Raw genomic sequence first — 60,948 nt, 5'->3', positions numbered from 1 at the left:
TGGTGATATGCTGTAAGTGGGAAGATAATTAAATAATTGAAATATTATATTAAAAAATTATAAGCAGTATAATTTTCAATCAATTCGAGAATGGTAGGATGTAACATAGACTATGCTAAACATTATTTTTATGTTTCTTAGATTCACTGAGGAGGCTATGGATGTGTAGCCATTCTGGCTTAAAATGTTACATATATTTTAGTGTTTTTTAAGATGTTTTTCTTAATGTCTTTTCCCAGCATTTACTGAATATTCTAAGTTGTATTAGCACTTTCATGGTGCTCTCCACATAGTAGTCACAAAACTAGGTTTACTGAAACTGACAATTTGATGTGCTTAAAATTCTGATTGATTCTGCTCTGTTTCTTTCAGAAAAGTCACCACTGATAATGGAATTTTATTTGATTCTATAGATCAGATATTTTGGATATCATGATAACAATACAGGAAGTATACATAATTTCTTATTTCTGCAAGTAGTTTTTGACTACTGAAGAAGGAAATTTTTTAAGCTACAGCAGAATTCATTTTGGTACCTCTTTATGGAAAATCTGATTTTGTTTTTAATTTTGGATAATATTTTGCTAAAGTTATGAGCAAGCAAAGAACATACCTCATTAGGCAAGTCCACATTAATAAGAATGCCTAGAAGAGGGTTGATTCTTCAGACCCGGACCCACTGGCTGCTATTGGGTCTTGCTTTACTCTGCAGTTTGATACTATTTTTGTACCTTCTGGAATGTGCCCCCCAGACTGATGGAAATGCATCTCTTCCTGGTGTCATTGGGGAAAATTATGGTAAAGAGTATTACCAAGCCCTCCTGCAAGAGCAAGAAGAACATTATCAAACCAGGGCAACCAGTCTGAAACGCCAAATTGCCCAACTAAAGCAGGAATTGCAAGAAATGAGTGAGAAGATGAGATCATTGCAAGAGAGAAAGAATATAGGAGCTAATGTCGCAAACTATCAAGTCAACAAAGAACAAGCACCTAGCGATCTCTTAGAATTTCTTCATTCCCAAATTGACAAAGCTGAAGTTAGTATAGGGGCCAAACTACCTAGTGAGTATGGGGTCATTCCCTTTGAAAGTTTTACCTTAATGAAAGTATTCCAGTTAGAAATGGGTCTCACTCGCCATCCTGAGGAAAAACCAGTTAGAAAAGACAAGCGAGATGAATTGGTAGAAGTTATTGAAGCAGGCCTGGAGGTCATTAATAATCCTGATGAAGATGATGAACAGGAAGATGAGGATGGCCCCCTGGGAGAGAAACTGATATTTAACGAAAATGACTTCATAGAAGGTAATATGAAAGATGTGTTGGTGTGACAAAATGCTATTGTATGCTGAGAATGTAAGCCAATCGTGGTATTAAAACATTTATGTTTGCCCACTTCATTCCACCAAGAATTTGAAATGGCTTTGGGGGGAAAGTTTTAATGAGATTATAATAAAATAGAGAATAAGAATCAGGGAAACTGAAAAAAATCTAAACTTACAGAGAGAATGCTACTCAAGTTGAAGGGCTCTTTGGGTTGTGTGTATATTTGCATGTGCGTGTGTTTACATTCCACTCTTATCTGATCTTGATGTTCCTGTTACACATTTTTAAAAATGTATCAACTAAGGCTCAAGATTTTAAAACCATTTAATAAAGAAAAAAAACCTCAACCTTAGTGGTTATTCTATATTTTTGAGGGAAGAGAATCACTTATCCTAACATCAAAGAGGCATACATAGATTTTGAAAAGCATATTTGAGATTTGGAAAAGTAAAGAGAAGGCATAGGCTTTTTATATATCAAGTTAAAAAATGAATGAAATAACTGAGGAACACTGCTATAAATTTAAGGTATTTATTGATTGCTATAAATAGGAATAATTATAGATCCCTACCCATCTCCATCTTAATACCCCGCTTGATATTCAATTGCAAACTTAAAGCCATTTTGTATATAAATCTTTATTAAAAGTTCTCTTTGGGGCCTCCGGTTCAATCCCCAGCGACCCGGTGGGAGTCCCACAAGGCGCACAGACCTCTCCTGCCGCGTCCGCTGCTCCCCTCAGCAGTGTATTTCATCAGTCTGCCTGTTCTGTTCCCTGCTCTGGCTCTGGTGAATTCTCTCACCCTCCCGCACTTCTGACTGTACCCAGTGCTTATATAAATAAATCTTTAAAAAAAAAAAAAAAGTTCTCTTTGCATGATTTGCACAAATAATATAACACATGTGTAGTTTGGGGGTTTTTACCCCAAATCATGGGTATCATTTGCTCTACCTGAAACTCTACCTTAGAGTCTATCAGGGAAAGCATGCTTTTCTATGGTATTTCTGCTGCCTTCTCCCTGTAGACACTCTTTTCTGCTGTCCCTTCCCTCTATTTTTGATGGATTGTTTCAAAACTTCTAGTTTTCCTGTAATCTCAGTCTTTTGTCTTTTCACTCTGTATTTGTAGTTTATGGCAGAATTGAGAACTGCAGAGGAAATAAGATAACTAAGTAACTGGAGTAAAATGTCTTCACATCTGCCTCAAAAGAAAGAAAACTATACCAATTTTATATTTTTTGGCTTTTACTTAACTTAGAACTCTTCTTGGATTCTGTCGCTTACAGGATTTTTCTCTGCATGAAGCATACTTTGTCCCTCACTTTCCCTCCACTGTGCCACTCCCCTCACAAAAAAAAAAATAATAATAAAAATTACTGACAACAACTTCATCATTCCTATTCTTTGAGACTTCAGCTTAGATGTCACTTCTTCAAGAAAGTCATCTCTAAGAAAGTCTAAGCAGTGCTTCTTGTGTACTCTGGTAACCTACCTGTGTCCCCCCTTACAGCACTTACTGTGTGGCATTGCCCATTATCCTGATTTGCAGCTCCTGCTAGTTTCTCAGCCTTAGGAGAAGTAGGATCAGGTCTGTCTCATTCACTGTTTTATACCAAAATATTAATATACCTAACCTGTCTCCTGAGTGTCACACTTAAAAATTGGATTCCCCAGTAGACTTTTCTCCCAAAGGCCTCTCATATCACTGTTTATATTAATTTTTCTTTGACTTCATTCTCTTCAGTATATATGTATATCTATCTGTCTGTCTATACCAGTTACTATTTACCATTATTTGTGGGTTTATTTTTCTGTCTCACTAAAATAACCCTTCCTCAAAACAGGGACCACGTAGTCCTCTTTATACCACCGGTGACTAAAGGCACTCAATTCATTTTTGTTGAGCTGAGCTGAGCAGTAGAAGTTTTGAATATCGGGTCTAGAACTTAATATTTCTAGAAGTAATTTATTTTCATCATATGGTCACTGTTGATTGACTCCACTATCTAAAAAATCATGTAAGAGAAAAATTGTTATCTGAAGCATATTTTATGGATTGAATAATAATATAATAGCAATGAAATTTTTAAAAAATCCTTTGTTTTGAAGGAATAGTTGTTACTGACTGTGTAACAGAGGTAAATATTTTCACAAATACATATTTTTAACCCTGTGAGCCTGATTTTATATTTTGATCTTTGAGTAAAATGAGTATTCACACTGAATTTATAAACTTGCCATAGAGACATCTTTGTCCTTAACTCTTTTTCTTTAGGTTACTATCGTACCGAAAGAGATAAGGGTACACAGTATGAACTCTTTTTCAAGAAAGCAGACCTTATGGAATATAGACATGTGACTCTCTTCCGTCCTTTTGGACCCCTTATGAAAGTGAAGAGTGAGATGATTGACATTACTAGATCAATTATTAACATCATTGTGCCACTGGCTGGAAGAACTGAAACATTTGCACAGTTCATGCAGAACTTCAGGTAATTTTCAGGACTTTAACAATTTGGCTAAGTGCTCCTTAAAAAAAAACTTTATTGAGGGGCCTCCCTGGTGGCCTAGGAGTTAAGTCTCAGCACTATCACTGCAACGAGTTCCCTCCCCAGCCAGGGAGCTAACCCCCATGGCACAGCAGACCTCTCCTATCTCACCCAACTGCGCCCGTTAGCAGTGTATTTCAGCAAATCCACCTGTTCTGCACCCTACTCTGTCTCTGGTGAATACTCTCACCCCCCACACCTCTAGCCTACATCCCAGTTCTTCTACAAAATAAATAAATAAATATTTTAAATAAATAAATGAAAATGCTCCCTTTAAAAAAACAACTTTAGGGCCTCCCCAGCGGTGCAGCGGGTTGAGCGCCACGCTGTGAAGCTATCCGCAGCCTCTGCAGCACAGGTTTGATTCCCGGCCAGCCAGGGAGCCTCCCACATGGCGCAGTAGACCTCTCCTGCCTCACCTGCTGCTCCCCTCAGCAGTGTTTTCGGTCTGTCTGTCTGTTCTGACCCCCACTCTGTCTCTGAAGAATCCTTTCACCCACCTGCGCCTCTGACCTGTACCCAGTTCTTGTATAAATAGATAAATCTTTTTAAAAAATAAATAAAAATAAAAAATAAACCTTATTGAGACATAATTTTTATACAATAAAATCCACATATCTTAAGATAGAGGTTTTATGACTTTTGACAATTGTATACATTCATGTAGCAACCTCCCCACTCAAAATACAGAAGCATGCTATCTCCCCAGAAGATGCCTTTGAGAGCAATTTTAATTTTTAAATTGAAATAAATTTACCAATTGTCCCATTTTAAATGCTTTAATATACTATTTTTAATGCTTTGCAATCCCAATCTCTATTCACATATTGAAGTTGTTGGATTTAAAAGTTAACACTACTTTGTAGCAGAATATCTAGAAGTCATACTTCCAAATCAGTTTTGCTTGTTTGGAATAACTTGCTTGAGATCTGATAACCTAAAACATTTTTCTATTACCTTACATGGGTTACTTTCAGTGATACTGTATTCTTTACAATAAGTAATCTCAGTCAGTCTTGGCATATATTTATTCCTTGATGATAGGTATAGTTTTTGGAATTACCTAGTCTGAATACAAAATAACTCTTTATCCTAAATTTAAATATTTGTTTACTGATTGGACTTATTTCCTTTAGTAGCTTGTTACTTACTTCTGAAAGCAGTACCAAAGCAAAGATTCAAAAAATGTTTTAGAATATGGCAGCTGTTTACATGGTCCTCTGAGGGTTGTACTCATTTAGGCATAAGTGTTGTTATATGATTGCTGTGTTACTTAATAATTCACCAGTATCACTACTTTCATATTTATTCAAAATTGCATGCAGTTTTGTTCTAAATGAGTAATGCCTTGTTTGTTTTCTTGTTAATACTTCTTTGTGCTTACTTTCTGAATGAACAGTGCCTATTATATTTTCTTGAATGAACTTTATTTTTCAATTCTTTTAGGAATGTATGTATTCATCAAGATAAGAGAATTCATCTCACAGTGGTGTATTTTGGTAAAGAAGGATTGTCTAAAGTCAAGTCTATCCTAGAATCTGTCACAAGGTTGGTGAGCCATGTCCACATGGAAGTCCACATGGAAGAATGAGAACTTCACATATTTAATGATTTAATAATTTTATTTTTCTGTGTTTTTATAGAGTAATATTGGTTTACTACACTGTATATGATTCAGAAGTATAGCTTCACACCTCTTCAGATGTATGTTACCACACCACACCCACCCCAAGGCACCCATAGTCCTCCACTACGGTCCATTGGACCCCCTCCCCTTCTGGTAGCCTCAATTCTATAGTCAGATTTCTAGGGTTTGTTTTGGTTTGATTTTGTCTCCCTTTGTTTTCTCTATCCCACATGTAAGTGAAATAGCTGCTATTTAAGAGTTAACCTATCGTGTGAGGTGATCATAGTAAGGTCCTCATTTCATCCCTACGGTCACTCATGTATTCTCTATTACTTGTCTTCCTTTAACCTCTTAGCAGTAGCATGATATCAGGGCTCTCTCATTCTGTGGCCCACTCATTTTCTCTATATTTGCTTCCATTTATTTCCTTCTGTTGAATTCTTTCCCTTGTATTAAATCTAATCTCTTCACTTTGATAATCATCTCCTGAGCTTGTCTTTTACTTGTCACCTTTCCCCATATTTCTCAAGTTTCTTCTTTTTGCCTTGCAAATGATGCTTATGTACTCCCCCAACCCCCATCCATAAGAAACACCCACCTGACTCTACAGCACTCATAGCAACTGTTAGGTTTCTACCCTTTCACAGCTAAACCTCACAGAAGAGTGGTTCTCTAACCAACTCCTCTAGCTCCTGGCACATGGTAGGTGCTCAGAGGATTGAAGGTATAATTTAATAATTCCTTAATACTCCATTACTAATTCTGTAACTTCTGAGCCTTTTCATCTCTAAGTTATAGGCCCAAAGTTATGATCTAACCTGCCAAATTCAACTTTTTCTCTGTCATCCTCCTTGATCCCTTTTCCTAACCTGTGATCTTTATTGAACCATTCCTCTTATGTTTATAAAATGTAAATATTTTGTAAATATAAATATGTTATAATGTACGATAATAAGTTGGTTGTCTTTTCTGACACACCGACTCTGTATCCCTTACTTGCTTCTTTTCCTTTCTGCCAGTTGTGGCTGTTCCCTAAGAGTCTGGATTTGGCTGATCCTTCCCTTCCAGTTGTTTAACATGCATTGAGTCCCACCAGTTATGTTCCATGTACACTGCTCAGGAGTCTGACTGGGTGGTTAGAACAGGACTGGGCAGAGAGGCAGAAGTTTCAGTTCCTATCCCAGAGGGACTCCCTCAGCTGTGGTGCATAAAAACATTTTCCTATGGTAACCCCTCCTCCTGGTGGCCCTCTCTCAGTTCAGACTAAGATCATTCTCATAATCCTCCAGGTTTGATATCTAAAAGCAGCATCTTTCACCCATTTTTTACCTTCATTTAATCAGTTCTTGCTTACCTCTTCCCTGTCTTTTCTTTACTGCTGCTACCACTCAACCCATTTCCCCTTTCCCTCCATTTCTTTCCCCCTTCTCCCACCTTAAAATTTTCAGGTCACCTACTGAGTGTCATTCACTCACATGAAATCATTGAACTTATCCCTGCATTAATCAAAACTCAATCAAGGATAACTCCCCAAATTAAGGATTATGACAGCTAGCAACAGCTTTGTTATGTCAGTGTATTATAACTAGAGACTTGAATTCCATCAAAATTCTCTTGTCTTCTTGTTTTTCTCTGCATGTTCACCTCATTCTCCTATTGCAGATTGGTTTCTTCCACAAACGAGGTATATGGCTTTTGGCGACTCTGGGCTCACTACTCAGCTTTGCCATCAGAAAGAAAAGAGCTTTCTCCCAGATGCAGTTGAGAAAATCCAGGGAAGAACTTTGTCCACTCTTGAGCCAGTCACTATGCCCAGGTGGGATGGTAGTGGTGGGGGTAGTTGTTATTGGGCCAGCTTGAATCTGGCCCCCACCCCTAGGAAATTGTAATGGTTGGGATATGCAATAATTAGTACCTCTACCTGGTGCTGGGGATATGAGTTATGATCAGCACCTTCCCTAAAGAAGGGAGAAGTTTATATCCCATAAGGGGAGCATGGTTCTTAGAGCACTTAAGACTATGTGCACTCTTTGAGCTTTAGCTTCCATCTCTCCATTTCCAGTTCTATACTAAATGTACAGTTATACTAAATGTGCACATAACATTTTGTAAAATTAATCTCCCTAAAATGTTCCTTTTTTAATCCAACACTGCCCTACTATAGTTATAGCCTAGTCCAGCTTTATTATTCAACATACCCAGAAGCCTTATTAAGACATAATTGTTCAGCTCCATACCTAGCATTTCATTCAGGGGTCAGGGGTGAGGACTGAGAATTTGCATTTCTGACGTGTTCCTAGGGGAGCTGTGCTGTAGGTGACTTCCCTGGGAGAACCACTGCCTGGTGGAAAAACCCTGACTCTTCCTTGCCTTTAGGACACTCACCATGCTCTTTAACTTCTCATGGAAGATATACTCCTTAGTCTGACCCTTTTCTGCTCTATTCTTATTCCCATTTTAAGAACCCTCTGTTTCAATCTGATTGTCAGATTCCTGTCCTTTAAAATACTTTCTACTTTCTTATGTCTTTTTTGCCTTTGAGAATAATTCGAATGACCACTGAATTCGGGATTTTAACCCAGGCATAACTTAAATTCCAGTTCTAACATCTTCTCTCCTCCAGTAAAGTGATTTTTTCCCCTCAGAACTGCTGTTCATTCATTCACTCAGCAAGTACTTATTGACCTTCTACTGCATGAGGCTCACTGTGTTTATAGTACTCAACAAAAACCCCTGCTCTCATGGAGCTTACTTTCCCAGTGCAGGGAGGCACTGAACAAACACATCTGGTAGTGCTGAGGAAAACAAAGCCAGACAAGGTGATAGAGATTAAAGAGAGGGAGTGGGGCTGCTTCACATCTGCAGTGAGGGGAGGGGGTCCGTCTGATAAGGGGCCATTTGAGTGAAGACCCGAAGAGCTGGAGAGTTCTTGGTATCATTGGTGTGGAATGCATTATTTATTACCAGACATTATGGCTTTTTAAAAAAAATATTTATTTATTTATGCATACAAGAACTGGGGTACAGGCCAGAGGTGTGGGGGGTAGGGGGAGTGAGAGGATTCACCAGAGCAGAGGAGGGAACAGAACAGGCAGACTGATTGAAATACACTGCTGAGGGGAGCAGCGGGCAAGACAGGAGAGGTCTGCTGCAACATGTGGGTTAGCTCCTTGGCCAAGGATTAAACTTGTGCTGCGGTGGCTGCCATAGCTTCATAGTGCTGCAGCATAGCCCTTTGCACTACCAAGGAGGCCTCCACATTATGGCTTTTTTTGTGTATATAGAGATTAGCTTCCCAATAGAGTTTTAAGTTCTTTAAGAGCAGCAGTCTCCCAACACTTTTTAACCTCACACTACCTATATGTTACCTCAAATATGGACATTTAGAGGATGTATCTTTCCCTGATGATGAACATACAAGTTGATGAATTTCTTTCCCTATATAAATGTAGAATCAACATAAAAGTATCTGAAGTATAAAAAAATTGTAAGTCATGTTGAAGGAAGAGAGTTGTTAAACTTTAAGTAGGACTTATCATTTGTTGTATGTGCTTTCCTCATAGTGAGTCTAATTTTCACAATTACACCTTGGTCTCATTGAATGAAGAATTTAATCGTGGACGAGGACTAAATGTGGGTGCCCGAGCTTGGGACAAGGGAGAGGTCTTGATGTTTTTCTGTGATGTTGATATATATTTCTCAGCCGAATTCCTTAACAGCTGCCGGTTAAATGCTGAGCCAGGTGCGTAAAATATTGGTGGAAAAGCTGAGTGTAGAATTTAAAACAGGTGTCCGCATATCCCATATTTTCAGTCAAGTTAATTATGTTTTTAAAGTTATGTTAGACATAATTTAACTGGAATAGTAAGTAGAAAAGTGAAAATTTGCCCCCCTGAAATTCATACCCCTTGTTCCCTTATGGCCAAATTCCAGTGTCTTCATTTGAATCCAAATAAACAAATGCAGATAAATAAAATGACTTGAAATTAACAAAGGGGAGGCAGCACCTGTCAAAAAAAAAAAGAAGCAGACTGTTAGAGATGTGAGAGTCAGAAGCACGCTACTGCAGGTAGATGTACCAATGCACACAAGCATATAGAGGTCTAGATACAAATAGTGCTTAGTCCCCAGATTGATTTTGGGGATGATTTATTATACTTTGTGTTGTGGGTTTTTTTAGTATTTTATGAACAATTGACATTTTTATATGTCAAATCTTATTTTTAATGTGAAAAAAATTTTCTTTATTAAAAAACCTCAAATATTTTTTAATTAGAACTATTCATATCACGCCGACGGTTACCTTTTTAGTCAGTTTGTTTTGGAAAAATTGTTAGGAACTCTGACTGCTTAGTGAGTAAATAGGAGTTAGGTTTACTTTTGTTATACCAGGCAGCCTTAGGTTCAAAATGTGGAAGCTGAAGGAGCTGCTCAATATAAAAGTAATTTTTTATAACCAGAAATAGATTTGCCTCTGGAAAATTGAGCTCCCTATTCCTAAGTGGATTTTAATGAAGGTGACATGAAAATCTCTTGAGGATCTTGTACTAGAAAGGCTGCCTCATTGCCTGCAGGGTCCTAGACATTACTGAGCACTTGATATCATCACCTTTCATCACCTCTGATTGAGTCCATTCTTAGCAATGGGTTGATTCTCTGTTGAGGGGATGTGGGCTAGTTAGTTAGCCTTAGGGTCCTTTCAGTGCTATCTATCACTTGGAATGCTAATCTAATGAAAAGGCCGTCTGCAGTTATTATATCAGGTATATTTAACTCTACCTACTTTTCCAGATCTTGTTCATGTCTGTCTGCAGTTCTATTTTTTTTAATTATTCTGTCAATTCATTGTACAGTATTTGTATTTACTGTTTATGATTCAAAGAATCATAGAAGTTTCAAAATTGGTGATCGTCAACCAATTAACTTAAATTCAATTAACTTAAATCAATTGCTAAGATAATGAGTAATGAATGGCTCACCTAATGAACAGCTCAGAGAATATCCTTGTGCACCACCCAGAGAAAGGGAATATGTGTGCAAGACACCCGTTAATCTTTCTTTTCCTCTGTTCTTTTGCAAGGTTATAGTTTCACATCCTCAGTTATTGATGTCATAAAATCATCATGTTCATCAAAACATCATGTTCAGTAGCTTGAATATTGATAAATCATCATATGTCAAAGAAAGACTTTAATAAAATCTTCATAGATATTGCAGTAAAGATCAGTCCTTCATTGTATGACTTTGTGTGATGTAAACATGTATTTCACTTTATAGGTAAGAAGGTATTTTACCCTGTGGTGTTCAGTCTTTACAACCCCGCCATCGTGTATGCCAGTCAGGATGTACCACCACCCGTGGAGCAGCAGCTGGTAAGACTTAACTGTTGGTTGAAAAGCTGACAGTGATGAAAGCTCCAAAGATTATTCCTGGGGTTCTTGATGTTTGTTCTAGAAGTAGAAAACAAAGTTTCAATTAAAACTTTAGTTATTATGTACTATTTTCATTGTCCCTTCATCCTCCTCCCATAAAATATTTTGGAATTTCTTATTTCAGAATTAAATATCAAATGTGGTAGGAGTGATGAGGAGGAGAAAAGTTTAGGCCACATAGAAAAACCTCATGTTCCAGGGCCTCCCTGGTAGTGCAGCGGTTGAGCAATGGGCTGTGAAGCTGCCCACAGCCTCCGCAGCGCTGGTTTGATCCCCAGGCCCAGGGTCCCACATGGCGCGCAGGCCTCTCCTGCTGTGCCCGCTGCTCCCCTCAGCAGTGTACTTCGTCTGTCTGCCTTTTCTGTTCCCCGCTCTGGCTCTGGTGGATTCTCTCACCTTCCCGTGCTTCTGACTATACCCAGTGCTTGTATAAATAAATAAAAACTTTAAAAAAAAAAAAAAAACCCTCATGTGCCAGAATGTGACAGTTGTACAGTATTGCTGTGGATTTACTTTTACTGAATATAAATTAACTACTTTTTTCCCTGAGGTTGTTAATATAGCTTAGTTAAATAACTAAGAAGGAATTTTATACTTTGCTTAGAAAGTCACAGAATAGGGATAATATATCTCAGAAATATAGTTATTGACAAAGTTATAGTTACATAAGTTTTTTTCCCCAAATAAAGCTATTATGTTGAAACTATTTAGTTTTACAGAAATGTTGGAAAGATAGTATTTAAAGTAGTCCTGTACTTTACCCAGTTTTCCCTAATGTTAATACCATAAATAACCATGGCATATTTGTCAAAAGTAAGAAATTAACATCAGTAAATGACTGTTAACTACGCTATAGATTTTATTAGAATTTCATCAGTTTTTCTACCAGTGTCCTTTTTCTGTTCTAGGATTGAGTCCTGGATACTATATTTCATTCAACCTAATCTTTTATTAGTAACATTAAGAAAAATGGAGACAAGTGAACTTCAAAGTCACTTTAAAAATGTTAATAAAATGAAAAAATAGTCCAAGGAAAGAAAGATAAGGGCAGAAATTAATGATTCAAAATTAATAGGTTGACAAATATAGGAACTTAATTCTTTATGTGAAAAGTAAATTTTTTAATCATAAAGTTGTTAGATTGGGTAAAAGGAAAAAAACATGTTAGAAATTAGAATAAGAAAACATTGAGAGAAATGAATTTTATATGTAACTTTTTAAAATTCTAAATGGATAGATTTGAGAATTTGTAAGGTAAGTTCATGTTAGTTTTACAAAATCTTGAGTTAGTGTGTTATAAAGAGATGAAAACTGCAGAGACTAAGAACCATTTTAAAAATGAGAACAGTTATCAAAAAATTACCTTGTAGGCACATAGGTATAATATTTTACTGATGAATTGTTCCAGGCTTTCAAAGAACCCATAATTATTAATGCCTATGATCTACCTAATATATTTTATGAAGCCAGCATTATCTTCATTCTAACACCTCACAAAGCACATAGATACATACCTCTATCTTATCTGTAGACCAGTATTACTTAGGAGTATAGATACAAATGGGATCAAAATAGCAAATCAGCACCCATATTTGCTTTATCTGATACCCCAAATCCATGTAAAAGCTTAATTACTAAAAAAGAAAAAAGGCTATTAGTATTTGATAATGAAAGAAGTATCACTAGTAGAACTAAATTTTGAAAAATTTCTATAATATGGCAATAGCTGGCATAGGATTGATGGGAGGAGAGGGCTGTGTAGATTGTATTCAGAATACTAATGATGGGGCTATTTTGCATCCTCTGAGCTCCCAGAAGATAAGGATGTGTACTGAGAATCGGAAATGACTGGGGTTGGTCTGAAGGCTGCAGCAGGGTGTGTGATCCTTGGAGCCGGAGAGGCAGGGGCAGGGTCCTGGCCGTACTGAGTTTTCGGGTGGATGTATGGGGAACCTCAGAGCCCAAAGACAAGCTGCTGTTGGTCCTTCCTCCACTCTTACTGGAAATAGGAAATTCACAGTTAACAGTTTGGGGTTTTTGAGTAATGATTTTTGAAGCAAAAATGAATACCAGTTAACCATGACAAGCCAAACACTTGAGAAAAACTAACACTATGAAGGAGAACCATCAGATTTTAATAAACAGAAAAATTAACACATTGAGAAGATGAATATAGATAAAAAACAATTTTAAAATAAATAATTTTAGGGAGATTTGAGAAAACACTAAATTAATAAAACCAGATTTGTTCTTTAAAAGTTAGAACTTCATGGGGTAGGAAAGTACTCAGATGACAAAAGGGCAGGAGGGCATCATGGACACAGGAGCCTGAAGAACTCCCAAAACTGGAACAATTTGAGCAACAAAATTAATAACCTAGTATTGCATTGTGATCCCAAGCATAAAATAACATGTTAGTTCATACTGATGTCAATAAATGAGTAAAAAAGTAGAAAATAATACTAATAAATGAATGGATAGATAAGGGTAGAAGTGACATATTTTCCTTACAGAATTCTAAATAATCTATGTAGACACCCCCTGTTCCAGAAGATAAAGCTAGATGACGCATTGAGTACGGAGAGAGAGAAACTTTTTAGCAGAGAATATGACAGATATCAGCGTAAGCCAAGTAATGAAAGTTAACATCACCAGTGTTGTCATGCCTCCCCTGATAGAGTGTACCAAGCAGATTACTTCATCTCTGTGTTCTTCTTTCCAACCTAATAATGAGAAGATTTTCAGACAAGTCCATATTGAGGGGCATTCTTCAGAATACGTAACCATGAATACTACGTATCATACCTAATACTAAGTATTAGGAATACCAGTTTAAGGAATACTGATTCCTTAAAACCGTCACCATCATCAAAAATAAGTATGTTAAGAAACTCACAGTTGAGAGGAAACTAACAACTAAATGCAATGTGGTACCCTGGCCTGGATCCTGAAACGGAAAGGGGAAGCATTAAAGAAAAAAATTGGGGGCCTCCCTGGTGGCGCAACGGTTGAGCTCTGGGTTCCGAAGCTGCCCGCAGCCTCTGCAGCCCCGGTTCGATCCCCAGCTGCTCCCCGGCCACCGGAGGAGGGTCCCACATGGCGCGCAGGCCTCTCCTGCCGCCCGCTGCTCCCCTCAGCAGTGTACTTCGGTCCTTCTGCCTGCTCTGCTCCCCGCTCTGGCTCTGGTGAGTTCTCTCACCCTCCCGCGCTTCTGACTGTACCCAGTGCTGTATAAATAAATAAATGAATAAATAAATCAAAAAAAAAAAAAGAAAAAGAAAAAAATTGGTGTGATACAAATAAAATTGGGAGTTCAGTTAATAGTAATATGCCAGTGTTGATTTCTTAGTTGTGACAAATAAATCCCAACAATATAAGGTAATAGCCTTTAGGGGAAGCTAAAACTAGATGAGTGGTATATGGTAACTCTCCTCACTATTTTACAACTATTCTGTGAATCTAAAGTTAGTCCAGAATAAAATGTTTATTTTAAAAAATTACTTGAAAAACAGTATCCCAAATGGAGTCAATATGAGTGTGAAGAGGAGTATAAAAGCTTGCTGATACTAATATTCTCTGGTTTGGGAGGATGTGGGGGAAGATGATTGAATGTGAATTCATGCTAGATACTGTATAGAAAAATAAATTTAAGTATTTCCACTTTACAGTCTATCAGTATTTCACCATGCAGCCTTGCAAGTTGTGTAACCTTTCTAAGCATTAGTCTCCTCACTTAAAATAAAAAGCTTAAAAGATAAAAGCTTGCTCCAGCACAACAGGCATTCAAAAATATGTGTTCCCTTTAGTTCTCGTACTATAAAAGGTTACTGTGTGGACCTGCCAACTGGTTTAGGAGGGCCCTATTCACTCATTCACAAATATTTTTTGAAGACTAACAGGTAGAAGAATTGTGTTAGCACTAGGGATATAATGATTACTAAAAGCATCAAAAGTTCTCATTTCCTACTCTTCTAGGAATTTTAGATCCTGTCTTTTCTTAGCAGATCTAAAATACAGATTGAAATAATCAACCTTATTAAAAATAAATTAAAATAGCAGTGCGATGCTTTTTTCCTGCTGTAAAGCTACAGCAGGAAATGGCCTTTTAAAAAGGCCATTTGAGTGAAGCTGGTAAAATGGGCCTCTTCCATCTCTGCCAATGTAGGAACACCAGTGAGCTTTATGAATCAGGAGTTTGCAAACAGGTTCATCTCTCTGGTCCTATAATTTCCACTCCCAGAAGTCTCTGCTGAGGAAATAATCAAAGCTATAGAGTAAGCAGTATGCTTCTGACAACATTAAAAGCAAGCAAAACTCTCATAATAAAATGATAAATTGAATTATAGTTCACATTGTGATTATATGTACCAAGAGGAAAAATACATGAAATGTAAATAAATACATTCATGTAAATGAGAAAAATGTAAAGTTAGAATGAAAAATTTATATGTGTGTGTGTACACACACACACACACATATAAGTTAGATGGTATTTTAAAGTTAATACTAATTTTTTTGGGCCTTCCTTGTGGCACAAGGGGTTAAGTCTCAGCACTATGAAGCTGTCTGAAGCCACTGCAGCATGAGTTCAATACCCAGCCAGGGAGCTAACCCACATATGGCACAGCAGACCTCTCTTGTCTCTCCTGCTGCTCCTCTCAGCAGTGTATTTCAGTAGATATGCCTGTTCTGCTGCCCACTCTGTCTCTGGTGAATCTTCTCCCCCACAACACCTCTGACCTATACCCCAGCTCTTGTATGGATAAATAAAAATAAATAAATAAATAAATCTTTAAAGTTAATACTAATTTTATATACCTTTTCTGTGTGTGAGATACTGTCCTGTTTTTCATAAATGGTAACTCATTTAATCATTCTAACAGTCTCTGAGATAGGTGCTATTATTACCGGTATTTTTTACAGATGAGGCGATGTTGTATGTCTGCCCAAATGAACAGCTGGTCATGGTAGGGCCAGAGCCTGGCCAGTATGACTCCAGTCTCCACTCTTATCCACTGCACAGACTATCTCCATTATGTAAATTAAACAAATGAGAGTTGGTTTTATGTCAGATAACCCAGCACTTATAACCACACAGACTTTATTATTATTATGCTTCACAATAATCTTACTATGGTGGGAAGAGACCAAAAATAAAATCAGTTAATAAATACCATGTAGATCATAAAAAAAGACTGAGTTGTGAAGATGACTAGGTGGTTTCTGTGGTGTTTGGTCAGAGATGGGGTGCGAATCTGGCCATATTTGCGAGAGAGCTTATTACTCTTCTATAAGGAATTGGAATTTTATGCCACAGGTAATAGAAAGCCTAGGGAGGATCTTGATTCTATGGAGTAGATTGAGTGTGGCTCCAACTGCCAGCAGCCAATTAGGCTTTGGCAGTATACCTGAAAAAATGACTGCAGCTCTGAGGAGAGTGGAATTTGATTTGGAGAGAGAGCTGACTAAACTGAGGATTGGAGCTGTAGACTATATGTGATTGCTGTATCCCCCCAAATGCTTAGGAGGACTGGCTAAAATGCAATGCAATATTAATCTGGGCGTATGGGCAATTTGAGTTTCCTTCTACTTTCTTCAGTAGAAATATGTTACTTTAAAAATAAAAAAAAAAAATGGCTCCTTTCCCCAAGTGTGATAATATTTGAAGAATTTTAAAAGAAACTATAATTTAGGGCCTCCCTGGTGACGCAAAGGGTTAAGACACAACCTATGAAGCTATCCGCAGCCACTGTAGCACAGCACACATTCAATCCCCGGCCAGGGAGCTACCCACATCGCGCAGCAGACCTCACCTGACTGGCCCACTGCTCCCCTCAGCAGTGTATTTCAGTCATTCCGTCTGTTCTGCTCCCCACTCTATCTCTGGTGAATCCTCTCACCCCCATGCCTCTGGCCTGTACCCCATTTCTTGTATGCATAAATAAATCTTTTTAAAAAACCATAATTTATGAAGTCTTAATATTTGTAAAATCAGAAATGGCATGGGGTAAAAATGTCAAGAGTTTTAATACTTTACACTAGGGTTATATTTTGAGTAAGGTAATAAGATTATTAGAGTCTAGTCTTTGTTTTGCCACAAAAGTTACATCTCTATAAATTTATTCATTCGGCAAATATTTATTGAAAGCTTACTATGTAAAGCCTGGCATTATTCTAGGTTCTAAAGATGTAACACAGATTACAATCAACAAAAAGTCCTGCCCTCAGCACCCTTTATATTCCAGATGAGGAAGAACCTCTCTCTCCCCTCTCCCAAAAATAAAGGAAAAAGAAAATACATACCTCATTTATCAACTCCAACTTGAGCCAAGTGCGCAGTGCTGCCCATTTCATTCTGTTTTCCAGTTGGTTCTCAGATTCTGGGCATCACCTTTTCAGATTGTCCCCACTCTTCTCAAAATCTGCTTCTTCTACGGTCCTGTATATTCCTTATATCCCTGCTATCTGCAGGAATTTCCACTTGGCTGCCATACAAATCACTCAGCGCCACTGTATCCAACTCCACACTATTCCTTTCCAGGCTGCCCTTTTTTCTGTGAGCCCATTCTTGGGGGTTGGCTTGAGACCAGTTGTTCAGGAGCAATCCTGCTCTTATTTCAGTTGAACTTTCCCTCTCCCCCACACCCTTCTTCCATTCGGTCACTTACAGACGTCTGTCAGTCTGTGTCCTAAATCTTTTTTACAGACATCCAACTACTGCAGTAGTCTGTACCACCAGCTTCCCATATCCAGAGTGTAACTAAATGTTTCCTCTTAACCAACCTCCCTCCCTCTCTTGCCCCTTTTCTCTCTCTCTTTTTTTTTTTAAGATTTATTTAGTCATGCAAACAAAAACGGTATGGGCCAGATGCACAGGGGGGTGAGAGGATTCACCAGAGACAGAGCGAGGAGCAGAACAGGCAGATCTACTGAAATACACTGCTGAGGGGAGCAGCGGGCGAGACCGGAGAGGTCTGCCGTGCCATGTGGGATTCTTGCTGCCTGGCCATGATCAAACCAGCACAGCAGAGGCTGCAAACAGCTTCACAGCGCTGTGCTCAACCTCCTGCGCCACCAGCGGAGGCCCACCTTTTCTCTTCTTTATACTCCAGCCAGAGAGATATTCCAAAACATCACTTGATCACATTATTCTTCTATTCAGAGAATTCCCATCGTGATTAGGATAAAGCCAAAACCCCATGACCAGTCATGTGTGATTCTCTCAGATGTGGCCTTATGGTTCCCCTAGGTCAGGGGTCAGTAGTCTATAGTCTGTAGGCCAAGTCTTGCCTGCGGCCTAGTTTTGTATGGCCCATGAGTTAAGAATGTTTGAAAAAATATTTTTTTTAAAGATTGATTTATTTATGCATACAAGAACTGGGGTACAGACCAAAAATGTGGGGGGGCAACAGGATTCACCAGAGACAGAGTAGGGAACAGAACAGGCATAGTTACTGAAATGCACTGCTGAGGGGAGCAGAGGGCAAGATAGGAGAGTTCTGCTGCACCATGTGGGTTTCTCGCTGGCCGGCCAGGGATCACACTCTTGCTACAGAGGCTGCGGATTGCCTCATAGTGCGGTGCTTAACCCCTTGTGCCACCAGGGAGACCCCTGAAAAAAAAATTTTTTTTTTTAAGGATTTATTTATTTATACAAGAACCCAGAGTACAGGCCAGATTCACAGGAGGGTGAGAGGGTTCACCAGAGACGGGGGGAACAGAACAGGCAGACTGACGAAATACACAGCTGAGAGGAGCAGTGGGCGAGACAGGAGAGGTCTGCTGCGCCATGTGGGACCCTCGCCAGTCGGCCGGGATCGAACAGGCGCTGCAGAGGCTGCGGACAGCTTCATACTGTGGCGCTCAACCACCTACACCACCAGGAGAGGCCCTGAAAAATATTTTTTAAAAGAGTATTTCATAGCACATGAAAATTAAATGACATTCAAATTTCATTCTCCATAAATGAAGTTTATCAGAACACAGTATATTGATTTGATTATCATCAGTGACTATTTACCATTAGCCTCACTTGTCCTAACATGCCCCATCTAAATAATTGCCAAAGAGTACAGAAATACTATACCAGTAACCTCTTTTTGACCCTAGGGCCTCATTCTATTCTTGCCCTTGCTTTCTCTGCTCTTGCCATAGTCATTTCCTTGTTGTTTGTTGAACACTCCAAACACACTTCTGCCTCAGAGCCATCGTACAAGTTGCCCTCTTTGCTGGGAATGATCTTCTCCAGATATTTGTGTAACTCATGCCCTCATTCCATTAGAGTCCCTGTACAAACATAATTTCCTCCAAGAGTCCTTTTGTGGCCATTATCTTCAAAGTAGGTTTTCTCTCTGTATTGATTTTTCTCCTTATCCTTTTGTATTTCTCTTCCTAGCATCTACCACTACCTGATGTATATTATTTTCTCTTTTTTCCCATCAAAACAGAGGCCCTGTGATAGCAGAGACTTTGTCACTTCTGTTTACTGCTGTGCCCCAGCTCTTAGACCCATGTCTAACCTTGCTTGTTGAATATGTGAATAAAATAAAAGTTTATTAGGTTTCAACTCTTACTTGATCCTGGGAACTCAGCATCATCAAAATCCTGAACTTCTTTTTTCTTTATTTTATCTGTTTGATCTTCAGTGGTGACAGCTTCATTTTAAAGCTTGTTTTTCCTTAGTGGAAAGGACTGTAGCAGTTCCAAGCTTAACATCTGGACCTGACACCAGGGATTGGCAAACAATCTGTAGAGTCTCGTAGAAAACATTTTAAGCTTTGTGGGTCCTGTGCCTTTTGCAACTACTAACTCTGCCAGTCTACCATGCAGCTACCCATGAATGCTCTGTAAACAAATGAGCATTGCTGTGTTCCAGTAAAATTATTTATAAAAATAGGCAGCAAGCCAGATTTAACCCAGAGGCTATAGTTTGCTGACTCTTACCCTATGCTATCCAAAAAGAGCAAGTATCTTACCTAGTAGTTCTTTCAGAGAAATGAGAACTTTTGCTTTCCAGAGTTCCCAACAGCTCTCCCCTTTTAACTTGTTGGCCTGGAATTTGTCAAAGATCTGTTAGTCAATTCCTATAGTAAGTAGATTGAGACTGTCCTACTGCTACAGAGTGAAATATCACCCAGCTACAGATGGAAGGAGCTTTCCAGAAGCAATAGTCTGCATAGAGGCAGGTACCAGAGCAAAACTGTATAAAATCGGAAAGATGGGGAAAGAATTAGATACTGCAAGGACATTAAAAAAGTCTACTTTGTAGAATATAGCATATGACAATAGGTATTTGTGCAAGTACTATCCTCCTAGAATATAAACTCCTTGAGGTCAGACACCACTCTCATTATTAGTAATCACAATTTACACTTGTAGAGGTGTAAACTTGTACAGGTGAATTCAGTTAAATTGAAAGTGGCAAGAATCCTTGGCTCACAAAGATTATTTTTTTGTTCTTGTAAGGACTTAGTAAATGATTGTGATCCATCTTAAGTCACATAAATGTTAAGAAAGGTATTATTTAGAAGAGATTTAAATCTTTTTTAAAAAATTTGTTTCATTGATAGAAACTTCCAGTTTTTAAGAAATTAAAATGAGTTGTTTTTTTTTTTAATTTAAGGTTCACAAAAAGGATTCTGGCTTTTGGAGAGATTTTGGCTTTGGAATGACTTGTCAGTATCGATCAGATTTCCTAACTATTGGTAAGTTTACCTTATATCTAAGGATAGACTCTTGGGTATTTACTGTAGCGCCTTAAGGCACTTTTCTAAAGGTGTCAGTTTTGAATGTTTTCTTATTAAATTATGAATAAAATTAGCTGAAAGACATGTCTGAAGAGATGAGAGGCAAAATGAGTTTATAATTACTTTTGAATAGCAAAAACATTATAAATTAAAAATGTTAAATAATATTTTCTTGTTTCTTTAAAATCAAAACACTAGTTTTTACAAATACTTGTTTTGTTATCCATTATTTGCGGTTGTTTCAATTGCTCTTACATAACTTTGTTGTACTCGTAGATTATTACAGCTAGAAGTAATCTTGGATCATCTAATCCAAGGACTTCTTCATATTTTTAATTTAGACATGAAACTGCCTTTTAACTGCTATGCAAAATCCCAGTATTTAAAGCAGATGAAAAATCATTTCTCACTTTGGTTGAAGTTGGGGTGGGAGACTTGGGAGTCACAACCTAGTCATTCACTCCCCATAAAGAGTTTGCTCTAAACTTCATGTCTTACCCTAGATTCATTCTTACCCAATAAAAATAAAGCTTCAGAGCATAATTTAAGAAAGCAGGCTGAAATCTAATTCCGTGTCTCCTGATTCGTTCACTTACTACCTTTCCATAGCATATTAGAATATATTTCACTACATTTACATACATAAATGTGTGTGTGTGTATATATATATTTAATAGAATATATTTTATATATATATATAGGTTTATTTATATTCATTTTTTAAATCAGCCATTTTTTAAAATTCTGCCATCTTTCTTTTTATCATTGTAACACTTGAATAACTAAAAATCAACCAGTAGATTGTTGTTGGGGCGGAGCAACATGGCGGCGAGGAGACGCTGCGAGTAAGATCTCCCATTAAAAAAAGTTAATAGGGAGGAAAAGCGGCAGGTCCCAGTGAGAAGTGGGACACACGGAAGATAAACGGGTGACGCCAGCAAACTGCCCGAAGAAGAAAGTGGCCATAAAAGAGGACCAGAAGGGAGGGAAGCGCAGAACCCTGCTCCCCTCCCCTGCCCACAGAGGCGGCACTCTCCGACCGGCAGAGAGGAGGAAAACAACAAACTAAAAGGACCAACAAGAACAAACGACGCAGCAAGCGGGACTGTGAGTGGAAAGGAACTATTGCAGCCACCACACCCCGTGAACGGGAGCTGTGGAGAAGCCTGCAGGATTCGCCGCGGCGGTGAGCGAATGGCTCCGGGCGCCATTAGAGAAGAACAAAGACCCCGGGAGACGAGCACACAGCCCGGGCTGCCGGTAAGCTTGCGCGGAAAAGCTGCGCGCTTGGCGCGCTTGAAAAGCAAACACGGACCTGGATCCCGGCTGCCCAGGTCCCCGCGCCTGTGACCTAGGCTTGTGGGGAGACACGCGGAGGCCCTCACGGGGGTGAAAGTCCCTCACTGAGTAAGCAGGAACCAGGCGCCCAGGCACGGGAGCGGGTGCAAAAGGCGCCATTCCCGCACCACTGAACTGGGCTACAGCCCGCGTCCTGGACCTGAGGGCTTTGAACTCAGACCCGGGGCACGAAATTCTGGGCGTGGGTTCTCCACGACGGTGGGGCACAAGGCAGACACAGCACCCCAAAGCCGTTGAGGTTTACCCTACCATTCTCACTCTCTGTTCCCTGTCCCACGGGGGTGGGGGGGTTGAAAAACAGCCCCCCAAGGACAATAGGAGAGATCTCTGGCGCCACCTAGTGACCAGAAAAAAAGTCACTAACACCCCATAGAACAGGGAAATTTCTTAAGACTTCTTGAAAAGGGCAGAAGGCTTCTGGAGGACCCAGTGGCCAGCTGGGAAGTTAGCCCACGCCAGGCCCCTTCCAACCAGCAGTCTGAGCCCACAGAGGGAGCAGGCACCCACGTCCGGGGCAGACCGGGCACGCAGAAGAGTGTGCCTGAGACCGGATGCTCAGGGACTGCGTCCCACTTCGCCAGTTTAGAACAGGGACATTTCTTCAGTAAAGACTGCCTAAAACCAGCAGAAAGCCCCCCCAGAAGCCAGAGATGGTTCCTGGAGGAGCCAGAGGGGAGCGGAGAAGTTCACCCAAGATGCCAGCCAGTCCGAGCAACACAGTGTCCCAATGCATACAACAAATTAGAAAACAGACAGTAGGGAGTAGAAGAACCACACGCAACCTAACAACGCCTCAGGAAAGAAGCACACCACAAAAAGAAAACCACCCTTCAGATTGCAACGACAGTAACTTGGAAGAACTTCTGAGCCTTCCAGAAAGAGAATTTAAAATTGCCCTGATTAAAAAAGTGGCAGAAGTCATAAAGGAAAACAATGATCAGAAGAAGGAAATTGAGTCCCTAAAGAGGGAAAACAATGGTCAGAAGAATGAAATTGAGTCCCTAAAGAGGGAAAACAATGGTCAGAAGAATGAAATTGAGTCCCTAAAGAGGGAAGTAAAAGAAATGCAAGAGATCAAAGAATTAATGGAGGAACTAAAGAACACTGGGAAAAGCAATGAAAGCAGAATAGATGAAATGGAAGAACGAATAAGTACTCTTGAAGACACAGAAATAAAAAGAACCAAAACAGAAAAGGAAAGAGAAGTACGAAGGAAAAAGAACGAAGAAAGACTTCGGGAACTATCTGACTCCATGAGGAAAGGAAATATAAGAGTTATAGGAATTCCAGAAGGAGAGGAGAGAGATGTAGGAACAGAGAAAATATTCCAGGAGATAATTGAAGAGAACTTCCCAAATGCGAAGAAGGAGCTGAAAATTGATATACAAGAAGCAAGAAGAACACCAAACTTCCACGACGAAAGGAAAAACACAGCAAGACACATAATAGTAAAGCTCCCAAGAATCCAGGACAAGGAAAAAATAATGAAGCTGACAAGAGGGAAGAAACAGATAACATTCAAAGGAAAACCAATCAGGCTGACATCAGACTTCTCTGAAGAAACACTATGGGCAAGGAGAGAGTGGAGGGACATAGTCAACAGACTCCAAGAAAACAGATGCCAACCAAGAATACTGTATCCCGCAAAGCTCTCCTTCCTCTTTGAAGAAAGAATATGGACCTTCCCAGACAAGGAGAAACTCCGGAATTTCATTACGACTAAACCCCCACTCCAAAAAATACTACAAGGAATCCTAAAGCCAGAACCTCAGAGGGACGAATAACAACGAAAGAAGACCAAAAAAAAAAAAAAAAGTTATTAAAAGAATAAATAAATAAAATCAAAGGAAAGACAAACACAATGGCAAATACAGATGTTAACATATCAATATTAACTCTAAATGTAAATGGACTAAACTCTTCAATAAAAAGACACAGAGTTGCAGCCTGGATTAAGAAACAAAACCCAACCTTTTGCTGTCTCCAGGAAACACATTTAGCTACAAAAGATAAAAATAGGCTTAAAGTTAAAGGATGGAAAACAATCCTACAAGCAAATGGACCAAAAAAGAAAGCAGGAACAGCTATACTTATATCAGATAAAACAGACTTCAAACTCAAAAAAATAAAAAGAGACCCCAGTGGTCACTACATTATGATCAAGGGGACAATACTTCAAGAAGAAATAACACTCATTAACATATACTCACCAAACGAAGGAGCACCAAAATATATCAGACAACTGTTGTCCTCTCTGAAAACAGACATCAGAGAAAACACATACATAGTGGGAGACTTCAACACACCACTATCAACAATGAATAGATCAACAAGACAAAAAATAAGTAAAGAAACTAAAGCTCTAAATAAGGACCTAGAGCATTTGGGCTTAACAGACATCTATAGAACACTAAACCCAAAAAAAACGGAGTACACATTTTTCTCAAGCGCACATGGATCATTCTCCAGGATCGACACATACTGGGGCACAAGACAAACATCAACAGATACACCAAGATTGAAATCATACCAACCATTTTTTCTGACCATGAAGGCATCAAACTAGAAATAAACCAAAAAAAGAAGGCAAGGAACTATTCTACCTCATGGAGATTAAAAACCAAACTACTGGAAGACCACTGGACTAATGAGGAGATCAAAGAAGAAATTAAAAAATTCTTTGAATTGAATGACAAGGAGGACACTAATACCCTAAATGTATGGGATGCAGCAAAAGCAGTAATAAGAGGAAAATATATAGCAATAGAAGCTCACATCAAAAAACAAGAAAGAACTCAAAGAAACAACCTAATCTTGAAGCTCAGAGATCTAGAAAAAGAACAACAAAAAAACCCCAAAACCAGTAGAAGAAAAGAAATAATAAAAACCAAAGCAGAAATAAATGAAATTGAAACTAAAAAAACAATCCAAAAGATCAATGAAACCAAGAGCTGGTTCTTTGAAAAAATCAATAAAATAGACAAACCCCTAGCCAGGCTCACAAAGGAAAAAAGGGAGAAAGCACAAATACACAGGATCATCAATGAAAGAGGAGAAATCACAACGGACACAGCAGAAATCAAAAGAATAATCAGTAACTACTATGAACAGTTATATGGAAACAAGTTTAACAATCTAGAGGAGATGGACAAATTCCTACAACTCTACAATCACCCAAAGCTAGATAAAGAAGAAATAGAACACCTAAACAGACCAATTACAAGCAGCGAAATTGAAATGGTAATCAAAAACCTTCCCAAAAACAAAAGCCCAGGGCCTGATGGATTTACAAATGAATTCTACCAAAGATTCAGAGACGAATTAGTGCCTATCCTTCACAAACTCTTCCAAAAAATTGAGAAGGAAGGGACAATACCAAACACGTTCTATGAAGCCAACATTACACTAATACCAAAACCGAATAAGGACAACACAAAAAAGGAAAACTACAGGCCAATCTCCCTAATGAACACCGATGCAAAAATCCTCAAAATTTTAGCTATCAGAATCCAACAATGTATCCATAAGATAATTCACCACGACCAAGTAGGATTCATTCCAGGGACACAAGGATGGTTTAACATCCGAAAATCAATCAACGTTATCCAATACATCAACAAAAAGAAATATAAAAACCATATGATAATATCAATAGATGCTGAGAAAGCTTTCGACAAAGTGCAACACCATTCATGATAAAAGCCCTTGAAATTCTTGGGATACAAGGAACATAACTCAACATCATAAAGGCCATCTATGACAAGCCAACAGCCAGTATCATCCTCAATGGTGAAAAGCTGAAAGCAATTCCATTAAGATCTGGAACAAGACAAGGATGTCCACTCTCACCACTGCTTTTCAATATAATACTGGAAGTCCTAGCCAGAGCAATAAGACAAGAGAAAGACATCCAAGGAATCCAAATAGGAAAAGAAGAAGTCAAACTATCACTATTTGCAGATGATATGATAATATACATAGAGAACCCCAAAAACTCCACAGAAAAACTAATTCAACTTATCAATCAATTCAGTAAAGTGGCAGGATACAAAATCAACACGCAAAAGTCAGTAGCCTTGCTATACACAAACAATAAATCTGAAGAAGAAGAAATAAAAAAAAAAACATCCCTTTTATTATAGAAACAAAAAAAATCAAATATTTGGGAATAAATCTAACAAAAGAGGTAAAGGACCTATACAAAGAAAATTATAAAACACTGTTAAAAGAAATAGAAGAAGACACAAAGAAATGGAAAGACATCCCCTGCTCATGGATTGGAAGAATAAACATTATTAAAATGGCCATCCTACCAAAAGCAATATACCGATTCAATGCTATTCCAATCAAAATTTCAATGTCATTCTTCAAAGAAATAGAACAATTATTGATGAAATTCATACGGAATCACCAAAAACCCCGAATAGCCAAAGCTCTCCTGAAAAAAAAAGAAGGAAATGGAGACATCACACGCCCAGACTTCAAACTATACTACAAAGCCATAATCATCAAAACTGCATGGTATTGGAACAAGAACAGACACACAGACCAATGGAATCGAATAGAAAATCCAGAAATAAACCCACAGATTTATGGTCAACTAATCTTTGACAAAGGAGCAAAGACTATGCATTGGAGCAAAGAAAGTTTGTTCAATAAATGGTGCTGGGAAAACTGGGTTGCTACATGCAAAAGAATGAAGCTTGACCACTACCTCACACCATACACAAAAATCAACTCAAAATGGATTAAAGAACTAGACATAAGACCTGAAACCATAAAATACATAGAAGGAAATATAGGTGAAACACTATGTGATTTGCATATCAAAGACATCTTTACAGACACATCACCCAAAGCAGTGATGGTGAAGGCAAAGATAAACAGCTGGGACTACATCAAATTAAAGAGCTTCTGCACAGCAAAAGAGACAATAACAAAAACAAAGAGAAACCCCACCAACTGGGAGAACATTTTTGCACACAACACTAATGATAAAGGACTGATCACAAAAATCTGCAAAGAGCTGATGAGACTCAACAACAACAAAGAAAATAACCCAGTCAAAAAATGGGCAGAAGAGCTAAAAAGAAACTTCTCTGAAGAGGAAATGCAAATGGCCAACAGGCATATGAAAAAATGTTCAACATCACTTGTAATCAGGGAAATGCAAATCAAAACTACCATGAGATACCATCTTACACCAGTGAGAATGGCACATATTAAAAAAACTAGCAACAACAAATGTTGGCGAGGTTGTGGAGAAAAAGGAACTCTCCTGCACTGTTGGTGGGAATGCAAACTGGTCCAACCACTATGGAGAGCTGGGTGGAGATTTCTGGACCTACTAAACATAGAGCTTCCATATGATGCAGCAATTCCACTCCTAGGTATTTACCCAAAGGACACAGAAACATCAATTCCAAAGAACACCTGCACCCCTACGTTTATAGCAGCACTATTTACAATAGCTAAACTTTGGAAACAGCCCAAATGCCCAAAAATAGATGACTGGATCAAGAAGATGTGGTACATATATACCATGGAATATTACTCAGCATTCAAAAAAGATAAACACATGCAATTTGCAGCAACATGGATGGCGCTGGAAGGGATCATGCTCAGCGAAATAAGCCAAAAAGAAAAAGAAAAATACCGGATGGTCTCACTCATAGCAGGAATCTAGAAAACTTAAATAAGGGACCAGGAAAGTGAATAACTATAAGAAAGTGAAAATCAAAATCAACAAAAAACTATGAACCGGAGACACTTTTTGGGGGGTGGGGGCTGGGAGGAGAGGGATTGGGGTCAGAATGGGGCATGTGCAGTTGTATGGGGGAATATAAAAATAAAATTTATTATTTAATAAAAAAAAGTAAGAACTAAAAAAAATAAAAATAAAAATAAAAAAATAAAAGGCAAAAAAAATAAATAAATAAAAATAAAAATCAACCAGTAGCAATAAAAAGATGTAAATGAAACTAATGCCCATTCTCCAATTTCTTGTTTAATAAAGCAGTGAGGACCTCACTTCTGGTGTCTGTTGTTTCTCACTGCTCCTTTCTCATTGTTTCTCCTCATAACTCCATTAAATATATTTTGGTAGTCAGTGGTATCCCACATTTCTCTTTTCTTTGTTCTGTGGTTGTGTAGGGTAATTTGATCTACAAGTTGCTCATTCTTTTGTTAACTCAAATTTGTTGATCTGCTCTCATGAATTTTTAATTTGAGTTCTTGGGCATTTTAACTCCAGAATTTCCATTTGGTTCTTTATACACACACACACACACACACACACACACACACACATGCGCGATATATATGACACATATATATGTGTATGTATATAAAATATTTTTGCCTCGTTATTAATATTTTCTATTTGATGAGACAATGCTATCTTACCTTCTATTACTTCTTTATGAATGATTTTTGTAAAATTCTTCACATTTTTAAAAAATTATTATAATAACTACTTTGTAAGTTTTGTTAAAACCAACATCCTAGGCTCTCTCAGAAGCATTTTCTGTTATCCTCTTTTTTCCTGGTACATGGGTCACACATTTTTGTTTATTTGCATGCCTCATACTTTTTTTAATATTCGACAGCTTAGGTTATATATTGTGGTATTTCTGGATATTGATTTCCCCACCTCTAGGGCTTTTGTTTTACGTTGCTTGTTTATTTACTGACTTGGCTTTACATTTTAGTGAATTATACTATCTCCCCACCCTCCATGCCGAGCAACATGAAGCCTTTCATGTCACTCCTAAACACTTGTGCATAGTCAAGCTGGTAGGTCTCTCTGTCGCTTTTCTTGCCTCAGTTGGTATTGTTCCCACCTATTAGGCTCTGCTCATCATTTGCTGATTGCTCTCTTGTTTTGATAAAGCTCTGGGGCATAAATTGCTCCACATTGTGACCCATTTAAATTGTACCCTTTTGCGGGGCAGGGTTGGTTTTGAGGCAAGTCTCTGAGGTTTCTTTGGACCCAGGTGCTTTACCCTGTTTCTCTTTGTAAACTAGCTGGTCTGTGTTTTAGCTTGTTACTTGCTTACCACCAAAATGTCCATTATTTTCAAGAGCCTCCTTTGGCTTGTACTTCTGTACACCCTGTTAAAAATAAAATCAGTTCTTTTGGAAAGGGCTTTGGAGTCGTTTGTTTTGTTCACCAAGAGCATGGGGTAAAGATAGCGATACTGAAGTTACTGCTTCCCCTCACCAGTAAGAACAGTTTTGAGACAAATGCTACTTCCCTTTGTTGACAAATGAGGAGGGCAGAAGACTAGAGTGTGAACGAGGACCGTCCTGTTTACTAGCAGAATGTAGTGGTATTAACTAGAGTTACAAGGACATAAAAGAAGGGATTTAAGGTTAGCATACCTGTTCTTGTAACATAAGTGGTGACTTGGTTGACAACAGCTTATTTTTGTCACCTTCTGGTGGTTTGCAGTTCTGATGTTTTCTTTGCAAAGTTCTGTCCTTGGCTTTGTTTTGAAGTTTTTTGCAGCAAGACCTTTTATCTTCAGAATGCAAGGAAAAAGCAAGATAGTAAACATGGAAATCAAGGTTTATTAAGCTTAGAGAAGGGAGGGAGTGTCTTGGCAATGCAGGAGGTGATGCATATTTCACTGCTGTATCAATAGTAGCATACTTCTGTCAGAATGACACCCCTGTTTTATGAACAGGGTGCTGGGTGAGGGCACTAGGGTCCCAATATTCTTAACCAGTGCACCTGGAGTGGAGGAGCCTCTACCCTTTGAATCTGAGCTGATTGAGAAGGGAGACTCTACCTTCTCAGCATTACTTATTTGGAATTTAGCCTCTTACTTGGAGCTTCTATTCCTTTCTTTCTTCTCCTTCTGGTATTCCCTTTGTCCTGAAGTTCTTAAATATTCTGCTCTGGTTTTTTGTTTTTCCAGTTTTCTTTCCCTTCGCTTGCTTTTATGGTTTTGGAAATATCTATAGACATGTCCTCAAGCTCAGAGATTCTTTCCTCCAGCAAGTCCAGCCTGCAAGTGAGCGTCTTGAAGGCATTCTTCATTTCTGTTACATTGATCTATCTTTTGCATTTCTTTTTGAGTCTTTCTTAGGATCTTTGCTTAATTACCCATCTGTTCTTGTAGTGTTGTTCATGTTTTCCATTAGACGCCTTAGCATACTAACTAAAGTTGTTTTAAATTCCTATTCTGATCATTTCAACATCCCTGCCATGTATGAGTTTGGTTCTAGTGCTTTCTCTGTCTCTTCAAACTGTGTTTTTTGCATTTTTGGTGTATATAATTTTCCCTTGAAAGCTAAACATGATGCATTGGGTAAAAGGAAACTTTGATAAATAGTAAATAAGCAAGAAAGAAAAAGAAAAATACCGGATGGTCTCACTCATAGCGGGAATTTAGAAAACCTAAATAAGGGACTAAGAAAAAACCTAATTATAATAAAGTAAAAGTCAAAATTAACAAGCAACTATAAACCAGAAACACACTACGGGGGTGGGGGCGGAGGATGGTAATTGGATCAAAACGGGGGAGGGTGGGAATTGTATGGGGACTGTAACCAATATGAAAATCCATACATTGTGCAAAAATGAAAAATGATGTAAAAAAAATGTATAAAATTAAAATAAATTTTAAAAAATTTAAAAAACAGTCCTGTGATTAGTTAGCTCTCAGATGTCTAGTGAGTCTGTATATCTAGACCATAAACTTCACAAGTATTTCTCAGATGCTGCCCTCCTTCTTAGGTAGGACAGGATGAATAGAATGGGCTGGAATTGATTAAATCCCTTTCCCTGGATAGGAATCCCTTTCCCTGGATAGGTTAGGCTGTAGTAAAATAGTTATTCTTGAGGGTGCACCTCCTTAGGAACAAAATGCTCTGGCATATTTCAAAATGGTTACTTTACCCCTCTCTCCCTAGGACTTTTAAGGACTCTTTCTCCAATCTTCACTCAGTCTTCACTATAAGAACCTGGTAGAGCTCCTAAAGATGAAATTACAAAACTAGGCCCTTCCCCAGTCAAGTTTTTAATTCTCAGACTTGTTTCCTGAGCCTCCAGCAAGCAATTCTTCAGTTACAGTTCAGATTTTCCTACCCTGGCATGGGTTCTCTCATCCCAGAATTTTTGACTCGGGTTTTGTTGTAATGAGTTGTGATTCTCTCTTGTCTACCTCTGTCTCTCCAACTTTAGGGATAACCGTTTTCCCTGTGACCTTACTTCTCTGAGCAATCTGAGAAGAGATGTTGATTTTTCAATTTGTTCAGCTTTTTACTTGTTAGGACAGTGACTTCTGGGTCATAAACCAGAAGTCCCCTGTTTAAGTATCTACATCATTTCTAATGTTTGAAGAGCTCATTCATATCTATGAAGAAGAAAAACAGATGTGTCAGACATAGTATTTAGTAAAACTGTGACTGTTTAAAGTAATACTTTTTCAGAGATTTTAGCATTTTTGTCATCCTGTGAATGAAATAAAGTGGCATAGAATTAAAATTTGACAGATAACATAATTTGGAAACCTAGCTATTAAGTAAAGAATTAATTTTTCTTAGCTTTTAAAAAATAGCTCTTCAAAACTCCAAATGGTTTTATGTTCTCCATGTTTCTTGAAATAGGTCGTTGTTGAGCTTAAACTAATTTTAAAAGTCTCAAATTTATGTCCCATCTCATGTGTCTATTACTCCAATTAGCCTTCTGCTGTATCATTCTACAGAAATTGTTCTAGGTGAGGTTAAAAGTGACATTTATGGGCCTCCCTGGTGGCGCAGGCAGTTGAACGCTGCACTGTGAAGCTGTCCGCAGCCTCTGCAGCGTGGGTTCGATCCTGGCCGGCCGGCAAGTATCCCACATGGCGGAGCAGACCTCTCCTGTCTTGCTCGCTGCTCCCCTCAGCAGTGTATTTCAGTCAGTCTGCCTCTTCTGTTCCCCACTCTGTCTCTGGTGAATCCTCTCACCCTCCCGCACATCTGGCCTGTACCCCCAGTTCATGCATAAATAAATAAATCCAAAAAAAGAAAAAAAAAGTGACATTTATGTTGCCAGTTCTACTTAGTTCTTTTTGACTTCTTAATTGAGCAGCACACACTTGACCAATTCTACTTCAAGATGCTTTCTTCACTTGACTACTGTGATAGCACATTCTCTGGACATTTTTCCTTCCTCTGGGATCATTTCTCAATTTCATTTGTTTATCTTTTGCTTATTATAAGAAGACTTGTCTTTTTCTGACTCTATTTAACCTCTAGATACTGGTATTTGTTAGCATTTAGCCCTGGGCCTGTTTTTCCTTCTAAACTCCTTCAGTAATTTCATCCATTCCTTTAGTTTTAAATCACCTGTGAGCCCATTCTCAAATTTTTATCTCCAACATGACCATTTCTTCCGTTTTCCCCTCAGGGAAGTTTTCTGTAACCCAGGAAAGCTTATGTTTCAAAGGATAGGGGGAAAAAACACAATATATTAATAGTTATGAGATTATGAATGATTTATATTTCCTTCTCCTTTGATTTCTGTAGAGAGAGCTGAGTATTTAAATTTTTTGACTGTGCTCTGACTGCCAGGCAGCAGTTACTTATAGTGTCACTTTTGATCCTACAGGTGGATTTGACATGGAAGTAAAAGGCTGGGGTGGAGAAGATGTTCATCTTTATCGAAAATATTTACATGGTGATCTGATTGTGATTCGGACTCCGGTTCCTGGTCTTTTCCACCTCTGGCATGAAAAGCGCTGTGCTGATGAACTGACTCCTGAGCAGTACCGCATGTGCATCCAGTCCAAAGCCATGAATGAGGCCTCTCACTCACACCTGGGAATGCTCGTCTTCAGAGAGGAGATAGAGATGCATCTTCACAAACAGGCATATAGGACAAATAGTGAAACTGTTGGTTAACATCCTTTACACATTAGTCTGAACCACAAACCAGCACTATTTATTTAGCCTTAATCCAATCCCAGATGCAGTGCCTCTTTCAGGGAAGACATGTTATTTTTTGTGTTCTTTCTGACATTACTTCTCTTCAGGAGTTTGACTTGATGAGAAGGAGCAAGTGTTTCAATGCAAAGTCTGTTTTGAGACTGCTGCACTAGAACTGAGAAATCAAAACCTGTCCTAAAAGTAGTTTTCAGATAGTTTCTACCTGGCACCCACATTCTACTATGTCCTGGTTGCATCTGGGCTGAGGCGTGGAATGTGTTGTGCTGATGGCGGGTCAGGAGCATCTTTTTCATGGAACCAGACCGAGTGTTTAGACAAGGGTTCTTCACCTGCCGATCACTGAATCAACATACTTGATTCTTAAGTGAAGATCTTCAGTTAGTTGCTTAAACAAACCTTTTATATTAAGCAGAGGATAATTAATGGACACATCCAAAATCCCAACCAGTTAAGAGAAGGCAGAAATAAAAGCCCCTTACTTAACGTTGTTCAACCCCCTGAATGTCTGTTTTTAAGCAAAAGGGTAATAGTAGAAAGTACTTAACTTAGAATCTGTGACTTGATTACAAATATAATGTTCACTACTTTATCATCTTCAGGAGTAGTAGTCAGAGTTGCTGTGGACCATTTTGAACAAATAGAAATAAACATGAAATGTCTTTAAAAGAACATTTAAATTATGTTGGAATATAGGACACGTAGGGGTATGTGGGGAACATCCATTTACATGAACCAGGGCTGCATCAGGGCCTTTCTCTTGGTGGTTTTAGAGTAGATGAGCATAGCATGGTGATGTGTGGGATTTTTGCTTTGTATTATCTCATTTAGCATGGATCCATATGTATTTATTATCTTTTTTCTAATATGTTAATATATGCTATATTTGTATTTTCATTACTATAATACTTTGAGTTGAGAGTTTCACTAAAAGGAGAAAAGCAATTTAATGAGGTATAGATAGTATAAGATTACACTTATTTGAGGAAGGTAGTCTGAATGGAAATCTGAGTTGCAGAATATTTTAGAGAAATATATTACATGCAGATAGAATGATGTTTTAATTGAGGTGTAAACTATATTAATGAGACAAGATAAATATGAAATTATATTCAGAGAGAACTCTATTATTTATCACACATGATCTTTTACCATAGGGTCAACTGCTAGGTATAGAAATCAGAGAGATGATGAAAGGCTTGCACAAGTTTATGAAACTTTGACTTTTAAAAGGGGCCTATATTGAGGTCTTTCTGCTCATATATAAACCCCTGACAATTCACAAAAGAAAAATCATTGTTCTTTTTGCTCAGTAAATCACATTGTCCAAAATCTTCCAAATCCCAAATTCTTGGTGCTATATTAATTCAGTTTTTCAATAACTCTTATTAATTAGTCTTACAAGTTTTAAGTTGGGATAGGTAGCATTTAGGCTTATTAGTTTAAGATGTGTAATATGTTCTCTGCAAAATTATTCAGGCCATTGTCTTCTTTTATATACAATTATTTATTACGAAGACCAATGGATTATGGTACTTAAGTTGTTTGCAGAAATAAGTTGCATCTTGTTTTCTTGACAGAATCAAGTGATCTTTTTCTTCTGCTTTATTAGTTTTTAATTTAAAGATGGAAGCAAGCAATGGACACATTACTGTTTTTGACAATTAAATGGTACCAATAAAGTATTTTATTATCAGAAGTTTCAAAAATGTGATAAATTTTTTTCTGTTGGTAAAATATCATAAATGCAAAAAGGTATATAGCATATAATTGTGTCTCATTATAAAGCAAACACCAGTGCACCAGCTACCAGATTCACACATCAAACATGACCAGTGAAAGGCCTCTGTGTGCCCCTTCTCCACCACATACCCTTATGCTCTATGTCTTTTGCTAGATCCAGAAATTGGTTGATATGGTGAAAATCGTGCATAATTTTTAGAATAGTCACTATTCTGATTTTTGTGAAACATTTTCCCATGTTTTTCTTCACAGTTTTCCCAACTGTATATATTTCTCTATCCAATAGATTGGTTTTGCCTGGTTTTGAGTTTCTATGAATATAATTTCATTATATAGCCACTAACATTCATTCAGTAATATGTTTTTGAGGTTCACCCATGTTAATCTCAAAGTTAATTCATTTTTATTACAAGTATTCTGTATGAATATACTATAATATTTACTGTTCATAGATACTTGGGTTGAAGATAATTTTTTGATACTTGCTTTTGCTATCACAAGCAGTGTTGTCATAAATACTGTTCTGCTGTCTCTAAGAGTCTGCAGGATTTCTTTGAGAAGAATAATGCTAAGCATTGGTTGTGGACTGCCTCTAACAGTTTGAGAGAGTTCATTTGCTTCCATGGCAGTGCCAGCTTTTATCAGGTTATTCCTCCTAATCTGATGGACTTTAGGCATGAGTTGTAGTTACAGTTTGCAGTTGTGGTTATAAGTTGTCTTTTTTGTCCACTTTTATCAGTTTATAGGAATACTTCACATATTCGGGATGCCATTTCTTATTGGTTGAATGTTTGCAAAATATGTTCTCCCAGGATGTGGCGTGTATTTTCTCATTCTTGATGGTATGTTTTGATGAATAAAAATTAATGTAATTTATCATTTTTCTTTATGTATTTTACTTTTTATTATTGACTTATCTCAAAATAGGCCAGGATGTCTTAAAGCTCTTGCCCCATATTTTTTTCTGGATATGTCATACATAGCTTTATTTATTTATATTTATTTGAAGAACAGGTTTATTAGGGAAAGAGACAGAAGAATAAAGGACACTTGCATAGACACCAGCGGGCAGGAAGACCTGCCCCGCAAGGGACAGGTTTGCTGAGAGAGGCCTGCCTGGTCGCGGGCAGGCGGCCTTGAGGAGAGCTGCCTCCGCTAAGGGAGGTCAGTGAAGAAAGGTCCCAGCATGGTTAAGGGCTGCTGCCCTATGGAAGGAGAGAGTTGGTGAAAGGAAGCACCTGCATAGTCACAGGTGGGCAGGACTACTGCCCATAGCTTTATTTTTAACCTAAGTGAGAGATTTTTGTGAATGACATAAGGGTTGTGAAAGGTCGATGCAGGGGCCAGGAATGAGGAAGCCCACATAGAAAAAAACAAGATGGCCCTGACACCAGGACCACTGATACCGTCAAACCGAAACTAAAGCAATAAACAGGAGAAAAACAACTCAGCTCCACAAAAAACAGCTTTGTTCTGCCTAAACCTGTTTCCCCCCCTGCCAACCTGGTTTTCCCGCCTAACCTTTCTTCACACTGTAAAAGGACATCTCCCCCCACAATGGGCACGACTTCTCCGACCCCCTTGTGGGTTAGTGAATCGCTCCCAGGGACGCAATAAAGTTTCTGCCTCTTAGAAACTGGCCTGGCTCTCCTTCTCTTTACCGCACCAGTCCTTTCAGGGTGCATTTCTCTTTTCCAGCATCACCTTTAAAGTCCTAATTTTACCCACTGATTTGGTACAAAACCATCTATTATCCATCAGATGTCCAACTATGGGTTCTCTCATCTGTTTGCCTAGGCTTTTCAGCTACCACTGTGCCATTACATCATGATCTAAATTCTGTAGTCTGTACATGTGATAGAGCACTGAGTGCTAGTCCACTCACCTTGTTTTTCTGTTTTTTTTTTTATATACAAGAACCAGGGTACAGGCCAGATGCGCGGGAGGGGGAGAGGATTCACCAGAGACAGAGCAGGAAACAGAACAGGCAGAAGGACTGAAATACACTGCTGAGGGGAGCAGCGGGTGAGACAGGAGAGGTCTGCTCACCATGTAGGTTGCTCCAAGGCCGGTGGGGATCGAACCGGCACTGCAGAGGCTGCAGACAGCTTCACAGCACTGCACTCAACCCCCTGCGCCACCAGGGAGGCCCCTCACCTTGTTCTTAAAGATTGTCAGAGCTATCTATAGCTTTTTGTTTATGAATTTGATTGGAATCTCAATGAATAAGATCACTTTGGGGAAAATTTACCTTTCTGATAAGGAATCTTTCAATCCTGGAACATGACATACCTTTTTATGTCCATAGTATCTTTCATTAAGTTCTATTTCACACAGTGGACCTACATGTATTATTTTGAAAATATTTCCAAGATACTTTGGAAATATTTTTTAAATATTTCCAAAAATATTTTCATTTTTTATGCCACTGTAACTTCTTTTTATTTATTTTTATTGTCTGTTGCTTGTGTTTAGAAATCAAAATGATTTTTGTGTGTTCATTTTTGTGTTCCACAACCTTAGCAAAACCTCTTAATGCACTTCTTTCCTTTGCATATTTTGTTTATACAATCACATAACTGAGTGATGAAAGTTTTCTTTCTCAATTTTTACATACTGAATTTATTTGTCTTGCCTTATTGTGCTTATTAGTATTTATCTTGTAATGTTATCTGGAAGTGATAATAGCGGGCTTCCTGCTCAAATTTCTGGTCTCAAGGGAAACACTCTTTGTGTTTCATCACTAAGTATGGTATTTGCTTGAGGTGTTTTTTAAATGCTCTTTATCAAGTTAACAGCTCCCTTCCTGTTAATACTTGGCAAGCTTTTGTCATGCTTGAGAGTATTTATCAAGTACTCTTACTATACCTGTTAAAATGATCATACAATTGTTTCCCCATCTTTAACATGCTTAATTGATCAATTGAGTTAATTGATTCCTTGAAGTACCCTGGCTTGCTGAGGTAATGATGTGTTATTATTATACATTCTGGATTTGGTTTGCATACATGCACACATTCATTTACCTATGCATATGTATTCGTGTGTGTGTTTGGATAGGTATATATTTCAGGTATTTTTCAACTACTTTTCTATCACGTCTTCTTTGGGCTTTCCTACTGAGGATTATTGAACTTAAAAAATAAGTTACAAGTGTTCTCTCCTATTGTATTTCTAGAAAAGTTTTGTAAGACTGGAATTATTTCTTCCTTGAATATTCACAGGACGACCTGAAAGCCTCCTAGGCATGAGCTTTTTAAATAGGTGTACTTCTTACATTGGTTCAGCTTAATTAATGATTGTATAACTTCAATTTTTTTATTTTTTTCTAGAGTCTGATTGAATTGTTTTAGGTAAGTTGCCATTTTCTTAGAATTTATACTGATAAATTTGAAAGTTTTAAAAGTTTCGTAGAATATTCTCATATCTGAGGGCCTCCCTGGTGGCCCAGGTGGTTGAGCGCAGCGCTGTGAAGCTGTCTGCAGCCTCTGCAGTGCCGGTTCAATCCCCCCTGGCCTCAGAGCAACCCACATGGCGAGCAGACCTCTCCTGTCTCACCCACTGCTCCCCTCAGCAGTGTATTTCAGTCAGTCTGCCTGTTCTGTTCCCCGCTCTGCCTCTGGTGAATCCTCTCACCCTCCCGCGCATCTGGCCTGTACCCGGCTCTTGTATAAATAAATCTTTTTTAAAAAAAAAATCCTCTTATCTGTATAAAGATACAATTTATGATAGCCTGTTTCATTCTTATTTATATGTTTTATTTTTTCTTGATTAGCTTTGCTAGAAAGTGGCAATTTTTTTTTTTTTAAGATTTATTTATTTATTTATACAAGCACTGGGTACAGTCAGAAGCGCGGGAGGGTGAGAGAATTCACCAGAGCCAGAGCGGGGAGCAGAGCAGGCAGAAGGACCGAAGTACACTGCTGAGGGGAGCAGCGGGCGGCAGGAGAGGTCTGCGCGCCATGTGGGACCCTCCTCCGGTGGCCGGGGAGCAGCCGGGGATGGAACCGGCGCTGCAGAGGCTGCAGGCAGCTTCGCAACCCAGCGCTCAACCACTGCGCCACTGGGGAGGCCCTACAAAAGTGGCAATTTTTTTAATTCCTTTCAAATCTTGACCCCTACCAGCCACATAAAAGATTCTGTCACTTCCCATACCCTCCAGCACAGTGTTTTTTATGTAGACTCTTTTATTTCTTTCGGGTATATGCAATTATCTCATTTTGGTTTTAGTTTAGTTTATCTTCGGGAAATGTTGTACCGAGGTATCTTTTCATAGGCTTATTGCCCATTTGATGTCTTGTGAAATGCTTGTAAAAGTTTTTGCTGCTTTTAATTGATGTGTTTATCTTTTTTTAATTGACTTGTAGGAATTACTTTTATATTCTGGATGTGAGTCTTTTGTCAATTTTGTATATTGAAACATCTTCTCAGCAGGGGACTTTTCCTCTTCCTCACTCTCAGTGTTACTATTAATAAAATTCTGGGCCACACATAATTCTGGGCCACTCTGGTGGTACAAAGGGTTAAGTCTCAGCACTATCAAGCTATCCGAGGCCACTGCAGCACCAGTTGGATCCCCAGCCTAGGAGCTGACCCACATGGCACTGCAGACCTCTCCTGTCTCTCCTGCTGCTCCCCTCAGTAGTGTATTTCAGTCAATCCCCCTGTTCTGCTCCCCACTCCATCTCAGGTAAAATCTCTTCCCCACACATACTGTTATAGGACAGGGAGAGGGGCAGCCCAAACCCCGCAAACCTGCCTATTCTAAATGGGTTCGGCCATCCGCCGCATCAACACAAAACACATGAGACTAATGGGAAGGAACTTTAATAAAACTAGGAAACAATACAGGTAAGGCAAAGAGTCTAGTTTCTAAATGAAGCACCCAAAGTTACCCGTCCCCTCGTGGGTAAAAGTCCATCCAAATGGGATTGGCCCAGAGCAAGGCCCCAAAGCCTGCCATGAGTCTAAAGCACCTTCCAGTGGGGACACACAGCAAAGGGTCAAAAACAATCAGACAAGCCCAGAAGGAAAAGAGCAAAATCAACATCAAGATAAAAGCTGCCATTGTCACCTCCCCACGGGTCTCACCCACATCTGTGTCACCCAGTCCACGACCAAAAGAGAAGCGCAGTTTCTTTACGTGTCTCTAGGCTCCATGCGCCTCCTCCAGGTCTCCTGGCTCCATCCTGCTTCCTTCCTTAGTCTCTTCTCCGTGCTCCGAACAACTGTGTGTGGTACCCCCACCCCCGGAGAGGTCACCACGTCTGAGGAGGTGAACGTGCGGGCACCTGGGTGCAGCGCACTGTGGCCGACTGTGGCCCAGAACTGCCGATCAAGTGATCCTCCTGCCTCAGCCTCCCATGTAGCCTGGGATTACAGACGCGCGCCACTGCAAAAAAAAAGACTTTTCAAGACGTGAAACAAAGAGTTTCACTGCGAGTCCTGCAGACCTAATGCGCTTTTTATGGTGACCAACGCAAGAAAAATTACTTTGGGCTGGTCAACCACGGGTGAAACTTGCAAATCACGTTGGACGCCAAGCTGTTATAGAGCAACCCCGATATTAAACGGGTTCCTGGCTGTGGGTCCTCACCCGCGCGCTTTAAAGGGACTTATGAATACTCTACTACAGACACACGCAAAAGGGTTAATAAAAGGTTTATTTACAAGAGAAAAAGAAATAAGGAAAATGTACAACTCAGGGAGAAAATAGGGAAATAAAGTCTTTAATGCATCCTACCCGATCCGATGACCTGGAAACCCAAAGTCACTCTCAGAGCTGACCGGACGCTGCGAGCTGGCTGAGAGCCCAAAAATGGAGCGCCCCCAAAGCCCACGTGTCTGCCTTTTGTATCCTCCTGGCTGCTTAACCCCACCCTCAGGTCCCAGCCACCTTCCCTTTGGTGGTGATGGGATTTGGAGTTCCCAGTGTCTTTGGCTTTGACCTGGGGTGGGGGTGGAGTCCACAAAGCCTATATGGAATTTGCTTTGGGACATCCTTTTCCCCCTAACAACACCTCTGGCCTACACCCCAGCTCTTGTATGCATAAATAAAACACACCTTTTTAAAAAAAAATAAACTACTTAATTTTTTAAATTTTAATTTTGGGGTTATGTTTTTACTCCTCCCTACGTGAATATGCTCTACTCACCCTCCACCCAACTACCCGCACCAGCACCCCATCTACCCGACCCCCCGTCCTTTTCTCCCTTCATCCTACTCTCTTTGATAACCAGTCTTTCACTAGGTCCAAGGTTTATTCCTGCTGTATTTTGCCTGTGTTTTTTTCTTGGTTGTTTATATTCCACAGATAAATAAAATCATCCACTATCTTCTTTCACTTTCTGACTTATTTTAGCTAACATCATCACCTCGAGGTCCATCCATCTTGTCCCAAAAGATATTATTTTATCTTTTTTAATTATCTGTGTAGTACTCCATTGAGTATATATTCCAAAATTTCTTTATCCATTTATCTGTGGATGGGCATTTAGATGGGGTATGTGACTTGGAAATTGTGAACAGAAATTACGAGCATAGGACTGCAAAAATTTTTTCATATTAGAGTTTTCATATTTGGAGGTTAAATATCCATCAGAGGTATTTGCTGGATCACATGGGCTTTCCATTTTTATTTTAAGAAATCTCCATACTGTTTTCCACAGAAGCTACACCAACTCGCATTCCCACCAACAGTGGATGAGTTCCTTTTTCTACATATCCTCACCATCTTTTATTGTTTCCATTCTTTTTGATAATATGACCATTCTTTCAGGGGTGAAATGATATCTCATTGTGTTTTGGTTTTTTTTTTAAAGATTTATTTATTTATTTATACAAGCACTGGGTACAGTCAGAAGTGCGGGAGGGTGAGAGAATTCACCAGAGCCAGAGCGGGGAGCAGAACAGGCAGAAGGACCGAAGTACACTGCTGAGGGGAGCAGCGGGCGGCAGGAGATGTCTGCGCACCATGTGGGACCCTCGCGGGTGGCCAGGAATCGAACCGGCACTGCAGAGGCTGCGGACAGCTTCGCAGTCCAGCGCTCAACCGCTGCGCCACCAGGGGAGGCTCTCATTGTGGTTTTGATTTACATTTCCCTTGTAATAAGTGAAGTTGAACAATTTTTCATGTCTGTAAGCTATCTGAATGGCTCCTTTAAAAAATTTTCTATTTGGGACTTGCGCCCATTTTTTAATTGGATTGTCTTTATTTATTGTTGGATTGTGTAAGTAATTTGTATATTTTGGAAATTAACCCCTCGTCAGATGTATGATGTGCAAATATATTTTTCCCATTGCTTTTTATTTTTGTGATGGCTTCTTTTGAAGAACAAAAGCTTGTTTACTTTTGCTTTTGTTTCCCTCACCATTGGAGTTGAGTGACCAAACACATCTTTGTGGTAGGTGTCAGGTGGATCCCCTATGTTTTCTTTCAAATAGTTTATGGTTTCAGTTGTTACATCCAGATCTTTAATCCAATTTTTGTGTAAGGAGTTAAGCATGGATGTAGTTTTGTTAATTATTTACCTGTGGCTATCTGTGTTTCCCATCACCATTTGTTAAAGAGGCTGTCTTCACTGGAATGGCTGTGGCTTCTTTGTCAAAGATTAACTGTCCATTATTTGTGTGATTTTATCTCTGGACTTTCTGTTCTATTCATCTAAGTTTGTTTTTGTTCCAATATCATACTGTTTTGATTATTGTTGTTGTGTAATAGTTTGAAGTCAGGAAGTGTGTCTTCACTATTCAGGACAATTTGTGGTCCTATATAAATTTTATAGTTGCCCAATTACCTTGAAAAATATAAAGGGTACAAAAACAGAGGGCCTGTCAAAGACTTTAAAACGACTATATGGAAAATGCTAAATGAACTCCTGGAAGTTCAAAGGCAGATAGGCAGGTGTAAATTCTCATTGTCTGTAGAGTGTCTGGGGTGATATGCAAGAAAAGCCTAATTTGGGTACCTTTGTAAATTATCTTATTTGTCCATGCTTCCTGTAAGAGTTTTATCTTTGAATTTGGATAATTTAACAATGATACAGCTTGGTTTAGGTCATTTTGCATTTAGAAATTCCAGTGTTCTCTCTGCTTCCTAGATATCCATACTTCATTCATTCCTTAGAAATTTGGGGAACTCTCAGTTATGATTTCTTTGAATAGGGTTTCTACCCCCTTCTCTCTCTTCACCTTCTGGAATACCCATTGTCTTTGTTTCCTCTTCTCACTGAGTCTGCTATTCCTTATAGTTTCCTTTTTTCTCCTATGTCTTATTTCTCTTTTTTTTTTTTAACTGGGTGATTTGTACATATCAGTCTTCTATTTCTGAAATTCTTTCTTTTGCCATTTTAATCCTATTTAAATCACTCTCTATATTTGTCTTCATTTTATTCATTCTTGTGTGTGTGTATGTGTGTGTGTTAATATTTTCAATCTCCTTGGTGAAGAACTGTTTTTGCTCTTGGATCTCCTTTCAAAGAATTTATACCTGCCTCTCTGCCTTTGACTAACCTTCCAGGAGTTCATGTAGCATTTTTCATATAATTTTAAAGTCTTTGTCTGATAGGCCCTCTATATTTGTACTCTTTATATTTGTTCCAGAACTTCTGTTCTCATTTTTCATTCCCATCCCATGCTCAGATGTCCCTTGCTTCCTAGGCATGTGTGTTGCCTTATTTACTTTTTTGGTGGTTAGAGAGTTAGAGGTTTAGCTTTGTTGTTTCTCTTCTTAGTTTACTGTGGTATGAGGTGGGCGCAGGAAGGGAGTCTGGAGCTTAAATTCTCAATCTCAGTTTTGTTAAGGAGTGAGGTTGGTCTGCTCTGCCTCCTCTCCCTCCACAGCAAGATTAATTTAGTGCTTCAGTTTTCCTAACTTTCCACCTTGCCTCCCTGCTGCTTGAATCTCCTGGTGAGGGGGGCGGCTAGCTCTGGTCCACAAGGCTCCCACTCTGGGACTCAGTTGGACTTAGCAGGAGGCACCCAGGTAGGGTGTACGCCCTGTTGTCTGGCTATGGTCACAGGCAGTGGCCACCACAGCTACTGTCACCTCCACTTTAGCTGTGCTGCTTCCTAGGGACCCAGATTTCAAACTCTCCCCATCTGCTTGACACTTTCCAAGGGACTAGTGAGCTCTCCTACCCTTCTCTCTGCTAATGGACCCTGGCCAGACTGGCGATTCTTTGATCTCTTACTTCTGGGATAGGGGTTGGGGGGATTGCTTTCCTTTACTATCACCAGTCACTTGAGTTCCAGTGTCCAAGGTCAAACCCATGCCCATGTGTGACTGCACTTCCTTTCTGCAGAAGTTTCTCCAGGGGAAATTCACAATGCCCCGGAGTGCGCCATTGTGCTTTGAATGGCCAACCCCCTACCCAATATGCCAGCCTGGGTATTTGCTCTCCCAGCCACTCTCCCCTTCACCCCCTCCCAATCCTTCATTTCAGCAGCCATCAGCCTTAGTTCAGCTTCTCTACAGCAAGGTCCTGGGACTCCATGGAGAAACTTCTGAGTCTCTTCTTGAGCAAATACTGCTGTTTTATAGTTGTTTTTAGGTGAGGTGATCCCAGCCTCTCTATTACAATGGGTGGGTAGAATCCCAAAAGGTCTTAATTTTAATACTGTCCACTTTATCAATTTCCTTTATGACTGGTGATTTTGGTGTCCAAATTTAAGAAATCTTTGTTCACCCCAAAGTAAAGAAGAAATTTTCATGGTTTTTTTTTTTTTTAAGATTATTTATGCATACAAGAACTGGGGTACAAAGCCAGAGGTGCAGGGGTGAGAGAATTCACCAGAGATAGAGTGGGGAACAGAACAGGCAGATGTATTGAAATATACTGCTGAGGAGAGCAGTGGGTTGAGACAGGAGAGGTCTGCTGCGCCATGTGGGTAGCTCCCTGGCTGGGGATCAAACTGTGCTGCAGTAGTTGCAGATTGTCATAGTGCTGTGTCTTAATCCCTTGAGCCACAAGGGAGGCCCTCATGTTTTCTTTTAGATGCTATATTTCTTTCCTCTCCTATTTAGATCTGTGCTGTAACTGGAAAATTCTTTGAATATAGTGTGCAGTTAGGAGTCAAGATTCATGCTTTAGAATTTCTTTTAGTGATTGCAAGCTCCATTTTAGTTTGTAAATATCACAAATACTTTTTGAAGAATTTGATAGAATTCTCAGTTGGGAAATTTTAGTAAATTTATGTTATTAATCCACTGTCTTCCAGCAGGATTATTTCTCCTCTTAAAACAGTGGCCATTCCTTTGGAGATAATCAACTTTTTAAAAAATATTTTATTTTATATAATTCTTACATCATTTTTCATTTTTGCACAATGCATGCATTTTCATTTTGGTTTTATTCCCCATACGATTGCACCCCCCCCTCATTTTGACCCTAGTCCTTCCTCCTTTTCTCTGACTTTAAGATCTCGTAATCTCTGTTCTGTGTCAGTGTGATATGTCTGTGTAGATTTATTTTTTTTACTGACCCTGCTTAAGATTCTCTGTGTTTCTTTGTGGGGCATTATCTTTTATCAATTCTGAAAGATTCTCAGCTGTTATATATTCATGATCTCTACCTAATTCTCTCTCCTTCTTATAACTGGTAACATGTTCAACCTGTTGTATCCTCCACGTCTCTTAACCTGTTAAATAGTTTCCGTGCAGTAGCTTAGTGACATCATTTTGGATATATGAGGAAAATAGGCCTGTACAACTGTTTCTTTGATAATGTGTTGTGTAGATAAGTTTTCCTTGCTTCTCTGACGGGCACAGGCATTCCCAGCCACCTCAGCCTCCTCCCCGTGTCCCCCCCCCCAGCAGCAGAGCCACCTAGCCTTGCCAGCTGCATACAGAGAGCAGACACAAGCATGCAAGAGGAGCAACATGTTCTTTTATTGATGCAAGTACTTCCAGTCACACCAACAACTGACATCCTGCCTTATGGTACAGCGTTTATACTCAGAGTTCACCTCTAAATACCAAACATCATAGAGTACGTATCAAATTGGGAAAATAAAGTAGCAAACGGAGACACTGTCAGGTAAGTACTAGAACTGATGACCCAGTGAGGTACACATTGACGTAAAAGCTCCTTAACACATGTACAGAAAATGTTCTAACATTGTATTCAAATATATATTCTCAAGTTTTAAGCCTTTATCTCAAATACATAAACAAAGCAATAGGTACTATCAATATACAATATGTACTATCTAGAACTTCTGGAAAGTGCAAACACACTGTGACAATACAGTGTCAATATTCTTGCTCCACCCAGGGCTGAGGGTGATGTCAGCAGCGGATCACGGAGCCACCTCTTTCCTGAGGCCTCACCTGCTCATCTCCAGGCTCTCCTGAGAGCTTTGGGAATTAGCAACTAACTGACCCATCCTCACCCAGGCTGCTCGGCGTCAGACGCCTGCAGAAGCCAGGCATGTGGAAACAGGGTGAGTAGTTCCAGATCTGCTCATGCAGAACGAAAGCCCACTGCCACTGTGAGAGTGCGCACGTTGTCCACCTGGCTTCCGAGGGAGCAGGGCTGTGCCCGTTCTAGGCCACAGGTTCAGAAAATGGAGCTTATCCTCAAGTTTGGGTGTGGAAGATACCTCTGAATGTTGGGTGGTTTTATATGAGTGGGCTCCAGCGGTTACTGGCCTGGCTAAGTTTCTGGGTCTTAGATCCACAAGGGGAGTCCCACCCAGAGGGCAGGAGGCAGGCCACTAGAGTACTGGTTTATGAGTTGCTTTTCACTGTCTGCTTGGTTTCAAGAACGGCTTTCAATGTCCCCATCCTGACGCATTCTTTGTATTCTCTTTATTACAGCTAAGTGTGTCAGTTACAGCCTGGAAAAGTGAGCGTTCCACGACTGCCCCTAAAATGTAGTTGAACAACTTGCCAGACATCTTCCAACAGAAAATAAGCTGCCAGATGTCCCTGCCCCTCCCCTCCCCTACCCCATAAATCCCTGATAAAGGAAAATGAAAATGTAAACTTTGGAAAGCCCATACTCAAAGGTTCACTTCCAGCAGTATGCAACGGACCTCCTTCTGGCTGGCACCTCACTGGCCTAGGCTTTGAGGGCAGCACCGTGCGGCCCAGAGCAGAGCTTTCCCGGCACCTCCCCGGCGGCACTGGCTGGCAGCGGGCTAGAAGAGCGGAGCGGGAGACCGGCCCTCTAGTACCCTCTAAGGCACTAACCCCGACATCAGAGACACTGGCTGGAAAGGCATCCAAACAGGCAGGGCTCACGTTGATTTTGGTTGGGTATTTTTAAAATATTTTTGTAAGATGTTAATAATCAAAGGTAGAAAATAAAAATCTACATTTCATTAGAATAAGATGTTATCATGGACGCCATCTCCCATGATACTCTTCCCCACCCTTCCCGAAAGCAGGGCCCTGCCCTGTTGTTTAAAGTAAACAAAAGAACTTCATTTGTAAGTGCCAAAGATTGATGCATGAAATAATTACCTTTTTTTTCTTCATAAAAGTTATATACAAAATGGACCCCAACCAGTGAGGCCTCCTCATCTCAACCCATATCAATCAAGATTAAAACTCAGTTTGCGAGTGTGCTTCATCCAGCGTCTGCGGGCTGCATCCATGCCTTCAGGCTCTGTTAAGGAGAGTGGTCCTACAGGTGGACAAGCCACAAGGACGTGATCAGGCGGCTGACAAGCCCATGTCATTAGGAGAGGGTCTGGTTTCCAAGAAACCACCATCAAGGGGTGTGCACACCCCAAGGCCCCAGCCTCCCACTAACCTGCAGCCTGCACCAGGCTGCGTGGAAGCGCCCTCTGCCACCTTTCAGAGAAGCAGCTCCATCGTGCCCAACCCCAGTCCTTGCCCGCCCCTGTAGACTCAGGCAGGGGGTGTCTCTGGAGTTCTCCTACCTGAGGGTCTTCCAGCTGTCTTTTTCCATGTGGTTCTCGGGTCCTTCACTTTCAAAGGAGGCTATGAAGAGAGCTGAGAGACAGGAAGCCTCTCAGAAGCCATGTCCGCATTTGGTCAGTCTGCCTACCGCAACAGCTACCCCTTCTCAAACTCTCCCTCCTAGGAAGGAACTCCCGCACCAAGGAGACAGTGATGCCTGGGCTGGTCCACAGGTCTCTGCTATGCGGGGTTCAGGGCCTGGCACTCCTCCTTGGGGACTCTGAGGTTTCTGGCTCTGCAGCAGTGGCCCAACTCCATCCTGGCGCTCTCATGTGGCCTCCGGGCAAGAGCCTGATCTCTTTTTGTGTTTCCTTCATCTGGCATCTGCCCACCACCCAAACTCATGCACGCACTCCTGTGGCTGAGCTTTCCCTGACCTGCCGCCCGGGATGATCCTGAAAAGGCCCTGGGTGTGGGAGAGTCAAGCAGCGTGTGGGGGGGAGATGCTACGGAGAGTCCCTCACCTTCCTCGCTGTAGATGGGCGCCGTGAGCAAGTAACTCTGAATCTTCTTGTCCTTCTCGAACGGACACTCTACCTGTGTCCATGTCATGAAGTCATGGATCTGTCTGGAGATCTCCCAAAATTTCTGAAGAGGCAGAAGACCAACCAGATACTCATTTGTCACCTTAAGCTTGAAATCCTTCATCTGGGCCCGGTGATTGGTTCTGGTCTATCCAGAGAGAGGACGGTGGCCCCACACAGCTGACTCTGGCCACAGAAGCACTTTGTGCAGCATCTCAGCCTGCAGGTGCTCCCAGGCCACACCCAACTGACCACACCACCCAGAGCATGCCATCATCTCTGCAGCCTGTGTAGGAACCCACAGCTCCCTCCCACCCCTTACCTGTGGGAGGTGGACCCCACACAGTCCCGCTCCCCCTACGCCTCCCCAATCACCTCTGTCCTACCCGCCTGCCCTGGCCAGGTGCCCTTGCCCCCCACTCAGGATGACTTTGCGTCCATCTGGAATTCTGTTGCCTCCGGAGTCCCTTCTTGCCTAAAGCCTTCCTGACTCCCAAACTCCCCAAATGTGGGTGTGGGGGTAGGTCCTTTCCGTGTCCCTGGTAGGCTCGATCAGTGCTAGGAAAATACAGATTGCCTGTGGCTCCAAGCTCTGTACGCAGATCATCCACCGAGAAGGACCTGGGCCACCCTCATACCTCCGGGTCAAACGGCACCCAGGACCCATCCTGGAGCTTTCCCTCCTAAAGGCCCTTCTGCCACAGGGCACCGCCCTGCACTGTGGTGGCACAGATTCGCTTACACTGGGGCGAGGCCTGGAGGCCTGCTCACCCTGTGCTGGGACAGCGCCACCCCCACCACTAGGGGGCTGCCTCACCTTGAAGTTAACGTGCCCGCTGGGCAGGTGGTTGGTGTGGATTTTGTGCAGGAAGTAGATGTCCTTAACGAAAAGGTTGAACACAGGGATGACTATCTTCTCTCGGCTGCTGTTGGCCATCTGGGACCTCTGCGTGGCCCCCTGCAGGGCCGTGCGGTAGTTGCAGAAGTTGCTGGATGGGTCCATGTGGTGCTGTGGGTGCATGGGAGCTCGTGTGGGCAGCGCCCCTGGCACCCCTCACACCTGCTCAGGACATGCCTTTGCAGAACATGAACAACTGGTGGAGAAGGCCTGTCCCCTCTGGGCAGCCCTGGACAGAAGAGGCCTTTCCAGGAGTGAGCACCAGGGAGGCTGAGCCAAGTCCTCCAGGTTTGGTCTGAGCGCCATCAAGAACACCGTAGAGAATTCTCATCAACTTCCTTTAAAAACCTTCCTCTGTCCCAGTGCTTAGACTGACACTTCCCAAACCTGACCAGCTCCACGGGACATGTGTCTGCACAAACGGATTCTGTGATGAAATGCATCTGAGCAAGACTGCATGTGAACTCACCTGCCAGCCCCTGGGCCATGAACCAGGACCATGGGAATCTGGCCAGGAAAAGTCCGCCAAATCTCTGCTTAACATCACCCAGTGCAGGGCTAAAGGGCTGTCTTTAGTCAAGCTCTACTATTCACTCTCTAGAACTCGAGCCAGGTGATGCCTACTCTGACTGAAGTCACAGGAGTGGAGGAGAATGCAGGCTCACCCACCTCAGAGGGCAGCCAGCGCAGCCACACCAGCCAACTTGGTGTGCCCACCACCAGAGGCACTGCAGGCAGTGGGTCCTGGGCAGGGGCAGAGCAAGATGGGAGACCCAGCCCTCCCCAGCCCACACGGGACGAGGCTGGGTACCTACCTCCAAGACGTCAAACTTGGCCGTCTTGACCTTGGACCACGTTTTCTTCAGCCGCGCCACAGGACTGAGGTTCATGCCAGCTGCAGGGGATGGGGACAGCAGGGAGAGTCAGGGCAGGGGGAGGTGGGTCAGGCAGAAGCTGGGGGCCAGCTCTGGGGCCTGGACACTCACAAATGATGGCCATCATGGAGTTGAAGTTCCCGATGTTGAAACACTCCCGGGCCACGTCAATGAAGAACTCCAGCATGCGGGTCCGGTGCTTCTTCTTCACCACCTGGAGGCAGCCCGATGGCCTCAGCATGAGCCCCCGCCCCCAGTTACGGAAGGGTGGTCTGGACAGAAGCCACCCCGGGGCCCGGAGAGCTGCCTGACTGGGGCAGGGAGATGCCCATGAGTTACAAAGGCAGGAACCATAGGCGTGCACTGCCCGCGCTGGGTGTGGGCATGAAGGGGACCCCCAGTGCTGGGCACAGGGTAGACCCCACAGATGGGGTACCTGCTATAACTCAAAACATCACTGTTGATGTTTGTGGGGGGGACCTTGGTTGGCACCTCCGAGGCCCTGGCAATAGAGGCTTCCTTCCTGTCTACGCTTTCAGACCTGGATCACCTGAGGGAGACAGGATCAGAGCCTCAGATCACACCCCTTGTGTGTCCACACACTCAGGCTTACCCGGCACACCTCGGTGGCCACCAGCATGCTAAGGCAATTGAACCAGTTGTCGTAGGCCTCCAGGCTATAGGTCTTGGTCAAGTCCCCTCGGCACTGTGGGAATACAGCAGGTCACAGGGAGCCCCAGCCCCAGCCCGAGATGAAGAGTAAGAGCTGCAGTCAGGGGAGGAAGCCATGAAAGCGATGGGGGGGTGGGAGTGGCCCAACCGGCCCCCCTCCCTGCACGCCCCACCCTGTGGCTGTCCACGGAGCACCTGTGCTGAGGCCAGGAGGTCAGACCCACTTCCACCAGGCAGTAGGGTTAACTCCAGAGGCACTCAGGTCTGCTGGGTGAGGCCCCCACCACCCTGCACAGGGGCAGGTGCCCGGTCTGCCCTAAGGCCACCCAGAGTGCGAAGCAGCCCCCTCACCCTGTGCTTGTCCCGGGAGTCCATGTGGCTGACGATGTGCATCAGGTCCTCGGGGTGAATGCTGCCCACCCGCTCCTGGGACAGGGAAGATAGCACAGGAAGGGTGATATGCCTGCAGGCAGGGCTGGTCCCACACTCATGCACAGTCCCTCCCTGGTCACAGCACCCAGCCACTGGGCAGGCCCTGCACAGGCCCCCTCAGTGTACCTGATAAGGCCTCTGGGAAGAGAGGGGGAAGAGCTGTGTGGCAGTGAGGCAAAAGCCTTGGGGCAGTGGCCACCGTGCACAGGGGACCTTACCAGCCCAGGGCACAGGAGAGAGGAGGTGACAGGGCAGGGGAGCTAGTTCTCTCTCTCGGAGCCCTTCACCTCCTCCCAGGCTAGTCCTCCATCCTGGGGATTCTCCTCACCCCAACCCCTCTGATTCCTAGGAAATCAGAGCACAGAAGACCCCACAGCTCAGGCAGACACGGCCAGAGACAGTAGTCAGGCCTGGCAAGCAGACTTCTGCTGACACCCCCATCTGACCAGCAAGAGAAAGACGCTGGGAGTCCCGGATCCCTGGGTAAGCAATGGTCGGTGTACCCCAGCTCTGCTTGGGCAGGGCACATGCAGCACTGACCAGCTCGATATGAGTCAGCTGCTGGGCCAGCACCAGGGGGTCACAGCACACGCCCAGGATGTCCTTCTGAGCAGCCGGCGGCTTGGCCTTGAGAACAGGCCCTTTGTCCACGGCCGGCGAGCGAAGCTTCTCCCGTAGCTCTTGAAGCTGATTCCGGGCAGCCAGGGACAGCAGCAGGCTCTGCGTCATTTGGGCAATGGCCTTCTTCACTGTGCCGTTCTCCTGTGGGGGTCAGGGGGTGAGGGAGGTGGGGCATGGACTGCTGGCCAGACCACCACTTCTCTGGAGGCCCCACTTCATCTTCAGGGATAAGCCTGACTTTGAGCCCACATCCTCTCCCCAAACCTGCCATGAGCACCTGGGCCCTGGATGGCAGCAGGACATCTAAGGGTCCTGGAGAAGATGTCAGGGAAGGGAGCTAAAGCTGGGCAGGGCCAGGCTGGGCACCTAGGTATGAAAAGCATGCCTTTGTGGCCAGTATCTGCTTCCCCTTCCTGCAGGGGAGAGCAGGGAGGGCCTCCTGGGGCCAGGAACCTTCACCTCCTGTGTGGGGGGAAGCCATTCCTCCCTCCCCTCCACAAAACTCCCCCTGGTCTTTCTGAACCTTCTGGGCAGCTGAGATGCTGAGCACGCCACTGTGGAGGCCCAGCCAGCCAGGCTCCCTCCCACCTACTCTCTTGAAGCCAAGAGCGAGCTGGGAGCCAGGAAAGGCCACATACCTTCTGTCTAGTGCCCTCCCCACCACCAAAGCCCAGGAGAAGGGGGGGCCTGGACTCCTTCCACTGCCCCATGCCTCCTGCACAGAGAAGGTGCCCACAGGCCAGTCCTCATCGGGGAGTGACAGGGAAAGGAGTCAGAGTGTCCCTAAAGACTCACCTCGTGTGAGAATAACCCCCCTGACCCCCCACACACACCTGCCAGGAGCCAGAAAGGCCTCACCTCGTCACACTGTGTGACCCGGTGGGTGATGGCCTTCAATTCAGCCATGGCCTTCTCATCCTGGAAGTCACAGGGGAAGGCCTCTGTCCACTCCTTCAGCAGCTGCACGATCTTGGCTGAGAAGGACTTTAGCTTGGCCTGGGGTGGCAGGGGAGAGAGTGAGATCCACCCCTCCAGAGTGGACAACAGGGTGAGAAGCAGTACAACCCCCCCATCCCCCACCCAGGTCGGCAGCATCCCCCCAGGACCTGCACCCCCACCCTGTGCTGGACAGTGGCCCTCACCATGTCCACCTGCAGTTTTGTTCCACCCGCTTTGTTTCATATTCCCGTTAAATTGGCTCTCATTTTTAACCCCCCTCCATTACCACCATGACAAAGAAAACTAATTTCATTTGTTGTAATGAGAAGGAGCCCAAAAAAGAGCAGAGTGAAAACCAAGCAAAATTAATGGTTTACAAGAGACTCTTGCTCTTGCCTGGTACTTTTTGGTTAAAAGAAAGTTGGCAAGTGCTGGGAAGGGGCCCCCTCCCACGGTGGCATCACTAAAGGTGGTCTGGGCACCCGGACGTGGCCCCCATCTACAGGCTCCCAAGTCTGGGGAGGGGAGAAGGCACCGGCTGCAGCATCCCAGTCTGTCCTCCATGCCCAGCCCCCCACTCTCCCACCAAAGGTCTATGGCCATGGGCTCTTCCTCGACCCTGATGAGCTGTCTTCCCACCTGCACCTGTACAACTGGATCATTCTGGTAACTGGTGGGCCCAACTCCCCCTCCCTGCATCCTTCTGTGCTACCTCCAGCCTGCAGGATTACACACACCCCCCAAACCCCCAGCAGATCCCCCCGTTGTAGCTTCCTCAACCTTGCGGAGCCTCCACCCAGCCCTTCCCCTGGCCCCCAGCAGCCAGGCGTCCCCCAGAGCTCTGTACGTGCATTGTCCCAGCAGGCACTGCTGACATTCCCTCAATGACCACAGGGCCCACCCTCAGCTGCAGCTCCAGCCCCACATTTCCTCCCATGGGAATGTCCCACTGTGCCTGTCACTCCAGACATGCTGGCGGGCTCCCCTCAAGCTCTCCTCCAGCTTCTAGTCTCCATGCTGGCCTCAGCCTAGTCTCACTCCCTCCCCACCCGGCCCTGGTTATTTCCACCCATCCCCTCAGGAGCCACTCCTGAGCCCGGCTGGGCCAGGGCCTGTCTCTACCCCTGCCCAGCAGCACCATGAGACAGGTTCCCTTTGGAAAGGAGACTGAGGAGGAAGAGGCACTCTTAGGCCTTTGCTGCAAACCTCCAGAGGAGGCCTGGGCTAGTGACGGGAAGATCATCAGTAAAAGGGAACAGACTGTGCTCGGCCGAAGCCCAGACTAGGCCGGCCAGTGAGCCACCACCCCATCTTCAGCGCCATGCCCTGGACTTCTACAGGCCTCACCCAAGCCCCTGCCTAGCTGTGGCTTGACCCTTCTGACAGCCTAAAGACTGGCTCAACTAGAAGAAACAACCATGCTTAACAGTTCACTGAAAATCCTGTGAGCAGGCTCAGCCTGAGGATGCTGCCACCTGAGCCTCCTTAGCCGGGCAGTGACCCAGCCCCACTGGCTGTTCCCCCAGTTGCAGCGACTAAACCCTCCATGCGGAAGCCTGAGCACCGACAGGACAGCTGGAGAGCTGTTTCCTGTAGAGGGAGGGGCAGCGCCCTCCAGCTGTTACTTCCAGCATCCTGTGAGGCGTGTTCAGCTCTGCAGGCCCCTCCAGGCCCTCAGAGCCAGGCCCAGGTGTACCAGGAGGCAGACAAGCCTGGCTGGCCTGAGCTAAACCCCGTCCTGCCCGCTTCCTCTGATCATGAGCGCCAAGCAGAGAGCATGCCAGGGGCATGGAGGTGGGCAGTGCACGTCAGCCGGCAGGCCTTTACCTTCTCGGGCCCAGCCTCCAGGTGCTGCCTCTGCTCCAGGCAGATCTGCCCCACACGGGCCAGCAGGTCATGAGGGGGGATGAAGACTCGAGAGCTCAAGAGAAACGTGAAGATGTACGTCCTCTGAAGAAAAGAGAAGGGACAGAAGGAAGCGGGGGCGGGGGGTCAGTCAGGCCTGGGGCAGAGGAAGGGCAGATGCACGCACAGCCTATGGCCCCATCTGGGCAGTCGCCTCCCAGGCCCAGCATCGCCATCCAGCGATCACGTCTTTCGGCATGGTCAACGAAACCTTGAATGCCCTTCCTCCTCTCTTATTGCTCCCCAAATCCTGCCCACCATGTGAGGCATAGATGAAACCCCAATTCCCAGCAGCTGGCAGAGGTCTCCCCCCAGAGGCTCCCAGCACCCCATGCTGCCGTGCTGGGGTTCTTCAGCACCCTGTCCTGCCCCGCAACAGAAGCCAACCCCAGCCTTACAGTTGGCCTGTGTGAGCCTGTTGTCCACACTGCCAGCCCACAGTGCCCCCTGCGCCAGGCTCCAAGCTGGTTTCTGCTCTGGATCCTCACCATTGTGCCAAGCGCCCTGGCTGATGGGGGGGGGGGGGTCAGGCCACCCCATGAGGTCAGGCCTGGTTGCAGGGAAAGGCAGGGCACGGCAGCAGGAGATGCTGTAAGCCAACTGTGGGCCATGTCCCCACCTGCCACACCAAGGCCCCTCCACTCCGTGTCCCATGCCCTTGTCACCAGGCTGTGTGGTGCAGGCTCTAGGGGTCCTCACCATCCACCATCGGGACTGAGGGGTGGCAGGGAGGTGATCAGAAACCTGCTACATTGGCCCCTGCCTGCAGACAGAATGCACTTATGGTTGGGGAGGCTACTTGGGGCTCTCCTGGGGATTCTATCCCACTCAGACATCACTCTGCCCCCCAATACCTGCTGCAGAACACTCAGCCCCAACCCTGGGCCCAAAGAAGCAGGCCTGCCTTCCCCCAGCCCAGAGCAAGTGGGGCCATGGATGCTGGGAGCACAGGTCTCATGGAGCAGCATTCAGGGCTCAGGCCCTCACTGTCCCTGGGGGAGGCTCTCCCTGGGGCAGCAGGGGTTCCTCTAATGCCCCCCAACAAACTCCCATGCCCAGTCCCCAGTCTGTGCAGCATGGGTGCTCAGGAGCCTCCCTTTAAGCAGACAGCTCAGAGGAAAGGCACCCAGACATCACACTGCAGAGCCCTTAACCAGAGGCAGGAGGAGCACCCAAGGGAGGACCTCTGCCTCTCTGAGGAGGAGCACGGAGACTGTCTGGGGTGTGTGTTCCCAGCTGCCTGCATACACAGGGTGGTGGCAGGGAGGGGAAGACTGGAGAAGCCAGGAGCTGGTGCCCAGCTGGACACTCCAGCCACCCCTTTCCACCCCCACCTGCCCTTTGCTCTCTACTGGGAAGGAGGCGAGGCTCCAGGCACTGGGTTTCGGGTGACAGTCAGCTGAGGAGGCGCCTCCCAACACCACATTAGCCAGTACTACGGCAGGACGCCCCAGTCCCTGGAGCATCACGGCCAGGGGTCTTGGGTCCCCTCTTCCTGGCTCTGCTACTGGGGTGCTCAGCTGCCAGCCAGGACCTGACAGGTTTACAGGATGGACAGAAGGACAAAGGAGAGGACAGAGACCCAGGAGGGAGGAGGCCTGACAAGGGGGCGGGGGGTTGCACGAACTCCCAAAGCAGAGCTCTGCCCTCAACAGCTCTGCCCTGTGGCTAGAGCAGGCGGGCCCAAGGCCACCGCTGCTGCCCATACCACTGCTGCAGGCAGGAGGGAATCCACACACGACAAGGAACTTTCTCTCTGTTCTAAGAATGCACCAGCGTTACCTTGAGATGATGAAGGATGACTAAGTTGCTGTTGAGGCCAGGCCTGCCCGTGCGGATGTGTTGAGGCCAGGCCTGCGCGTGGGTCTGCTTGCCTCCTGGTGTGAGGGGCTGCCCTCGTCATGCTGGACTCTTGCAGTTAGTGCACAGAGTGAACTTCCCAGCTCAGAGACAGGACACATGCTGGGTGGACCCTCATCAGAACCCTGGTCTTGCCCAGAATGCAGACCCCCCAATGTCTGCTTCCTTGTGTCACTGGAGCTCTCTCCCCCCTGCCTGGGGGCCACAGGAAAGTCACAGCAGGCTGGGGGTGGGGTGCAGAGCGGGAAGCAAGGAAGGCAGCTCCTTTGTCCAGCTCCCCATTCAGCTCCCGTTGTCCCCTCTGTCAGCCTCATCCCCATCCCAGAGTGACCGCCCCTGGAGCCCAGATGGCTCCAGCAGTCACACCCTCTCTAGGCCCCCAGTACTCACATCGGGGTAATAGTCCACTTTGGGGACCAGGTGCTCCATCAAGGCCTCTAGGGACCCCGAGACAAGGCGTCCATCCTGGAAGATGAGGTCCCCAGTGCCGCCGGCCCCTCCGCCTCGCTCCCCCATGCCAGGCTGCACGTGTCCGCTACAGCTGGGCCCGAGGATGCTGGAGAAGACCACAGATGTCTGGGGCATAGTTTCCTGGGAGAGAAGAAGTAGGTGTCAAGGGCGCCCCATCAGGCAGCCTGGGCTACATTGGATGCAGGTGCCCTGTGAGAGCCCCAGCAGGCTTGGGAGGGGGACTCCCTGAGGTGCCGGAGGGAACGGACTCCTTGTGGTCCCACATCAGCTGCAGCCTGGTGAAAGTTTCTTCAGCACCTGGTTTGTGTACCGCAGGCCTCCCCCAAGGGGACTGGACAAACAGAGCATTGTCTGGGTTATACCCCAGTAGGAGCAGAGAAACTATAAAGGAAAACAGTGCTGGGGGAGCACCAAGAACACAAGGGAGCAAGGGAGCTGCGAGCAAGATGCACCGGAACAAACAGCATTAGCCACGCAGCTCCCTGGGATGACAGAGGAGCACCGCAGGCTCAAGGCATTTGCCGGGCTCCTGAGCCAGCGCGCCTGAGAGGAGCAGGGAGGGCGGGTCAAGGAGCCAGCGTGCAGTGATGTGCCCCTGAGCGCAGGAGTGACCTGACTCAGGGCGAAGGTCCCCAGGGTGCTGTGCGGAGACCCAGCAAGGATCTGAAAGCCAACTAGGGGTTTTGCATAACCCAGGGAGCCACGGGAGAGTCAGGTAGTAGCAGAGGAGGGGGCAGGGCAACTCTGAACCCTGGGAAGGGTGGTTTGGGTCTGAGTTGACAGCACAGAGAAGAGTGTGTGTGCTGGTGGGATGTGGGGAAAGATCTGGAACTTGCTTTTAGATATGGTGGATTTGAAATGCCTGTTAGCTGGAGATGTAAGGCTCAGAACCCCCACAGCTGGGGCTGCCCACAAGTGTCCTGGCAGTGTGGCGGGGGCTGAGCATTCCCACCTCACCCAGCTGGGCTGGATACTTTCCCGAGACCTGGAGAATCTGCAGCCCTCTAGGCTTCATTTCCCCTTTGCCTGAGGCAACCAGCTCTCCTGAGAGGAACTGCACAGGATCAGGGGGACACATTGGCCAGCCCAAGGCTAGTGCTCATGGTGGTCAGGTAAGGTCTGCCCACCTTTCCCACCTGGAGCGCAGGCAACTGAGGTCAGGATGAAGGAACTGGGCCTTCCTGCTGCGGCAGGACCATGCCAGGCTGCCTCCTCTGGGCACTGGCAAGCAAAGGCCACTGCCCTGGCACCTGCCTCCCCAGTCTTCTCTCAGACTGGGACAGGGGTGAGCCTCTGAGCCATACAGGCCTATTTTCCATTGTGCCAAGCAAACAGTAGCCGTGATTCCTTTATTGCCTTGAGAGGACCCAGGCCTTTGCTCTCCAAGGGCTTCCTTCTCTGAACACTAATATTCAGAACCCTATTTAAATGAGGTCAGAAGGCTAGAAAGAGAATACCCACGCATGCACACCTCAGCAAACTACTGGGCCCAATAAGCTTTGCATTTCCCATGAGACAAGATACTGTTTCTGGCTCCACCGGGGCTGAGAACGGGTCCTCCACAGGTTATACGGGGGTGGTTAGCTTTGGATTCCAGGAGTGCCCTGGGTCTCACCATGAATGCTCTCTCCTATCTGCGCTCTTCTGTTGTTCTGCTTCCGATTGAGCCCTGTTTGTGGTTACTTTTGTTTGGAGCCAACACTTCACAAGCAGAGCCAACTCTCACCCACAGCACATCACTGAGCCTTCCAGGAGGGAAAAGGGCAACCAGCCAAAACAACACAGACTCCCCTGACAAACACCTGAAAATCACCTTAGAATTCTCCAAAAATCCTTTGCAAGAAAGGCAAGAGCTCAAGGAAAGTTCCCAGGGCAAGGCTGGGATGGGAAAGTCCCAGGTTCAACCCAAGGAGAGGGAGCTGGAGTCAGGTGGTGCACAGCCAACTCTGGACTGTGAAAGATTGTCTTGGGTCTGATGAACTGATGGCATGAAAAGAGTAAGCAGGGTTTGGAGAAAGATCTGGAACTCCCTTTTGGATGTCTGGGTGCTCCTACAGCTATGGGTTGACCATCTCTATCACATAGAACATTCATAGAACATTCCCCTCTGCACATTCTCAGGCCCCAACACGTAAGGAATATGGCAGGGCAGGGCAGGTCCTCTGTGCTTTAACAGGCCCTCCTGGAGTTTCTGATGCTACTCAAATAAGAGAATCCCTACTTGACCAAAGCCTTCCTTTTTCAGATGATGAAATGGAGCTTCAGCAGGAAGGAAATCAACTAAGAAAATCCTAGGATTTTCAAGAGCAGGAAGTCACCACCTCCAGGAAGCCTTCCTGGGTTAATCCCCAGACCCACAGGGCCATTCCTCCAGCCCACGGCAGTTCAGTGAGTATTTGTGGGATGAAATAACAAAGGTGGGTACCCTGAGTACCTCAGCACCTGCAGGTAAACAGCTGTGTAACCACTGACATGTACAGGGACCAGAGTCCCAGCAGGTCATCTGAGGCTCATGTGCTACAGGGAATTATGGGTTCAAATGGGGACTATAGGATGGTAACCTTTGTCAGCTGGCCCTTCTGGCCTCAAGTGCTTGGTTACCAGAGTCAGCATTTTCCAAGCCCCTAGCCTCTCCGGCTGCAGAAGCTGCAGGCTGCTCTGGCCTGGAGCTACCACAGCAGGCCTCAAAACACTCCCACTAACTCTCACAGCCTTTGCCCCATCCCCCACATGCCCAGGCCACCCTGTGCCCAGCCAGCAGGGAGACCTGCCCCAGTGTCAGGGAAGTTGTCCAGGAACCAGAGGAGAGGAGCCTGGAGATTCATTCTCATGCTCTGCTGCCCACGATGGATGGGCAAGCCAGCAGGATGTGCCAGCTCTGTGCTGGGCATTGGCCTGCAGCTGTACCCTGGTAGCCTCAGCACTCACTATATCCATGGCCAAGTGGGGGACACATGCTCAGGGTCCAGTTACCCATCCCAAAAGGTCAGGCCCCCACTCACATGTCCTGGGCAGCCACAGAGCTGCACTCCTTCCCACCTGACCTTGACCAGCCCAGGACTCACTGCTCCGTTCCTTCCCCAGGCTTCCCAATGACATGAGGGTATTTGTGTCCCACCCATATCCTGCCAGTACACAAGAGGCAATAGCTTTCAGCTTGGGGCGAGGACCCTACAACTGGACTCCCCAGATGCACAAGATCTCATACTGGTCATTTTAAATGGCACCAATATCATTGCACAGAAGACACGTGACCAGTCGTACTGACGACAGACTTGACTTCCGGGGAGCTGACGGAATGGAGGCTTTCACTTTCCATTCCACATATTTGTAAACTATTTGGTAACTTTTCTAAGCAGCACATCTGTTATTTTTAAAATAACTTTTAACTCCAAAGAGGCTGAGTTTCAAGATCAGCACTTTTTGTAAAACCACATTAAAGAGGCTAAAGGCCCAGGGCTAGGCCCCTGGACTCCACCTAGCATGTCACCTGGGAGGTAGGCTTAGCCAAAACCCCCTCAGAGAATGGGCAGAGCCCACAGGGCCACTGAGATGCTGCCTGGGGCAGGGTCTCCCTGACCTGGTGTCCTCCCATAAGCCCTCCTCTCCAGGCTCACCTGTGCACCTGCCCTTAGGGCCCTGGAGACTTCCCAGAGCCCCTTCCTTGGCTCCCCTCAGTCCCTAACAGAGCCCACCCCTACCAGGCCACCAGTACCTCAGAGATATTCTCCAGGCTGAGCCACAGGGAGGAAGCAGTTTCTCCAGTGTGTCCTCCTGGGAATTTAGAGCACCCTTGGGTTCAAGTCACAGCTCCATAACAGAACAGCTCCTGACCCCAGACAAGCTCAGCCAGCCTAAATTTCCCCAGCTGTTAATGCGCTTACCCCTGTTGAGCTCCCTGCCTGGCCCCTCTTCCATCATCCTCCACTCGGCCCCATGGTCCTCTCTGCTTTTGCAAGTGGGGTCCCCCTCTGCCATCCAGCAAGAACAGAACCTGTGCGTCTACCACCCCCAACTGGTCCTTCTCAGGGAGGGGCCTCTCAGAGCTGAGCAGCCAGGGAACTCTGAGCTCCTGTCCCCGGAAGGAACCCAGCAAGAAAGCAACCAGGGC

General features: G+C 43.6%; 2 protein-coding genes across 4 annotated transcripts; one reads left to right on the top strand and one right to left on the bottom strand.

Annotated features, from left to right (window-relative positions):
• Nucleotides 1-620: 620 nt before the first annotated feature.
• Nucleotides 621-32,926, top strand: CSGALNACT2 (chondroitin sulfate N-acetylgalactosaminyltransferase 2; the record flags this gene model as incomplete). 3 transcript variants are annotated; one of them, XM_084245280.1, is made up of 7 exons in its annotated part: nucleotides 621-1,302; nucleotides 3,599-3,815; nucleotides 5,319-5,420; nucleotides 9,063-9,241; nucleotides 10,777-10,871; nucleotides 20,554-20,635; nucleotides 32,634-32,926. In XM_084245280.1, 7 exons carry the CDS (start codon nucleotides 642-644, stop codon nucleotides 32,924-32,926), a joined length of 1,629 nt encoding a protein of 542 aa, XP_084101406.1. The 3 variants fall into 3 exon arrangements, with proteins under 3 accessions (XP_084101406.1, XP_084101405.1, XP_084101407.1); XM_084245279.1 differs by lacking the exons at nucleotides 10,777-10,871; nucleotides 32,634-32,926 and having other exon boundaries at nucleotides 642-1,302; nucleotides 20,554-20,695; XM_084245281.1 differs by lacking the exons at nucleotides 9,063-9,241; nucleotides 10,777-10,871; nucleotides 32,634-32,926 and having other exon boundaries at nucleotides 642-1,302; nucleotides 20,554-20,695.
• A 14,390-nt stretch (nucleotides 32,927-47,316) lies between these two features.
• Nucleotides 47,317-56,969, bottom strand: RASGEF1A (RasGEF domain family member 1A; the record flags this gene model as incomplete). Its single annotated transcript, XM_084245278.1, has 12 exons — nucleotides 56,757-56,969; nucleotides 54,429-54,551; nucleotides 52,521-52,658; nucleotides 51,582-51,803; nucleotides 50,961-51,035; nucleotides 50,551-50,643; nucleotides 50,049-50,151; nucleotides 49,878-49,957; nucleotides 48,982-49,173; nucleotides 48,105-48,228; nucleotides 47,601-47,673; nucleotides 47,317-47,341 (listed from the first exon to the last, which is right to left on the bottom strand). The coding sequence occupies exons 1-12, from the start codon at nucleotides 56,949-56,951 to the stop codon at nucleotides 47,317-47,319; spliced, it is 1,443 nt and encodes a 480-aa protein (XP_084101404.1). The 5' UTR covers nucleotides 56,952-56,969.
• Nucleotides 56,970-60,948: the final 3,979 nt, after the last annotated feature.

Source organism: Talpa europaea (assembly GCF_964194135.1).
Source record: "Talpa europaea genome assembly, chromosome: 10".
Taxonomy (NCBI): domain Eukaryota; kingdom Metazoa; phylum Chordata; class Mammalia; order Eulipotyphla; family Talpidae; genus Talpa; species Talpa europaea.
This window is presented reverse-complemented; position numbering and strand designations above follow the sequence as displayed.